This window comes from Takifugu flavidus, chromosome 12, assembly GCF_003711565.1.
Source record: "Takifugu flavidus isolate HTHZ2018 chromosome 12, ASM371156v2, whole genome shotgun sequence".
Taxonomy (NCBI): Eukaryota; Metazoa; Chordata; class Actinopteri; order Tetraodontiformes; family Tetraodontidae; genus Takifugu; species Takifugu flavidus.
In genome coordinates, this window is record NC_079531.1 from 9873638 (window position 1) to 9940800 (window position 67163).

Sequence of the window (67163 nt, forward strand, 5' to 3'; positions counted from 1 at the left end):
ACTTGGATCTAAAACACTGTGACTCTTGGTTAATTTGGCCACAGTGCTGAAAAGAAACCTGGGGTTGTTCTTATTTTCCTCAATCAAAGAAGAAAAATAAGCTGTTCTAGCCTTGCGAAGGGCCTTTTTGTAAACTAATAGACAGTCTTTCCAGGCTACATGGTAGCTGTCTATTTTACAAGAATGCCACTTCCTTTCCAGTCTTCGCACTTTCTGCTTGAGGGTCCTGATATGTGAATTATACCAGGGGGCACACCTCCTCTGATTTACGATTTTCTTTTTCAGGGGGGCAACAGAATCAAGCGTGATTCTCAGTGAGGTTGCTGCACCTTCAGCAATAGAGTCAACCTCAGCAGGGCTAAGATTATAATGACTGATCCCTGGGGAAACACACGGTGGTCCTGGGATCAGCACAGGGATCACTTCCTTAAACTTAGCTACAGCATTATCTGAAAGACATCTGCTATAGTAAGACTTTGTTCTGAGCATAGAAGAATCCTTAATCATAAATGTAAAAGTGATCAAAGAATGGTCTGACAGGACTGGGTTCTGAGGGAACACTGACACATGTTCTACCTCAACACCATAAGTCAGAACTAGATCTAGGGTGTGGTTGAAGTTATGAGTTGGTTGGTTTATCTGCTGGAGGAAACCAACTGACTCAAGTAATGAAATGATGCCATTTCTAAAGCTGTCATTTATAACGTCCACATGGATATTAAAGTCTCCAATGATAATGACTTTTTCCGTTCTAAGGACCAAGTCAGATAAGAAATCAGAGAACTCAGACAGGAACTCTGAATGTGGCCCAGCAGGGGGCCGATATACAACTACAAACAGAAGTGGCTTTTCTGTCCTCCAGTTCAGATGGGTGATGCCAAGAGTCAGGCTTTCAAATGAACTGAAGCCATGTTTTGGTCTGGGATTAATTAATAACTTGGAGTGATAGATTGCTGCCACTCCCCCTCCTCGACCAGTAACAAGTGGAATATGATAATTAAGATGGGTAGGAGGAGTAGATTCATTTAAGCTAACATACTCCTCCTCCTGAAGCCAGGTCTCAGTAAGACAAAATAAATCAATGTGATGATCCGCTATCAGGTCGTGCACTAACAGGGATTTACACAAGAGATCTAATATTTAACAGTCCACACTTAATTGTGATATTAGTTTCTCAAACTTGTGCTTCAGTATTAATTTTAATAATATTTTGGTGATTGACCACTCCCCTGCTCTGTGCTTGGTGAACTTTTAACCGTGGAACAGAGACTACCTCTATAGTGTTAAATATGTTATTGTTGGTGGATGAGGGTTCTAAGGAAGCAGCAGAGAGGTGTGTAAGACTACAACTCTGCATCCTGGTCTGGACCCTGGATTGTCAGGTCACTTTGGGTCTAATAAAATTAGCCAGATTACTAGAAATGAGAGAAGCACCATCTCTTGTGGGATGGACACCGTCTCTCCTAATCAGACCAGGTTTTCCCCAAAAGGTGCTCCAATTGTCTATAAAGGCCACCTGGTTTTCGGGGCACCACAGCCAGCGACGAAGCGATGACATGCGGCTAAACATCTCATCGCTGGCCAGATTGGGAAGGGGACCAGAGAATGCTACGGAGTCCGACATCATTTTTGCGTAGTTACACACCGACTCCAAGTTAATTTTAGTGACCTCCGACTGACGAAGCCGGGTGTCGTTGGCTCCGACGTGAATAATAACTTTACCAAATTCACGATTACGTCTCGCCAGCAGCCATAAATTTGCTTCTACAAGTTCTGGCCCCCGGAATGCACTTGACTATGGTCGCTGGAGTCGGCTTCACGTTGCGCAAAACAGAGTCGCCAATTACCAGGGTCGGTTTCTCAGCGGGTGTGTCGCCGAGTGGGGAAAAGCGGTTAGCCACGGGAAGCGGTTGGTGGTGCACCGTGGGCCTTTGTTTTGGGCTACGCTTCCTACGAACCGTCACCCAGCCGCCCTGGCTAGCCGGCTGCTCGGCTGCTGCCGGGGGACCGCTAGCTGTAGCTACGCTAGGCGGCTCCGCAGCAGCTAGCTTACCCTGGCTACTTGACGCAACTCCAGCTAACTCCAAACTGCGGAACCGCGTCTCAAGCTCGCTAAGTCTCGCCTCCATAGCCATAAATAAACTACAGTTTCTGCACCTATTCCCTTCACTAAGGGAGGCAGAGGAGTAACTAAACATTTCACACGCTGAACAGACAAAGACACCGGGTGAAACAGACGGTGAGGCCATGCTAACGCTAGTGATCGGCGAAGCCCTGTATTTGTTTAATATGGGTTGTTTCTCACTGTTGATATCAGGTGACTAGAATGTCCCAAGTGTTCAAAATTTTAAGTAAAGTGAATACAACACACCAAGTGTTCAATATTAAGTGAATACAACACACCAAGTGTTCAATATTAAGTGAATACGGCACCCCGTGCACAATGCAACCAACGAACGATAGAGGAGACAGGAAGTGACGCAATACTCACGCAACCACAGAAGTCAAAATGATCTGATCTAAGTTGTGAATGGTCCCAGCTTCAGTAGTGTCCACCTCTGTCAGGATGACGGTCCTGGGACAGCGGTAGGCAAGTGACAAAGTCCAGAGAGATGCGAGACCAGGGATGATGGGGCACTGCCAGGGGATGCAGGAAACCTGAAGGAGCATTGTGGGAGGCCTTGTGGCAGCTGCAGACAGGGCAAGCCTTGACGAAGCTCCGGGTGTCTTCGTCCAAGGAACCCCACCAAAATCTCTGACGCAGTATGTCAATGGTCCTCTGCACACCAGGATGGCAGGTGAGGCAGGAATTGTGGGCCCACTGGAGAATGTCCAACCGCAGGGAGGGGGAATGAAGAGCCGCTTCTCCGGACATGCGCTGGGCCCCGGCTAACCCTCCTGTGTGGCCTTGACTCAATCTCCCACGTGAGAGGAGCGACGAGATGAGATGTGGGGAGGATGGTGTCCGGACGGGAGGCCATATCCTCATCCCTCTGGAACTGGCGGGATAATGTGTAAGGCTTGACACTACGGGACCCTAGCCAGTAGGCAAGGGTGAAATTGAAACTGGTGAGGAAAAGGGACCACCGGGCCTGTCGAGAGTTGAACCTCTTGGCCATAAAGATGTATTCCAAGTTCTTGTGGTCTGTCCACACCAGGAATGGCTGCTTGGTCCCCTCCAACTAGTGTCGCCACTCCTCCAACGCCAACTTGATAGCCAGAAGCTCACGGTTGCCAATGTCATAGTTCCTCTCTGCAGCCAAGAGTCTCCGGGAGAAGAAGACGCAGGGATGTAGCTTCTGGTGCTCAGTCGATCACTGGGAGAGCACGGCCCCCACTCCCATGTTGGAGGCATCTACTTCCACGACCAATTGTCTCTCCGGGTCTGGCATAGTCACCAGGGGTGCTGACTGTGGGAACGTACAGGGTCTCCAACAAACCCTTAAACTCCTTCAGCCCTATAAATTTTTCTGAGGCGTCTTCAGAATAATTATATCCCATCCCAACACACCTGTTGAAGGATGTTTTACCAATGATAGGCAGTTATATCCTGGACCAGATCAATTGTTCTTTAGTGACAGGTTATGTACCCCAGTCCTAAAAGGTGGCAGTGATTAAGCCGTTGCTTAAAAACCATCACTGGATCTTGACATATTAGCAAATTATAGGCTTATATCCAACCTTCCTTATCTCTAAAATTCTTGAGAAGGTGGTGGTCACTCAGTTACTGGAGCACCTGCAGAGAAACAGCCTGTTTGAGATGTTTCAGTCAGGCTTTAGAGCTCTCCATAGCACAAAAACAGCACTTATTAAAGTTACTAATGATTTTCTTATAGCTTCAGATCATGAACTGGTTTCTATGCTGGTTCTGCTGGATACAGTTGATCACAGCATCCTGTTACATGGATTGGTACATATAATTTGGATTAAAAGGAGAGCACTAGACTGGTTTAGATCATATTTATCAGATAGATACCAGTTTGCTCATGTCCACGGCGTTCAGTAGGGTTAGCCATGGAGTTCCACAAGGTTCTGTACTTGGACCAATCCTTTTCACCTTGTACATGCTTCCCTTAGGAAACATTATTCAGCAGCATGGAATAAATTTTCATTGTTATGCTGATGACACTCACTATATTTATCCAGGAGGAGACAGAGCAGTTAGTGAAGCTTCAGACCTGTCTTAAATATATAAAGTCTTTGATATCTACAAATTTCCTCCTCCTTAATTCAGGAAAAACTGAGGTCATGGTGTTTGGTCCTGAGCCTCTCAGGGATAGATTAGATCACATGATCACTCTAGATGGTATCTCCCTGGCATCTAGTCTCTCTGTGAAGAATTTTGGAGTAACTTTTGATCAAAATCTCTCCTTCAACTCACTCATTAAATTAGTCTCTAGAAGTGCCTTTTTTCACCTGAGAAACATCGCAAAGATCAGGAAACTACTGACACGGCATGATGCTGAAAAGTTAGTCCATACATTTGTTACTTCCAGGCTGGACTATTGTAATTCTTTATTATCAGAGGCCCCCCTGCTATGGAATTGACAAAAGAGATCACATAAATCCTGTAATGGCGTGGCTTCATTGGCTGCCCGTTAAATTTAGAATCATTTTTAAAACCCTTCTTTTGACCTACAAGGTCCTCAGAGGCCTAGCTCCATCCTAACTGGAGGAGCTAGTGACACCTTACCAGCCCAATAGACCACTCCGCTCTCAGAACGCTGGTCTACTTGTCTACTATCCCAGAGTCTCTAGGAGTAGAATGGGGGACCGAGCATTTAGCTACAAGGCCCCCCTGCTATGGAACCAGCTCCCTGTCCAGGTACGGAAGGCTGACTCCATCTCTACTTTCAAGATTAGACTTAAAACCCAGCTCTTTGAAAAAGCTTATTGTTACTAATTCTGTAGTTCCAGTTACTATCATAGACAGACAAATTATCATACTTAGGGGGTCGTCTAATCATTAGGTCACATCTTAGCTGTGCTGCTGGGGTCCGGAAACATGATCACCTGACAGGCCTCTGTCACCCCACTGGGTCATGGTTCCCTCTCCTCTCCTTTCCTCTCCTTCCTCCTCCTCATCAAGCAGACTTGTAGCCTGTTGGATCTCCGCGGCAGTCCTTGTGAAACGAGCCTTGTGTTCCTGCATCATCTTCTCTAGGTGTTCCAGACGAGCCTCTGGCGATGAAGCGTGCACTGGATCCATTATAAATGGCCAGATTGTACTGAAACGGGCAGAGCAGTCGGACCCAAATGCAGCATGCTCGGGAAGAAGATTCTGGTGCGCTGGCGGAGCGAAGAGAGCAGCGGAGGACTGGTCGGCCACGAGCAAACAGAACCCAGAGGAGATCTCCACGAACCCGGGGTTACAGACAGAAGGCGGAGGTCTTTTACCAGGACAGAGGTGAGGTGGGATGGTCAAAAACAGGCAGGGTCGGTACCGGGTGATCAGTCCGTAGAAGAACGCTGGAATGACTCTCATGAATCCAAAGGACAATCTGGCAGAGAGGGAACAGGAGGCAGGAGCTTAAATGCCAGGTTGATTACTGATTCAGGACAGGTGAGTGGAATGATTCCCTGAAGACTGTGACACAGAGTGAGTCTATCCCAATGGTCACCAGGTAAGACCCAGTAAGGTACCCTGGATAGGTCATGTCCATTACTAGAAACACTAACTAATCACTCACACGTTTAGACCACACAGAAAATGAGACGCTTCATTAAACCTAACGTGCAGGTTTCTGATTGTGGGAGGAAACAGAATTCCCCCCCAAAAACCCCACAGGAATGAGAGGAACATCAAAACTCCACAAGGGAAATGAGAAGAGAGCACTATCCTAAACCTGTCCTAAACCTGGTCTGATTAGGAGAGACGGTGTCCATCCCACAAGAGATGGTGCTTCTCTCATTTCTAGTAATCTGGCTAATTTTATTAGACCCAAAGTGACCTGACAATCCAGGGTCCAGAACAGGATGCAGAGTTGTAGTCTTACACACCTCTCTGCTGCTTCCTTAGAACCCTCATCCACCAACAATAACATATTTAACACTATAGAGGTAGTCTCTGTTCCACGGTTAAAAGTTCACCAAGCACAGAGCAGGGGAGCGGTCAATCACCAAAATATTATTAAAATTAATACTGAAGCACAAGTTGGAGAAACTAATATCACAATTAAGTGTGGACTGTTAAATATTAGATCTCTTTTGTGTAAATCCCTGTTAGTACACGACCTGATAGCGGATCATCACATTGATTTATTTTGTCTTACTGAGACCTGGCTTCAGGAGGAGTATGTGAGCTTAAATGAATCTACTCCTCCTACCCATCTTAATTATCATATTCCTCGTGTTACTGGTCGAGGAGGGGGAGTGGCAGCAATCTATCACTCCAAGTTATTAATTAATCCCAGACAAAAACATGGCTTCAGTTCATTTGAAAGCCTGACTCTTGGCATCACCCATCTGAACTGTAAGACAGAAAAGCCACTTATATCGGCCCCCTGCTGGTCCACATTCAGAGTTCCTGTCTGAGTTCTCTGATTTCTTATCTGACTTGGTCCTTAGAACGGACAAAGTCATTATCATTGGAGACTTTAATATCCATATGGACGTTATAAATGACAGCTTTAGAAATGGCTTCATTTCATTACTTGAGTCAGTTGGTTTCCTCCAGCAGATAAACCAACCAACTCATAGCTTAACCACACCCTAGATCTAGTCCTGACTTATGGTGTTGAGGTAGAACATGTGTCAGTGTTCCCTCAGAACCCAGTCCTGTCAGACCATTCTTTGATCACTTTTACTTTATGATGAAGGATTCTTCTATGCTCAGAACAAAGTCTTACTATAGCAGATGTCTTTCAGATAATGCTGTAGCCAAGTTTAAGAAAGTGATCCCTATGCTAATCCCAGGACCACTGTGCGTTTCCCCAGGGATCAATCACTATAATCTTAGCCCTGCTGAGGTTGACTCTGTTGCTGAAGGTGCAGCAACCTCACTGAGAATCACTCTTGATTCTGTTGCCCCCCTGAAAAAGAAAATCGTAAATCAGAGGAGGTGTGCCCCCTGGTATAATTCACATATCAGGACCCTCAAGCAGAAAGTGCGAAGACTGGAAAGGAAGTGGCATTCTTGTAAAATAGACAGCTATCATGTAGCCTGGAAAGACTGTCTATTAGGTTACAAAAAGGCCCTTCGCAAGGCTAGAACAGCTTATTTTTCTTCTTTATTGAGGAAAATAAGAGCAACCCCAGGTTTCTTTTCAGCACTGTGGCCAAATTAACTAAGAGTCACAGTGTTTTAGATCCACGTATCCCTTCTTCCCTTAGTGGTGAAGACTTCATGAGCTTCTTCACTGATAAAGTTCTAGCTATCAGAGAGAAAGCTAACCACCATCCCAACCAACAACTGGACCATCACCAGATGTGCCGACTGTGGGAACATACAGGTTCCCACGAGCCCTTAAGCTCCTTCAGCCCTATATATTTTTCTGAGGCGTCATCGCTAATTCAGAAATCTTTTAGATCCCATCCCAACACACCTGTTGAAGGATGTTTTACCATTGATAGGCAGTTCTATCCTGGACCAGATCAATGGTTCTTTAGTGTCAGGTTATGTACCCCGGTCCTACAAGGGCAGTGATGATAAGCCGTTGCTTAAAAAAACCATCACTGGATCCTGATGTCTTAGCAAATTATAGGCCAATATCCAACCTTCCTTTTATCTCTAAAGTTCTAGAGAAGGTGGTGGTGACTCAGTTACTGGAGCACCTGGAGAGGAACAGCCTGTTTGAGATGTTTCAGTCAGGCTTTAGAGCTCACCACAGCACAGAAACAGCACTTCTTAAAGTAACTAATGATCTTCTCATAGCTCCCGATCATGGACTGGTCTCTATGCTGGTTCTGCTGGACCTCAGTGCTGCTTTTGATACAGTTGATCACAGCATCCTGTTACATAGACTGGAACATGTGATTGGGATTAAAGGGACAGCACTAGACTGGTTTAGATCATATTTATCTGATAGATACCAGTTTGCTCATGTCCATGGTGTTCCCTCCTCATGCAGTAGGGTTAGCCATGGGGTTCCTCAAGGTTCTGTACTCGGACCAATCCTCTTCACATTGTACATGCTTCCCTTAGGGAACATTATTCGGCAGCATGGGATACATTTTCATTGTTATGCTGATGACACTCAGCTCTATTTATCCATGAAACCCGAGGAGACAGAGAAGTTAGTGAAGCTCCAGACCTGTCTTAAAGACATAAAGTCCTGGATGTCTTCAAATTTCCTCCTCTTTAACCCAGGAAATACGGAGGTCATGGTGTTTGGTCCTGAACCTCTCAGGGATAGATTAGATCACATGATCACTCTAGATGGTATCTCATTAACATCTAGTCTCTCTGTGAGGCATCTAGGAGTAACTTTTGATCAAAATCTTTCCTTCAACTCACACATTAAATTAGTCTCTAGAAGTGCCTTTTTTCACTTGAGGAACATCACAAAGATCAGGAAGCTGCTGACGCGGCATGATGCTGAAGTTAGTCCATGCATTTGTTACTTCCAGGCTGGACTACTGTAACTCTTTATTATCAGGGTGTCCAAACAACTCTTTAAGAAGCCTCCAGTTGATCCAAAATGCTGCAGCCAGAGTTCTGAGAGGTATTGACAAAAGAGATCACATAACTCCTGTACTGGCGTCGCTTCATTGGCTGCCCGTTAAATTTAGAATAATTTTTAAAACCCTTCTTTTGACCTACAAGGTCCTCAGAGGCCTAGCTCCATCCTACCTGGAGGAGCTAGTGATACCTTATCAGCCCAATAGACCGCTCTGCTCTCAGAATGCTGGTCTACTTGTGGTTCCCAGAGTTCTAGAGAGTAGAATGGGGGGCCGAGCATTTAGCTACCAGGGCCCCCTGCTATGGAACCAGCTCCCTGTCCAGGTACGGGAGGCTGACTCCATCGCTACTTTTAAGATCAGACTCAAAACCTACCTCTTTGAAAAAGCTTATTGTTACTAATTCAGTAGTTCCAGTGACTATCATAGACAGACAAATGATCATACTTAGGGGGTCGTCTAATCGTTAGGTCACATCTTAGTTATGCTGTTATAGGCCAAGGCTGCCGGGGTCCGGAAACATGATCACCTGACAGGCCTCTGTCACTCCACGGGTCATGGTTTCCTCTCCTCTCCTTTCCTCTCCTCATCAAGCGGACTAGTTCTTGTGTAGTTTTTCTGCCCCCCCCCCCCCCCCCTATTTATTTACAGGTATCGCCGCCCTCGGAGCTGCATAATGACCTCCGGCCCCGCTGAAGTGATTGTATATCACATTTTTTGTGTGTGTTTCTGTGCTCTGTGCCTCTCCTCTCCTCTCCTCCTTCTCCTCTCCCTTCCTCCCTTCTCTCTTCTTTCCCCTCCTCCTCCCTTCCTCCTCTCACCTCCCCTTCACTCTACTTCTCCTCTCCTCCTAGACCTCTCCTCTCCTCTCCTCCTTCCTTCTCTCCCCCCTCCTCCTCCTTCTCCTCTCCTCTACCTCCCCTTCACTCTACACTCTAATCTCCTCTACCCCTCTCCTCTCCTCTCCTCTCCTATCTATTCTATCCTCTACCTGTCCTCCCCCTTCTCCTCTCTCTTTACCCAGCCGGCCATCAGCAGGAGGGTCCCCCTACATGAGGTTTCTTCCTGTTAAAGGGGACTTTTTCCTTGCCACTGTTGCTTGTCTGGGGTCAGGCCCTGGGATCCTGGAAATTTTGATTGTATAAGACACTATATAAATAAAGATTGATTTGATTTGATATGTCCAGTATCACGATGACATCCTCCACAATTGTGCTTGTTGTCAATGACAGTCTTATTAGTTTGCCAGAAAATGACCAAATCAAATTTGTTAGTGCCCCCACGATGATTTTGACATTGTGGTTTGATTAAAAGAATAAAAATGATCCGCATTGGTTATTCCTGTCATGAAATGGGGTCACTTTGAGCTTTTCAAGGGTGGTTTTAAGCAGGTTGAGAGTTTTCTAAAAGGAAAGTATTAGATTTTCCTCAGAGAAAATTAGTTTAAGCCACCTCCCTCTGCTAATGCATTTAATATGTCATAATGTATCTCGTAGCAGTAAAAATAGTCAGAGTGCAAGAGTGCTACAAGGCAGAGATAGGAAATCTAATGTGGCAGATGGAGGATGACCAAGGTGACAGGAAAAATGCAGCTGAGGTTTGAATGAAATATTCCTCCTTTCCTGCAAAGCTAAATATAGACTCATTAAAAATCTAAAGTCTATCTAGGGGAAGGCTGTGGGGAGTTTTTCAGGAATACAAAGAGTGATTAGGGAGGAAGATGGACAGGTAAAATAGATTTAAGGGGGCAGATGAGAAGACAGTGTACTATGATGAAAAATGAAGGCAGAGACAGGAAAATTGAGCTATTCTGTTTCAAAAGAGCATGTTATTACATGCATTTGCAGCAACCAGCTTTCCAGCTTCTTTAATCGCTCCATGAACTCATTCAATGTTTAATAAGCTGTTCACTCAGGAGAGAAAGGAAAATGTCTCATTGTTCTCTCTTTTCTCCCAGACAAGCCAGGTAGATGCCTTGAGGAGTTGGGTGTGCAGCAGAATCTCTACAGAAGAAAGAAGAAAGATTACAGGAAGTGACCACAGATGCTAACAGCCAAGCGTAAAATGTAGACTTAGCCTACAAAGACATGGAAGACCTTCTTTAGATAGACGTTAGATTTTTTTCAGAAAGCATGAAAATCCAAGATCTAGAGTATTGCTAATACTGTTTTTGCAATTTGTTAGCAAAAAATGATTTTAGGGCCATATCAGCATAAAGCTTAAACCATATTGGTAGCTTTAAAAATGTGCCTTTTATCGTATCCTTCATATGAAGGAAGAATTTGCACAAATCTGGAGCCACCAACAATCATGGTCATAAGCAACAGCTTGTCCAAATATATAGGATGAAGCATTTTAGTCCAGGGAAGTCATATGCTAAATGTGAGCATATATAAGAAAATCAAAATAATGGGTGTGTAGTAGACTGAAGGGCTTCCGAATCATGGGTGGAGACCTTGGAATCCTTTTCCAGCCAAAGGCCGTACTGCAAAGTACATGTGTACAATGGATGAATAGGACGGACGGAGAGACAGACAAGAAAAACACTTCAAAATATCTTTCTTGAGTTATGGCAGCGGTTGATGAGATGGAGCCTTTGAGAAGAGAGCAGCTGTTCAGTAGAACAGCCGCAAGGCAAATTTCAGAGAGCATCACAGAGGGAACCTCAAAGGCCCGAGTTCATGGGAGATGATATGTGCTTTGACATATGCTCTCTACTGGGCCAGCACTCATGTCAGCTCTGTTTTGGGTCAGCACTCTTCACAACACATTTTTCCTCATATGCATGAACGTGAATTTTAAAGCTAAGAAGTTCTTCAGCTTTGTCTGTAGAGGCTCTCTTGGAGAACGTTCATGTTCCGCGTTTCTTCTGATTTTTCTTTGCACAATTTGTGCATTTTTATTTATTTTTGCTTAAACCCTACAAATAAACTCGACACACATGCTCCTTGAGACAATGCTTCTTCAAATTAACATCATGAAAGCTGCAGTTTTATTAGAACTTTGATTCATTTTTTAAAAATTGTCTTTGTTTTTGTTGTTTGACAAATTTAGAAAAAAAAACCCAGCAAATCCTGACTGAGTGACTGACATATAGTCAATGAAAGCATTAGCAGCTAAGCTAAACCAGTTGTTTTCCTGCTCATGGTGCCAACAAAGGCACAGAGTTTAAGAAATACTGGTCTATCAAAGCTGGATGAATCACAAATTTGTTAAAATACATTGACAGAGATTTTGAATCAATCGTACGTACAATCCATCAAAGTTGTAGTATTTGAAGAAAGAGAGGCTTTTCTCCACACAAACAGTTTAAGATGGAGAGTCATTCAGCGGTGGACCTGCCTTCGCCCAGTGTGTACAGTTTAAAATGGATCTGAAACAAGGAACAAAGCACGTATCAAAAGAACATTTCTCAGAAACAACTGTCACACTTGGCTGGACTCCAGTGTGGGATACAAAACAAATAACAGGATAGGTTTATTGTTTTATTTAACTAAATCATCCAGTCCAATCAGACAAACAAATGCCATATATCAAATACAAAGAACAAAACTCAAGGGGTGAAGCTAGAATCTTTCACAAAAGACCAGCTGGCAGGAAGAAAGAAGCAGATTTAAATACATGAGGAGAAGAATGGCAACAATGAGGCTGGGACAGGGAGGCTGACAAAACACCTACAAAACTGACAAAATGAAAAGGGTTTGGAAGATCCACACCTCTGAGCGAACTTTTCACTTGGGGCTCCATTCTGTTTGATCAAGGCGTCTGCAAACCGGATCCTAAACGTGGTGCCACGCCAGTATTGTGGCCTCAGCAGGTCATGGCCACCTTAGCTCCCATTGACTGTTTGGCAAACATGACATGCCCTTGGAGGTACCCCATGGTCTGCCCTGTGTCCTGGAGGTTTCTAACCTTGCCACTGTTACTTGTCTGGGGGTTAGGCCCTGGGATTCTGGAAAGCGCCTTGAAACAATTTTTGATTGTAAAAGACGCTATATAAATAAAGATTGATTTGGTTTGTTTTGATGAGGGGGGGGTGTCACCCTACCCAATCAAAATCCCCATCTGCCCGCAGGTTACATTCACCTGACTTTCCATTGACTGATCGGCAAATCCGACATAAACGAGAACTTGAAGATCTCAAATACAAGCAGAAATGACACCAAGTGATGATCAGGCAGAGCTGTTCCCTTGACCCACCTACACCTTCAATCAATCAAACTTTATTTCTATAGCTGTGACGGGTGCAGTTTGGACCCAAATGCAGCACTCTGGAAAGCTGGACCGTAGTAATGCCTTTTATTAACACACGGGCAAACAGGAACTCAGGCAGACAAGGAAACACAGGAAATAGTCCGTTCTTCAGGCTCCGGGCCCACACAAAGTCTATGGGTTGCAGGCTCGGGGAGTGGGACGAGCAGCAGCGAAGTCCGGGCCGGGCGGAGAAGTCAAAACCAGGTGAGCAGACAGGAACCAGAGACGCTGAGGTAGAAGTCATAGTCAGGGGCAGAAAGCAGGTAGGTTGTCCGGGGAACAGGCAAGGCAGGCAGGCAGAACGAAGACAGGCAGGATCGGTAACGGGTAAGCCGGCAGGGAAACAACGTTGGAAAGTCTCGCATGAAAGCAGAAGAACAATCTGGCACTGAGTGAGTGTGAGGCTGGAGAATATATACTGGTAGGTGAGCTGATTGATGAGTGAGGGCAGGTGTGTGATCAGTGACTGAGAGCAGGTGTGTGATCAGTGACTGAGATCAGGTGTGTGATCAGAGGGTGTGGTGTGAGCAGGGCAGTGGAAAAGTACTGGGACAGGAGGGAACTGGGGAAAAGGGGCTGTGACAATAGCGTCTGTAACAATCAAAGTTATTTCGAGGTGCTTCACAGAATCCCAGGACCTGACCCCCAACAAACAACAGTGGCAAGGAACACTGTAGTGGCAAGGCGCAGTCTCAGTTATGGGTGCTATTTCTGTATTTAAAACATACATAAGGTGCACCGTACTATTAGGCGCATGCTGAAACATACATTAAAAAATGACAACGGAAGTAAAACAGTGAGTATCGACACATTTATTGAACAAAATACTCATTCTTCCGCCACAAAACCATCAAAGTTTTCATCTTCTGTATCTGAATTAAACAGCTGCACTATTTCAATGTCCAACATCCTGAATTCCTCTTCTTAATCATCACAGCTTCTTCCCCTCTGCCATCAGGCTGCTGAACACCAAGTGACTTATCACTTAAGCACCATGTACAGCAGCCAGTCGGACCCATGAACATCACATTACTCCTGCATTGACCTGCACTATTTCTTACCATTTATGTATATACTGTATATATGTCTTATTTTATTTTATTTATCTTATTCTAGTGTTGTGTTCTTTATGTTGAATGTCACAGCGTCACACCAAGACAAATTCCTAGCTTGTGTAAAACTGTGTATTACATGAACAATGGCAATAAACCTGATTCAATTCAATTCAATCTGAATCGGACTCACCGACCGGTTCCAGTTCAGCATTGATTTTGTGAAAGCTCCTACAATACATGAAGGCGGTATCATAGCCCATGCATCTACAATCCACCCACATATGGTGGCATAACCTGCCCGCCGCTGCCTCATAGTCTTTGTGAAGGAGTGTTCGCCTTCCGTCATCCAGCGCTCTGTCTGTTTCCGTGGCAGCCGAGAGCCACGGTGAACAACAACTTCTCGTGCCCCGTTGTGCGTATCGCCACCATGCTGGTCCCTTTTTCTCCACTTTGTAGGTCAAAGGGATGTTAAAAGTCAGAGGGATCTCATCCATGTTGGTGATGTGGCTGGGCGTGGTTATCTTGTTGCGGCAGTAGGTGCGGAAGATGGCCACCCTCTCCTGGTAGTCCACGGGCAGCCGCTGCACAACAGTTGTCCTCGCGCGTATGGAGAGATGCCGCCTCCTCATAAAGCGAAAACACCAAGATTGCTCGATTGCCATTTTCAGCCGCATATTCGATGGCCTGCAGTTTAAAGTAAGCCTCACTTGACCGGTGCCATTTTAGGGGATCCTTACGCGGAGGTGTGCCGCTAATCAATTGGCGGAGCGTTTACCATAGTGCACCCACCAAAGGCGCACAGCAGATTTTGGAACTCAGTCCACACACAAGGCGCACTGCCGATTTTTAAGAAAATCTCAGTGTTTTAGGTGCGCCTTATAGTCGTGAACATACGGTAACTAGAACTGGAACTACAGAATTACTGTTTAATTACAATCTTAAAAGTAGGGATGGAGTCAGCCTCCCGTACCTGTACAGGTTCCACAGCAGCCTCGAGCTGCAGCATTTTGGATCACCTGGAGTTTTCTCAACAAAAAATGTTAGGACATCCTAATAATAAAGAATTACAATAGTCCAGCCTGGAAGTAACAAATGCATTTACTAACATTTACACATCATGCTGCATCAATAATTTCCTGATCCTTGCGAGGCACTTATAGAGACTATTTTAATGTGTGTCCCTGGAGGGACTGTTTAAGAAGATCAAGCTAGATGGCATGAGGGTCAGTACACAGTCATCTACTCACCGACCCTGACTGGCAGGATGCTGCCAGCAGCTGTGTGTGGATGGATGGATTGATGAATGATGGAAGAGAAGATGGTGCATGGGTGCAGGACAGGACCAGGATAATGGCTGGTGACTGTTGTCATGTACAGTGCATAATGCTCCCAGCAGTGATGAGGAGAAGAAAAAGAAGATTTTTTTCTTCTTTTTTTTCATTCATTTTTCAAATTTAATGTCCCAGAGCTACATGTGAATAACTTCAAACAGGTTAGTGCACACAAGGTGGGGACTGCCTGTAGGTGGATAGAGAGAGCACATGTACTAAGCTGCAGCCATGTGGATCAGTGGAAGGACCTTGTAGGTGTCAAATCTTCAAATCAAATCAATCTTTATATCTTTTTATTGTTTTACTCCCTCAGTTCTTAGTTTCTCAGTTTTTAGTCTTTACACCTTTTAACCCATTTACTGTTTTAGTCTTAGTACTGTTTTACTCCCTCAGTTCTTATTCTCAGTTTTTAGTCTTTACACCTTTTATCGCATTTACTGTTTCAGTCTGTTTTAGTCTTAGTACTGTTTTACTCCTTCAATTCTTAGTTCCTCAGTTTTTATCCCATTTACTGTTTCAGTCCTTCAGTTTTTAGCTCGTGTATGAAAAGTGCCATATAAATAAAGATTGAGTTGAATTGAATATATAGCGTCTTTTACAATCAAATTGTTTCAAGGCACTTTCCAGAATCTCAGGGCCTAACCCCAGACAAGCAACAGTGGCAAGGAAAAACTCCCCTTTGACAGGAAGAAACCTTGAGCAGGACCAGGCTTATGTAGGGGGACCCTCCTGCTGATGGCCGGCTGGGTAGAGAGAGGAGAGTGGGGAGGACAGGTAGAGGAGAGAATAGGTAGGAGAGGAGAGGAGATGAGGAAAGGAGAGGTCTTTCCCTGTTTAAGACCCCTGCTTAATAAAATCCATTAAAAATAAAATAAACCGAAGGGAAATAATATTTGGAAAGGAGGAACTTCATTTATTCATTTAATATTTGGAATATTTAGGACCATGAAATTAAAAGCTGTGAAAATATAAGTAACAACAGAGTGTTAGGAGCAGTTGTACCAGGACCCAAAAGCAGGCAGCACACAGTGGAGGGTGGTGTCCAAAAAACTCTGAGGCAACAGGCAAACAAACGGTCCACAAGTGGCATCGAGACCTCGGAAGAATCCAGCGGGGGTCCACGGGGGGAAACTCACCAGGATAGTCCAATCACAGTAGGCAAAATCACAAAAAGCAAAATCACAAAAGGCAAAATCACAAAGAGTCAGGGTTTCGTGTAAGGGACCAAACATTCCAACACTGGCAACCAGGAGTACAGGCTTTAAATAGGGGACTAGATTACTGATAGGCCACAGGTGTGTCTGCCTGCGGCTCCAGCTGCGGCAGGGGAGAAGCTCCATCATACCCCCTGCAGGAAGAAAACCGTAACCAACCTCCCAGAACCCAACACAGAGGACATGTCTCTGGCTCCCTGGACACCAGGGTACAATCTGAACTGGTTAAATCTGGGGGAAAATGCACCCTACAGAAAAAAAAAGTTCTGTTAATCCAAGCATGGGACTTTCTTTTTTAGATAATTCTGAGCCTGTTTTCCCTTAATGACTAAAGACCCAGTCTATAGTGGGTAAATCTCAGGAAAAACCTACCATGATATGGTCTTTTTCCATTGAGCCCTCTTTAGAAAGGTAAAGGGTGTGTCAGGACCAATAAAAGTATAGAGCGCTGTGCAAAAACAGGTTGAAAACCAACCACAACCCAGTTTGAGAGGCATTCTGAGGTGAGGCTGAACGAGTCAGTGCTGCTTCTCTCTCCACTCTATTTAATGAACAAGTCAGGTGTTTTAACTGTAAAATTTATCAAAATTATTTCAATCATTAAAAAAAATGTTTCTCACCAGAAACAATAAGCCAGATTATAAATGTCTTTCTTTATTTTCATGATGAGCCTCAGTTGTCTCCCCCTGACATTCTGCAAAAAACCCTCACAAGGATTCTCTGGCCTTCCTCTCAGCTCATTTTCTGGCCAAAACAGAACAGCAGCAAAGCAGAGTCCCGGTGGGAACTTGGTTGTTCCTTTCCATCAGTTACAAGATCCTCCAGCCTTGGTTATTAATGTTCAACATTCATAAAAGCTGTTGTCTCCCTCATCTTCCGCTAGGAGGCACTAAAGAGCAGCAAAGGTTGCTCATCTAGTTTGTTCTTACAACTGGTTTGGTGGGACAAGTTCATCCTCCTGCTGTGACGCTGTCATTCATCTACCATCTCTCTGCAAACCCCATGAATCAACTGTCCTCTAATCACCTCCGTGTCAACCTTTTCTCCTGGTAGCGAGCAGCAGCACTGTTCTCTGGCCTTTGAATGAGGAGACAGTAGATTAGGAACATCTGAACAATGGGCCAGATTCACGAAGCGTTCTTACGAACAAATTTGTTCTTAAGTCCCACTTACGAACAGTTTACGAAGATTGTGGCATTCACCAATTTCTTCTTATCCTGGATTTATTCGTAGGTAAGAACAAATCCCACGAACACTCAGGAGTACTCTTGCGCACATTTCAGTGCCGACATGTTGGCATGGTTGTGTTTTCTTCTCTTGTGCAGTTCAATAAAATTCAATATTACAATGATAATTCTGTCATATTTATTTATTTATTTGTTTATTTCCTATTTTTGGTGATTTACGGAGAATTTTAAAATTACGTAAATGTGCCAATGACTTAACATTAATCAACCAAATTGGAAACCATGCCAAAACTGTCTTTTTATTTGATTTTATCTTGATTTATTTTATTAGGGGATCGAGGATATGCCCTGGCTCCCTGGTTGTTGACACCACTGACCAACCCTCTGACTCCACAGGGAGTTTTATTCAATCAGATGCATGCGCGCAGTCGCTCCACCATTGAACGCACCATCGGCATGTTAAAGGGGCGCTGGATGTGTTTGGACACAGAGCCACAACCCCGTGAGGATGTGCGTCCTGACGCAATGATGGGGCCAGACTGCAGGCACGCGGTTCACGTTCGAGCGCGATTAATTGCCCGTTTGTGAATAAAATGCATTATTGTCACAATCCGAGCACAGCTTTTACACGTTTATTTTTTTTACATTCTTCTTTTTTTTTTACATTCTCGTTGATTTCTTTAAGCGTGTTGGCTATAGTCATCAGGGTTGAGGCAATTTTATCAAGCGTGTTAGCCATCCTTTCTTGATTGTTCAACACGGCGTCAGAAATGAGGCGTGGAGAGGCAAGCTTTGGGCATTTCGCTTTGGGCATTTGGCTGCTTTTTGCTCTGTCTACAGGGTCCTGCTGCAGTTCCTTTTATGGGCATTAGTGGGCGGTGACTTATGCTAATCGTATGTTAATTAGACTCACCTGGCACGCGCTTTCAATTTACGAACAGATGGCATTCATCAATCTAAGAACACAGCTGCGAACAATTCTGGGGCTTACGAACGCGTTGATGAATCCGACGTAGGGTTTTCTTAAAAAACTTCTTAATAACAAGTTAAGAAAGAATCTAAGAAGATTCTTAAGAACATATTGGTGAATCTGGCCCAATGTCTTTCTGTTGGAAAGGCTGCCAGATAAGTTGTGTATATTGTCATTGTTGACTTGCTGCAGGAACGCTTCGAATGTCCACGTCCTGCTCATAATGTAGAGGAAAGTACAGCACATTAAATATTCAGGTTTGTTTTGTTTTTTTCAATAATAAATTCCCAAATGAATTTTATTTATTTATGGAAAAGAGAGAGTAATTCAGTTGTAGGTCAAGAACAAAAACAAAAAAAAATCCTTGTTTTATTTACGAAAATGTTCAATTTAACTGGGGCTGATGTTAGGACAGCCTAACCCCCCAGGCCTGCTGAAACAGCATCAGAGAAACACTTCTTGTAGCCATTTATCAAGCCCTTTCCTGGAATGCTGTATTTAAATATTTTGGATTCAATGTATTCATTCTTAAAGGTAAGTTTGTGATATTACAAAATTACAAAGATCTTAATGACTTTTAAATGCTTCAAATTACAAAAAGCCCTCTGAGTAAAAAGAAGAAACGTTGTCAAACACCCACAGCAGTCTCATCTATTCCAGCTCCTCCACATTTGCTGTGGATCTCCAGCATGACCAGCTTGGCAGTGGTGCAGTGATGGTGTGGAGAAACACATCCTTAAGAATTGAACAGATTTCCACCAGCAGGTAACCCAACCATATAATGTAGCAGTTAGTCCTGGTTTCCGTCCTGTCTATGACAATGCCTGCACTGTCTCCTGGGTGACAAAAGCGTTGCTGATGTTTACTGGTCTGCATATTCCTGTTGCCAGACCTGATTTCAATCTTGGACATCAGGCTCACAACATTAAAAGCCATTGAAACCCCACCCTCTCTAACTGTAGCTCAGGTAACAGGGCTGTTGGTTCAGTTCCAGTCAACCCCAACTCCCACCAACTCCTGAATATACATCCTCAGTGTTTATAAGTGCATGATTTATTATATCTCTCATGGCACCAGTGGTGTGAGTTTGAATATAAAAAGGGTGAATGTGGTCTTCAAAAATGACTAGAAAAGTGTTGTGAAATGATCATGTACCTCAAGCGACCAATGGGGGACTCCTCAAGGTCAGACCGAAACATTTGGTTTAGGCTGTCCTTTTTTTTTTTTTTATAAAAACGCTCCTATCAGCTTCAGAATGTGAATATTAGCTAAGATCTCTGTCTGACACTGTAAAAAAATGTCTGATTTCATATTCCAAGATAATGAAAATCTTCCTGAGGAATTGTTGACATTTTGAAACTGGCATTCACAGACAACATGGAAAGAGACAGGCTTGTTGTATTTGAAGTGTGTGTGTGTGTGTGTGTGCATGCCTATGCATGCGTGCATGGGTGGTGTGCATTTGTGTGTGCGCGCGCACGTGTGTAGTACATTTGTTTGGCAACAAAGATAAGCTATAAGCCAACATACTGCCAAGCAATATTAAATAAAATGTGTATAGATTTCTATATGTAGCAGATGTACAATCACACATAGAGACTTCAAGCTAGTGAGGAGATGTAAAGAAAAGAATTACTCCAATGTGAACTGAACCATTGCTGCTGGGATAATGATCTGGCTCTCCATGAGTATGCACAAAGCTATAACAAACAAGGCTTGTCTACTGCTGCTCTTATATGAATTTCAGATGCTATGCTTCATGAACAAACACATGCACACACAGTATCAGCATCCTTCCAGGAGCCACTAGACGCTAACAGCTAGGAGGCTAACATATGCTGTGTATGTTTCTATTTAAATGAACACTTGACTAACTTGCACTGTGGGACGGCTTAATTAGTTGTGAAGTAAGTAAAAGGATTTGGGAAAGGGGGGTGAATTTAATTTTTCCTTGGAGATGGATGGGGTGTGAAATCCAGACAACACTACTAAAGAGGGTTATGAGTCATCTGAACTTGTAAATAAAGCATTTGCACCATCAGGTAGCTCTGATTTAACAGAAATGTGTTTTGAGCTGGTCTTTACTCAAATGATGCTGAATTTCAACATGCATAATTTAGCCTCCGCGCCCTGGCCTATGTCCCCTGCACACACCCCTCAGCTGCTGCCTCACGTCCTTCACCTGTGCAGAATAAAAGCATGTCTGCAATTTTCAGGACCAATTTTGCGAGTTTGGCTGCTCGCAAAGAGCAGCTGTTAATGCTGCTAACCTCAGTAGCTGCCTGCTGGCTAAGAAACCAAGTCATGTTTATTCATTCCACCTCTTGTAATACCCCCCCCCCCCACACACACCACACACACACACACACACACACTGACTGTGTGTTTATTTTTAAACACACCAGCAGAGCTTCACTATATTAACGGTCCGTGCTCGTCGGGTGCCAAAGAAAAAGCAGCCTGTTTTCAATGTAACCTTCTCACTAATTCTCGGCAGAAATGCTGAATTGTAAAGATAATTCCCTTTGCTGGAACATGCCATTGTTGGCTTTTTATTATGGTACTAAAAAAATCATCTGATGATACAATATGTTAAGATGAAATGTTATTTAAAATAGCAGGTTCTGAATGTAGAAATCTATTAATCCTTTTATATTCCTTTAACATGCTGGATCTCCTGCGGGTCCAGTGCCATGTCCTTGTTCTCTTTTGTTCTCTGGGTTAGGGTTATCTTACCTGGGCAGGTGACTGCTGAGAGCAGCCTGACCAGATCCCTATAAAGGACTGGATTTCCTCCAGATGATTCCATTTTAAGGTCTGAGCAAGCAGCAGAGCTACGCATCCTCCTGCTGAGGGTCGTTGAACTCATCACTTTCTTTCTTTTCTCCCTGAGATCCAGTTTGCTGCCTCTGCAGCTGTTTTTATTTTTTTCTCTTCACCATGAACATTCAAGCACTTTTTCCTGGTCATTTTGTATTTTTGTCAGCCTACTCAGAGTGCCCCTTTGTTACACTGGCCTTTACTCTCCTTCTGTTTCCCTACATAGGGATTAAATTCAACTTTATTTTGACAGCATCTGTTTTATATGACCAACACTAGACTATCCAACCTGAACATGGTTCCCTTTCCGTTGTCTTTACACAAAGGAAAAGTTTCCATTTCTTTTGATTTTGTTCTTTTAATACTTTTAAGGCAATAAGTGTATTGATATTATGTAAATGTTAGATGGTGTCTTTGATATAGGTGGCCTAAAAATGCAAAAAATGTTAAAACTTTTTTTGTGATTCAGCTTTTCCTTGGAGACTATTATTTATTAAACATGATTTTATTTTGCTAATCTCTGCTAGATGCCCTGAAATATGGAAAACAAAAAAGACACAATGGACAAAATCAAGAAAAAGCCAGAGAGTCAAGTGTGAGGTGCCCTGAGAGCTGCTGATAAACGCAAGAATGTATGGGTTCATACTCTCTGATTCATGAGGGAGGGAGGGCAAAAGATGGTGGTGTGTGTGTTCATTTGTGTGTGTCCCTGCGGACTGAGTAAAGGGACAAATTTCTACTGGTGTGACACACACACACACACACATACACACACACACAAACACACACACACACAGACACAAAAGCTGTGATTTTATAGAACATACATATATACCTTCTAAACATTTGAGAACATGAAACATTAAGCACTGAGAACAGACAAAGTCATTATCATTGGAGACTTTAATATCCATGTAGACATTGTAAATGACAGCTTTAGAAATGGCTTCATTTCATTACTTGAGTCAGTTGGTTTCCTCCAGCAGATAAACCAACCAACTCATAGCTTCAACCACACCTTACTGTAGATCTAGTTCTGATTTATGGTGTTGAGGTAGAACATGTGTCAGTGTTCCCTCAGAACCCACGCCTGTCAGATAATTCTTTGATCACTTTTACATTTATGATTAAGGATTCTTCTATCCTCAGAGCACAGTCTTACTATAGCAGATGTCCCCAATATAGTGAGGCTCTCCTCCACTTGATTCTGTTGCGCCCCTGAAAAAGAAAATAGTAAATCAGAGAAGGTGTGCCCCCTGGTATAATTCACATATCAGGACCCTCAAGCAGAAAGCGCAGCTATCATGTAGCCTGAAACTGTCTATTAGTTTACAAAAAGGCCCTCCGTAAGGCTAGAACAGCTTATTTCTCTTCTTTTCAGCACTGTGGCCAAGTTAACCAAGAGTCACAGTGTTTTAGATCTACGTATCCCTTCTTCCCTTAGTGGTGACTAAGACTAAGACTTCATGAGCTTCTTCACTGATAAAGTTCTAGCTATCAGAGAAAAAGCTAACCAGGCCATCCCAACAACTGGACCATCACCAGATGTGCTGACTGTGGGAACATACAGGTTCTCCAACGAGCCCTTAAAGTCCTTCACTCCTATATATTTTTCTGAGGCGTCATCGCTAATTCAGAAATCCAAGTCCACCATGTGTCTCTTAGATCCCATCCCAACACACCTGTTGAAGGATGTTTTACCATTGATAGGCAGCTCTATCCTGGACCAGATCAATTGTTCTTTAGCGACAGGTTATGTACTCCGGTCCTACAAGGTGGCAGTGATTAAGCCGTTGCTTAAAAAACCATCACTGGATCCTGATGTCTTAGCAAACTACAGGCCGATATCCAACCTTCCTTTTATCTCTAAAATTCTTGAGAAGGTGGTGGTGACGGAAGGTGGTGGAGCACCTGCAGAGAAACAGCCTGTTTGAGATGTTTCAGTCAGGCTTTAGAGCTCATCACAGTACAGAAACAGCGCTTCTTAAAGTTACTAATGATTTTCTTATAGCTTCAGATCATGGACTGGTCTCAATGCTGGTTCTGCTGGACACTGAATGGAATCCATGCGACCCTCAATTTTAACAAGATTCCCAGTACCAGCACTGGCCACACAGCCCCACAGCATGATGGATCCTCCACCAAATTTTACTGTGGGAAGCGGGTGTTTTTCTTTGAATTCTGTGTTCTTTTGCCGCCATGCATATCGCCTCTTGTTGTGACCAAACAATCCAATTTTTGTTTCATCAGTCCACAGTATCTTATTCCAAAATGATATTGGCTTGTCCAAATGTTCTTTCGCATACCTCAGGTGACTCAGTTTGTGGCGACTGTGAAGAAAAGGCTTCTTCCCCATCACTCTTTCGTACAGCCTTTCCTTGTGCAAATTGTGCTGTATTGTTGACCGATGCACAGCGACACCTTCTGCAGCAAGATATCTTTGCAAGTCTTTGGAGGTGGTCTGTGGGTTGTTTTTAAGCATTCTGACCATCCTTCGTCTTTGCCTCTCTGCAATTTTTCTTGGCCTACCACTTCTGGGCTTAACAAGAACTGTGCCCGTGGCCTTCCATTTCCTCACAATGTTCCTGACGGTGAAAACTGACAGCTGAAATCTTTTGGACAGCTTTTTGTAACCTTCCCCTAAACCATAATGCTGGATAATCTTGGTTTTGAGGTCACCAGAAAGTTGTTTTGAGGCTCCCGTGTTGCAGCTCTTCAGAGAAGCGTCAAACAGAATGAGAACTGGCATTTGGCCACCTTAAAAACCTTTTGTCATTATTTTATGCACCTGTCAATTAGGTTTAAGGTTTAACGAGCTCACCAAACCAACTTTGTGTGTCCAGTTATCTTGTGATGATTAGTTACAGGCCATCAAAGCAACAAAATGACAAGGGTGCCCACATTTTGGCACAGCCTATTTTTTACATTTGATTTAATTTCATACAATTGCATACTATGAATACTTAAAATCTGTGTTTGGAAATCAAGCTAACAATTGGCTCTTATGGGCAAATGAAGGACATGCCACCAAGATAATTTTGTGTGAAGTCAGAGTCCGTTATTACACAACCTCAGAGGGGGTGCCCAAACTTTCTCATACCACTGTAACTCCTGTACTGGGGTCTCTTCATTGGCTGCCTGTTAAATTTAGAATAATTTTTAAAACCCTTCTTTTGACCTACAAGGTCCTCAGAGGCCTAGCTCCATCCTACCTTACAAGCCCAATAGACTGCTCCGCTCTCAGAATGCCAGTTTACTTGTGGTTCCCAGAGTTTCTAGGAGTAGAATGGGGGGCCGAGCATTTAGCTACCAGGCCCACCGCTATGGAACAAGCTCCCTGTCCAGGTACGGGAGGCTGACTCCATCTCTACTTTTAAGATTAGGCTTAAAACCTACCTCTTTGAAAAAGCTTATTGTTACTAATTCTGCAGTTACTATCATAGACAGACAAACTATCATACTTAGGGGGTCGTCTAATCATTAGGTTAACATCTTAGCTATGCTGTTATAGGCCAAGGCTGCCGGGGTCCAGAAACATGATCACCTGACAGGCCTCTGTCACCCCACTGGGTCATGGTTTCCTCTCCTCTCCTCTCTCTCCTCTCCTCTCCTCTCCTCTCCTCTCCTCTCCTCTCCTCTCCCTCATCAAGTAGACTAGTTATGCTGATTCTTGTGTAGTTTTTCTACTTCTCCCCCCATTCTGTATTCATTTACAGGTATCACCGCCTTCGGAGCTGCGTGATGACCTCCGGCCCCGCTGACCCACTCGGCCAGCGGCTTGCATAAATAGTGTATTTTTGTATGTGTTTCTGTGCTCTGTGCCTCTCCTCTCCTCTCCCCTCCCCTCCATTCCATCATCTACCTGTCCTCCCCCCTCTCCTCTCTCTCTACCCAGCCGGCCATCAGCAGGAGGGTCCCCCTACATGAGCCTGGTCCTACTCAAGGTTTATTCCTGTTAAAAGGGAGTTTTTCCTTGCCACTGTTGCTTGTTGGGGGTTAGGCCCTGGGATTCAATTTTGATTGTAAAAGACGCTATATAAATAAAGAGTGATTTGATTTGATTTGACTGGGGGGTGGGGGGGTGGGGGAATCAACAGACTAAAACAGCACTTTGATCAATTGAAGTTGGTACACAAGAGTTTACTCACTGATTCATGTGAACTGTCCATATTAATTATTAATAATAGGACAGATGGAAACTTGAATAAAAGTCCCCTTTCTGGAAACAAAAGTTCACTTTGTGTTAGGTTCAAACTGTTCATATAGCAATGCTGTAACCGCTTATTATCACTCCTGTGCAGAACCCTGTGACCTGCTTTAACTGGGGATACCTCGGGATAGCAGGGGACAACCTGACCATCCTGTGACACTCCATCCCCCATTTTCTTATATGTTCCTTTTGTATATATCATGTTTTGTTTTATCATGTGACGCGTACGCTTTATCATGTAACGCTTACGCTTATTGTAATCTTACATGTTCGTGTGCTAATATAAAAATAAACCTTGTCAAGGCTTACACTATGTAGCTCACACTGCAGATGTGTGGGTTGCCCTTGCAGCAAGTAAAACTTCCATCTCATTCCTCTGAAGGTAACAGCACGGGGAGAAAACTGATCCCTTTCTTCCTCGCCAACACTTTGTTTCATTTCTATAACACATGAATTACTTCATTTAAGTAAATGGTTTTGGCTTGTTTAAAGTATAGGGCAAACATGGACAGTCAACATATTTATCTGTACATGTTCAAATATCCGTTTCCACTGCTGGGTGGATGGAAATGATGCTAAATACTGACATGAATCTAATGAGGGTGGTGAGGCGGCCTTTAAAATATGAACATAATCAACATGCAGTAATATGCCTTGTAGGTTTGGGCCCATTCTGTCAGTAATCTCTTATCGATCTTATACAGGTGCCCTGTCTGCTGTGTGTTTATCTTCCTGAGACTTCAGAGGCATTAGTGACCTCTACACAGAATAAGGGCACATGTGCTCCGTAACGGATAATGAAGCATTTCCTGCTTTGATTATTCACCCTCGTTTTTAGAAATTTTTAAAGAGAAACAGCAGCAAAACACTTCTAGACTATTGTGTATGGTATAAAGAGATCTAGTCACCTGTGCAACGCCGCTGGATTATGTGAGCAGGTTGAATCCAATGATTTCAGCTTGAGGAGTTCATTGATCAATGAAGGCAGGATCTTGGTCAATGCCAGCAGTCAATCAAGAGTGATGCTCAGTTGTTAACATGGAGTCAGAGAGTCCACTGATTCACCACTGACTGTTGACACCGGACAGGATAGTTGGATTCAGCATTCAGCATTTTACTCTGTGGTGGTCTAAAGTGTGGCAGTAAAAGTCCAGGAGCAACCAGGTGATGTGTTCTGATGACAGGAGCTGCACCCGCTGGGACCTTCAGCTGTCCCATCCACACCTTAAAATGTTCCACACTGATGCTTTTCTATCCAATCACAACAATCAGAAATGGTTTCACTTGAGCTGGTTCTCATTTCAACTCTTACTGAAGGCTCATGACCAGCCTGGTAGACAGTCGAGCAGATGGGAGGTGACATGGATGATCTGAGGTGTGAGGATGAGAAGCAGATCAGAGAGAGGGAGAGAGATTTTAACAGGAAACCCAAAAAGAACTCCTGGGTCCATCTCATCCCACCAAGTTAGAGTCCTGCATCTGGCAATAAATCCAGAGACTGAAAAATGAAAAGGGAGTCAAAGAAGAAACAGAGTAAACAGAAGCAAAAATAGATTAAAGAGTAAAAATCAGAGGGAAAAAATCAGCCACATTTTCCCTCTTGGTTTTAATACTCTATGTCTCAGAGAGGAGAAGTTGGACCCTGTTTTAGTACCGCACCAAGGTTTTATCACATTTTCTTCACACTTTGCTTGGATCACAGGGCATATTATAAGTCCCATTCTCTTTTTAATATTAAAAAAAAATTCCTCTGCATTTAATCTCATTTTCTTTTCATCATTTTATCAAGTCCAGGTTGAAACTTGAATGTGAAGGGATGAGTGTCAAATGGTGCTTTTCCCTGCAGGGACAAAATGGATTCCGGAATCTGAGGTCTTTAGTTAATGAGACTAAGGTGGGCTGAGAGTTCATCAGTCAGCAACATGCTCTATGTCTCCCAGTTCACATCCTCCAGTTAAATAATGTTGGTGCTTGAATGGAGGCATTAGCTTAATTCCTGAAAGTCATTTACACTGGTTTATTCATTCATCATCCTTTATCCGACCCATATACATTATATACATAGACAATTGGTAACATTTGTCCCTTTATTACTGCTAACATGCTATTTGCTACATAGATGTTGTATGTGTGTAAAATCACCTTTTAATAGTGATCATTTCATGTACAATGTTATCTATAAAGTAGGAATAACTTGGGTTTTAGAAACATTCCCCATTTTAGTTGCTAGTAATCACCACTGACCAGATGATCAATAAGGATTAGAGAGGATAAACTACCTATCAAGAATAAATGTTATTGTCATAAACTTTTCCAAGGAAGAGGATATTTTTCCAACTTTAAACAGTTTGAACTGAGGTGGAGTTTGTGACATTTCTAACCTTTACAATCATTTAAAAGTCTTTTTTTTCTTCCCATATCTTTTGCTGTCTCACAATGCTGAAAAGACTATTAAATATTCAATCATTGCTTATGGTGCATCTGCATGGAGTTTCATTTGTTATCAGAGGATTGGTTTAATTTAGATTTAAAGAAATGACTCAGACGCACGCACATCTTGGACGCGTACTGTTCAGACACCAACAGATAGAAAGTGCGGTATGCCAAATATTTCTCTGTGAGCGGGCAGAAGAGCAGAAGCTGGGCGCCTGTGAGCTCATGTCTGACCGTGAACACAACTATATCAGCGTCACCTTTGCCTCTGGAGCGACACCAAAGTCTCTTGGCTTGGAAAGGCGGAGGCAAAAGACTCCCCTGAGTCAGTTCGGACTGGCGACATCGTTTTAACTGTGAGTCAAGTGGGGCGGACGTTTGTCATCACTATGAGCGGCCCCCTGGTCTTCCACATGTGTGTGGTACTGGTGTTGGAGACTTTTTGGACGGGAGTCGGGGGCGCACAAGTCTCGAACGCCAAAGTAATAAGAGGAACTATCAGAAGAGACGGTAAGATCCTGACGGTGATCCCCGCTGACGCTTGTTGCACTCTGAATGTTCCTTAATGTGACAATTAGGATGCATTTAGACGTTTTAGATGACGGGAATAATGACCTGATCTGACTAAAACGTTCAGTTTATAATTGTCCTTTCTGAGTCTGAATAATCAGCTCAGGAGGAAGTTTAAAAAGTCACTTTGATGTCTTAACTTTGAGAGGTGTTTTGCTGTTATTTCCCTTGTTATGTCCCTTAGCAATGAAACATAAACGATCACTGAATTAGACTCCTACCTGGATGCGGGAGGCCTGTTTGTTGCCTGCTTGGGTGGTAATATATAAAAATACCAGGACTCCATTAAGTAGCATATTTCTCAGTGGCATAAGGTTCCGGTAACATGGCAGCATAAAAAGCTTTGATAATGTTTACAGCTAGATGTAAGCTGGATCAGAGCAACATTTCTCTCGTGAAAAACGTTTCACATTTATTATCTTGTTCCCTCAGACTATGATTAGGGAACTCTGATGCCATTTATTGACTAATTGAAGAAGCGATTCTCACTCACTCACTCACTCACTCACTCTCACTCACTCACTCTCACCTCACTCACTCACTCACTCACTCACTCACTCACTCACTCACTCACCACTCACTCACTCACTCACTCACTCACTCACTCACTCACTCACTCACTCACTCACTCACTCACTCACTCACAGATGAAAGTAACCAAAGGTTGATCCCTTCCTGCCCAGCTAGGGTCAGGGTTAAGGAGGTTAGGGTTAGTCCCTTCCTGCCCTGCTATGGTCAGGGTTGGGAGGGTTATGGTTTATCCCTTCCTGCCCTGCTAGGGTCAGGATTAGGGGGGGTTAGGGTTATTGCCTTCCCTCCGAGCTAAAAGGGGTGGTGGCTCTCCAGACAGTTTGTAAGAAGATAATCACAGAGAGGAAACAAGTGAGGTGGTGGACTTCAGAGAATTGGTCAGGTTGAAGGAAGTGGACATTTATGAAGCAGCTGGCAGGACATAAGGGAAAAGGGTGTGCAGATAGTGATATGCCAAGCAAGAAATGTATCAGAAGAACAGATAGTGAGGTAAAATCAAGCCAAAAAGACAGTTTTAATGAAGAGAGCAGAGTAGAAGTTGAAGAGAGTATTTTACCTCACTATCTAAGCAATGCTCAGAACATTAAAAGAAGGAGAAAAGGCATGAACTCTTCTCTATTATCATGCAGACCACAGACAAATATGGTTTTCTAGTGTGGGAGGCTCACACATGTCCATAGAAGTGGAAATGAAGCATCTTGATCTTCTGCTCCAGTTATGATTGCTTCAAAACAAAACAAAAAACCAACAGATTCCCCAAGATCACTTAGATAAGACAAATATAATAATATAATAAAAGGGTGATCTTGCATACAGCATTTGCAAGAACACCCTTTTATTATTATTATATAGCTCTACATTCCGACAGCTATCACGGATAGCCTATATTAGGCTATATCAATTATGCACACTACTGTATAACATTGCTGGTTTCACATTTCTACTTCAATCTGGTGAGAAAATTGCCCAAATTGTTTGGGACTGTACAACCTAGACCAAATTAATCAGTAAGGTATCTGTGATTTATCAGAATGTCGACTATTGTGACAACATTTATTACCGTACCATATGGGGTCGCTGTCTCCGTCAGGGATGATTACTGACAAAACGGTCTCCTCAATAATTCCTGCTATTTCTGTATTTGACAATTTGGACAGTGAGCCTCCTCCTTCTGTGTCAGATATATTTTTTCTGTGTGCACAAATATGTTTTTTTGTTTTTTATATCAAACAATTTTCTTTTGACCCCAGGCATGGTTCTGGGGATGGCAGAGACGACATTAACTGCATCTCTTACCTCCTTCTTGTTTTTTGATTTGCCTGTCCTTGTCACACCACTGCTAATTGCTGACAGTAAAATGTGTGGGGTTTTTTTAAATTCAACTTCACTCAAATTAATCTCTATCTCTTCTTCAGAAAGTTTGAAAACTTTTGTTCTCTTTCTCATTTTGCTTGTGCCATGATTGACTGGTAACCTGTATGCATCAATAAACACCTCCTTTTATGGTGGTCATTGCCAATTCATGGGTGGGGATTTATGCAAATAGCTCATTACCAGGAGCGCGCTGTCAATTTACGGTCATTTGGCATTCATGATCTACACTAGTGTTTACGATCAGATCTGACTTTACCCCTCACAGTTTCACCTGTTCCTGAATCCAGAGTAGTTTTTTAGTGGAGTACACTTTTATGTGTAAATCTGTTTGCAAATTTACTAACGTTTCATGAATTAGACCCATTGAGATCAGGGAACATCTGTTATGAATTGACTAGTCCAGCCACAGGCCACAGTACTTCAGTGATTGTGCTAGGATTTTAACTTCTTTAGCAACCAGATAAGAGTGCTGAATCGTCTGTAAAGAATGATGCAGTAACAAAGAAGTGTTTTAAATAGTCTCAGTGGTTTAAATGTGTGTATGCGTGTGTGTTTGTTTGTGTGTGTTTGGGGGGTTATGTCTTTATAGAATTTATGTTTTCACCCTGTCACTATGTGATCGACAATGAAGTTTTTTGAAACTTGAATGTTAGTTAGCAACATCGTCACGAGCAAACCAACATGTCAGTGCAGTAAAACTTTGTTGGAGTAAATTGGACAGATAAACACAAACTGTCTGTTTTGGATGCAATAGCATCTGCAGAAAGTTTCAGTGCGACAATCATGTCATTGATTGGATGGGTGAATTATGACATTATGTCTGATCATACAAATTGCATAAAATGGCACATATCAGCAGAAAGCCCAAAACAAATAACAACAATAAAAGACGTCAGGGAATGTGATAAATGTGAGATGAGAAAAGTGAGTTTTTTCCTGAGGTTTCCAGGCAGGAAGTTCCACAGTTTAGGGGCCAAAAAGCAAAGGCCCTGGCTGTTTCCGAAACCACACACTCGTTCCCTATTCACTACTCACTACATGGGGGACATGGATTGAGTGACCTACGTAGCGCACTCAATTTAAAGTTAGTATTCAGACAACGGCGTCATTTACGGCTAAAGTGAAAGAATTTGAGGCTTTAGTATCAAATGTGAAACAAACAGCGGACAATACATACATTTGTAAGTCATCTCTCCTTGTTTACCCGCCATTGATAGATTGTCACGTGATACCATAAAGGCTGATGGGATATATTTTCTGAGTTAGGGTGCATCTGTTGTACACTACTTTTCGCAGTGCATTGTGGGATACATTGAGTGCACTACATAGGGTACAGCAATGCTCACTAACATTTCGGACACTATTTCAAAATGGCGTCCACACTATTGAGTGCACTATGTAGGGCAGGGGTGGGGAACCCTTTTCATATCGAGGGCCATTTCAATTTTTATAAAGTCCTCCGAGGGCCATACTATTATGAACACATACCTAGGGATGCAAAAAAAAAAAAAAAGTCTATAACCACTGTGTTACTAAGTCTCATGATTGCTGCATTTGAGTTTGAATTATTTATTTAGCACACATGCATATAAAATCACCAAAAAAATAGAATAAAATGACAAGTAAAATATGTTTTCATGATCATACAAAACAATAAAAAGAGGTGCAGAGTTGAGGCAAGAGACCCGTAAGGGCCTGTTCGAGGCCTCTACTCACAAAAACTGCAATACAACAAGATAATCAAGAAAATAAATGAAGAAAGATAGACAATAATAATAACAACAACAACAACTAGAAAGCACTCGGAGAGCGCAGACCTCCGCCAAGCGCAACAATTCCTGGCATATTGTGATTTCCACCATAAATATTAGTCCCACATATACTTTGACTACATATTTAGATTCCTTGACCATAAAAACATACCGTTAGCCACTAGAATCATAACAATATATGTCTTAGTTAAGTAGTTATTCACGAAAAAAATTCACGCTTTGAAACAATTTTACTTTGTCCGGCGCGAGCGCCTCAGCGGCGGCTACGAGGCACGTTCACGAACTCTCCTTCGGCGTGAGGTTTCAGCTTCGTGGCTATTAATTCACTCACCACAAAACTTGCACGCGTAATAATCTCTCTGTCGGTACATGGTCGTGTGAAAGCTGCTTGTTGAGCCTCCAAACTCCGGCGAAGAGCGTTAATTTTATCCAAACTCATCTGTCCTTTCAACTCGGCGAGTTTAGCGTGTTTCGCTAAGCATTTTTCGTCCGTGTCAATCAGTCCAGCCCACTACGTACATCACATGCTGTGTTCACTGACCCTGACCTTGACTCGGACATAACATAACCGTCTGTTTTATCTCAGAAAACGGGAAAATATTTCATCTTGTTACGAAAGAAATTTCACGATACGAAAGGCAAAAATACGCTACCGCTGCTACTCGCAGCTCGCGGAGTTTAGCGAACGGTCCCACTGTATAAGTGCACATATAAAATCTAAAAATCTTATTGCGTTGCGGGCCGGTAGAAATGGTCTCGTAGGCCGTATACGGCCCGGAGGCCGGAGGTTCCCCACCCCTGATGTAGGGTATAGGGGGTGGTTTCGGAAACAGCCCCTGTCTCCTATCATCACCAGGCAACTATTGGGACACCTAAGGAGGGTCCTGCTGGAGGACCTCGGGGAGTGATCAGGCTCACAGGGGAAAGCATATCAAAGATAAAAGTCTGGCACAACTATTCAAATCTTGGAATGCAAGTGGTAAAGAGGACTTGACCGCGATTGATCCAGAGAAGGACCCATTTGGCCGATCCACACATCACTAACATAACCATGGACATTCATGTGGAATGAGCCAGCAGGCAATCATCAGACATGATAATTTCACACCATTCAGTTCTACTCAACTTTATCTAGCTTGTGTTACAATCAAACATATCTCTAGTTGCTTTAAAGCAAAACTTTCTGTTATTTAAAGATATTGAAATAGATGAAATTTGTTAAACACAACGTTTAAAGTTGTAATGCTGAGAAAAGAACATTTTATCTGAGAATATGAGATGAGGGAAACATTGATTTGTTATTTAGGTTCTGGTTTGCGGCCTGGTTCCAAACTGTAGATAGTATCGCTTTCCTCCAGAAATGACACGTATTGAACGTTCAGTACAAGATAGCCAAAAAGACACTGGCATAAAAGGACTGCTGTCCCGTCAGGCAGTTTCTGCCACTGGGGCTGCTTAGAGGTAAGAAACTGACAAATGTCACCAGCAGTAGATGGAGCTGTAGTTGCATTCAGCCCAGGAGAATGTTGGATCGCAATACCTCTCGTGTGTAGCTGCTAATCCGCGTGTTCTTTGAATGAAGACTTAAAGAAGAAAAATACCAATTTCAAAATGTATTTAACAATAGAACCAATTCGAGGTACAAATATTACAGAGCTCCGGGCCAGTTCATAACCCTACAATAACAGAGTCCATTGCCAGGGCATGAAGTCTGACAACCTAACTATCCCTTGGCCCAGTCTTTTATAGAAACACACATGCAAATTCTCAATGTTCATACAATCCAATCCAGTTCCTCTGCTGGGATGACCTCGTCCTCTTCTTCCAGTCCCATTTGGTGTTGGTACAGTCCCATCCCATTATCTTCCCAGGTGGCCAGATCAAAGTTCCCATTCATCATGCAAATAAGATCATCAACCCCACCCTGATGTCCCGTTTATAATGGGTGTTTAACACCCCCTGCCTGACTGGCTCCTGAGATTACAATGGAACAACAAACAATCCTGTGAAAGACATGTCTCTGATCTTGATTACATTTGCTAATGAATCTACCATGCCTAACTTCTAAGAGAAGACAGGAACATATGCCAAAACACATAACAACAAGATAAAGACAATTCTCATCAAGAATTATCCCTGATAGGGGGATGAAAGTAACATCTTTGGGAGAAATCCTTCAGTGCACCATGAGAGCTGAATCTTTGTCTGACAGGAAAGAATCCCTCCCCCCCGCCAGACGCTTATCTTTTCCTCACCAACTGTCAGCAGTTTTGCCCATAATTCCCTCCCTCTCATAGATTCATCCATTTGTGTACCTCAGCAGTTCCCTCTGTCTCTCCTTGTCATCATTGATTGCCCCCCTCCTTTATGCCATCATTTGCTGACTTAACTTGGTATCTGAGCAGTTGGGAATATAGGGACACATTGTAAACACAGATAAAGTGGGATAAAAATAGGAAACAAAGAGGAAATCCCTATTAGTGGGGTAGGAGAGGAAGACAAGCAGAAGGAAAAGTTAAAAGACCAAACATGAGGAGAGACAGAGGGACGGTTTCTGTGCTATTGTGGAGCTTGCATCTGAAGGCAGCTGAAGAAATGATCCCAGTAGCCAGAAGGTCAGAGGCGTAGTGACATGAGCTTAAACAGGAGCTCCGACCACACACAGACACGTTTCCTGGCACATGCATGCGTACACACACACACACACACACACGCACACACACACACACACACAGGAAACTGCTAATGTCTGGCAAAGTCAGCGCAGGAATCGCTGTCAAAACATCAGCATCTGCTGAGCAACACTCAGAGGAACCAACACAGCCCTTTGGGATCAGGCCGGCGGCACTGATCCAACAGCTGCTGTGTGCAGAGGGGGGCAAAGAAAATATCCTTTCACTTAAACTACTTTACTTTACAGCACATATTTATTTGAATTTGTCTGCAATATGAACCTTTTAAAAAATGAATTAAGTTTGACCTTCACTGACCTATCTTACAAATATTACATTATTTTAAGTTAGTCACGGATGATCAACAATGGAGCATCTGTATGTGAGCGACTGTTGGGCTAATTTATATCCTCCTCTGCTCTGTTGTTTAGGCTGCAGTAGCCGTCAGCAGGAGCCCTCTTCCTCTCTCAACAGTCCTTAGAATCACCCCCCTCCACCCTAACACATACACACACACACACACACACACACACACACACATTATCACAGATTATGATATGTAGAAGCATGTCATGGGAATAATGTCAACTACATCCGAGGAGACATTTGGAAGACAGGGAGCCAGTGTCAAACGTGGCTGTCTCACAAGACTCTACATCATGGATGACACAAATACCGTAAATATAGTAAAGACTGAGTTAGCTGCAGATAATACTCGGGCAGATATCGCTGTAGCAGCTTTCACAGCAGCGCCTTTATCCTCTCAAACCCATATGTGTCAACACGACTTATCCTTGCCTTTAAACTAGCCAATGTCAACCCAGCTTCTTTATCATCTTACTGTTATTATTTTTATAAGCTATACCAAGATCTGCTATTTCCCCACCTTATTGAATATAACATCAATATTTAGACCTCAGGGTCACTAGAAACCGAAAGTTTGAATACACATTTCCTCAATATATTCTACCATAACAGGAGAAGCATTTCAAGGATCAGGTCAATCTTATTATCCTTTAAGGTCTCCGAGGGCAGAGCCTTTGCCACTTTAACAAAAGAGACAAGATGCTGCTAGAGCGACATGGTGAGTTTTTTCAAACTTTACGGGAGTGATGCCTTAGTAGTGGAACAGACCACAGATTCCTGCTACTCCAAATAACTGCTCAGCACATTGGTGTGACAGCTGTGGGACATTAGCAGAAGTAATTCTTGAGCTGATTTTTTTACTCTGATTTGTGTGGAGTCCAAAGTGTATGTCCAGATGGTTGGGTCTGATTTGAGCAGATTTGGAAACCAGTGTAGTGCCTGTTGAATAAATTCATTTTTTTTTAATGGAAGTCAGTCCCAAGCACTCAAGGTAAACAACACTGTCTTTCTTCTGAATTCATTTTTATAATTTGTGCTCAGGTTTTCACGTTTCAGTCATAGAATATGAATATGTATATTTTAGTACAGTCTCCCAAGTGCATATGTGCTGTCTCTGCATTCGTGTATTGTGGCTGCAGGAGCAACCGTGACTCAATTGACCTGTCGTCAAAGCTGACACAGCAATTCACAGTTCTTCTGCATTCTTCTGCATCTTTATCATATCTGCAAGCTCAGATATGAATATGTCATTGCCGAGGAGGACGGCGCAGTAATGGGATGGATGTGATACAAGCAGTATTCCGCATCATACTGCGATCAGATATCAGCTGTAAATCCCATGTTTTTTAATCTTGGGTGTAAGACTTTAGGGTGCTTACACTTGAGGGTGCTTACACTTGAGCATGATAGTATTTTCTATGTAGAACAAACCAAGTCTGTGACAGACCTGCTGAAAGGACAGGAGTAATTAGGATGCTTATTCATCATGTATATGCTGTCTGTGCATTTATGTTTGCTTTTGACTTAACTTTAGGCGTAAAAGCAATTACTCCTGTCATTTAGAACACATGAATATTACGGTGGAAGGACAAATGTCTTTGCATTTTAAGCATGAAAAATGTATGCATTCTATAGTCAGGCCCACATTATATCAATATGTGTGGGACTGAGTTAAAAAGTAAGTTTGTCTTTAGCCAAGGGTTAGTATTTCAGAGACAAATGGCTGGGTGTGCTGTAGTTCAAAAGAGAATAAAAAACCGGTAGAGAAGATGCTGCAGGATGGAGGGATGAGAAGAGAGGGAGAGATAAAGAGAGAGGGGGAGAGAGAAATGCAGGTCAGAAGCAGATGCTGACCAACGCTGACATCCCCCACCAGATGCAGTGTTCACCTTCAAGATATGTGCATATGCTTGTGCATGTGTGCGTCTGTGTGTGCGCGCACTGTAATAAGCCTGTACTAGCTCAATTTTTGCCACGCTCATGACAAATCTGTTTTAAAAAGTATCCTTTTTTTAGTCATGCCCACAGCGCCAGTAAGCGCACATACACACACACACATCCTTGTACCTTGTAAATTGTTCATCTTTGTGAGTACTGTCATAGACCTAAGGCATTCCCTAGCTCCTAACAACCCTATAGAAACTAACCCTAAGTCTCAAGCTAAAAACCATGTCTTACCCCTTAAACAGTCCTTTGAAGTTGTCAAAATGTCTTCACCTCCCAAAAATTCCCTCACTTAGGGATTAAGATTTTGCTTCTCATGTAGCAAGAACACACTTGCACACACTTATTTACTTGTGTCTTTCCAATGTTGCCACTTGTGTCATCTGGTTTTCTGCAACATTTAGGAAAGAGTTGTCCCATATACACTCACCAATGTAAAGGGCTGCAGAGCTGCAGTTTATGGGCCTTGGATATAGACAAATCCAGGAATGTTTGAAGGACACTGTCATTTATGAGGACCTGTTAGAAAACTGTTGACTCTTTGGTGACTTCTGATATGCTCTTCTAACCATTTTGAATATGTTCAGGGTGGTTAGACCAGATGAATGAATTTGATTCTAAACCTTAACACACATAATTTTGCCTCACTTCCATCCTGAAGTGCTAGAGAGACATGAAATGCACATTAGTCAGGATTCCACTGTACATTGGACAAGTCTGACTTGATCCAAGTCTCAATAGGGTTACCTGAGACAGATTGACAGACACAACTGTCAAATGGAATGTAAAAATACAAATCTGCAGATGAAATTAATAGTTAATATTTAAAAAAGGTACACAAGTTTCATAAATGATATGAATATGCTGACTGGATTCTTAAACCTTCTGTGACGGGTATGGTATGGACCCAAGTGCAGTACAAAACAGGCAATGAACTGATGATGAGTTAATAGGTTTATTAACTGCAATCTGGCACACAAAAACAGTTCACGGGTGGGGCAGTGGACTTGGTCGAGGCAGGCAAAAGTTCAGTAACCGGGAGGCAGGCAGAATCAGGCAAACAGTCCAGAGGGAGACTGGCTGAGCTCGTGGTCAAAACAGACGACAGAGGGATTTTACTGGGGGGTCAGGCAGAACAGGCAGGTCATACACAGGCAGGGTCGATACCTGGAAGACAGGCAGGTAAATGCTGGAAAGTCTTGCATTGCAGTGAACAATCTGGCACTGAGTGAGTGTGAGGCTGGAGAATATATACTGGTAGGTGAGCTGATTGATGAGTGAGAGCAGGTGTGTGATCAGTGACTGAGAGTGGGTGTGGTGATCAGAGGGTGTGGCGTGAGCAGGGAAGTGGAAAAGTACTGAGTCCATGGGCTGGAGCAGAGTGTGACACCTTCTGTCCAAGAAAATCTCTTTATCTAATTGGCAAACTCACCAGACAGAAAAACAAGACACAGTCTGGTGATGTAAAGAGAGCTTCCAATTTTCAACATTCCAAAGTGTATTATTACTCTAAATACTGCTTGTACCATAATATTTGTCAATGCTTCAAAATTAATAACTCAGCTGCGCTTTAAACACCCTTGTGCTCATTAAATAAATGCAAAATGCTCAAAAATTTAAACTCATGAAAAAAAAAACAGGATCTAATCCTGTTTTTTTTCAAAAGATTCAACGGTGAAGAAAAACTGAATTAGACAGTCCGTCCAAACTATTGTTAATATAAAGAGCGCTGATCCTCCTCACCTGCACATATAGGTGAGCTTCCATTCTAAGTAACCTTTGTGAACTATTCTTCTTTAACCTAGCTCACCTCTTCACTCCAGCATCTGCTTTATTAAAACAGTTATACATTATAATATTTTAATAAAAGCCAGCTGCTTTGACTAAACCTCTCTCTACACACACATACATACACACACACATACATACATACATACATACATACATACATACATACATACATACATACATACATACATACATACATACATACATACATACACCGCCACTAAAGATTTGGGTAAGCTTCAGTTCCAGGTTCGGTGTCCACAATTTGCTGGCATGTAATCATGAAACCACAGATCACTGTTCTGCTTTAGTTTTTGATAAAGACTCTGTGGTCTGCTGTGGAATTCAAGTCCATCCATTCTGAGCAACTTAGAAATACTGCCATTATCATCTAAAGAATAGCTGGTTTAAGAATAAAGTAGGGTGCAATAACAATTATTTAACATTAACTGGTATGAAGATAATATAAAACACATTGTGTTTCCTATAATAGTGTTTTTAAATATTCTTATTTGAACTGATTTGCTCAACAGAGGCTTTCCTTATCAGACTTTTTCAGTGTGAAAGCAAGGTTGATGAAATGGCTTCCATTCTTACTGAAATATTAATTCTCTGTTACCAGAAAATAATCTGATAATCAAATTAAAGGGACGTATTTGATTTCTGACAAGAAAAGAAACACGGGGGGAAAAAACAACCTCTAAATACATCCTGCTGACTGAGCCTTTGTGAGACTGAAGGGTCAGTTTGAGAGAATGACATGGAAATGGAACATTTTCATATGTATGTATGTCTGTATGTCTATGATTTATCTGATGTGAATGCACTCAGATCATATTGTTGGATTCATAGTTTTTCTGATTGTAAAAGCTGTGTTGCCTATGTTTATGTAAAGTGGACTAACTAATTGATTAGTTGCAACCACTAACAGAGAGAAATCGCCTCATCACAGACATGTACCAGAAAGAGGATAACATCACAGTAACAGCAGCAGGTGGAGTCATCCATAGCCCCCGCTATCCCAATGCATACCCTCGCAATCTGCTGCTGTCTTGGAAACTACTGTCACCACCTGGTACACGCATACACCTGGAGTTTGATGGGCAGTTTGGCTTGGAAGAAGCTGACAATGGAGTGTGCAGGTAAAGTAAAGGTACTCTGAGATGTGGCTGAAGAATAGATATTATGGGTTGATCTACCGCAGGGGTATTTTTACAGAGCATGGTAAACTTGAAAGGGCCTATGAATGACTGGAACATGGACCTCAGTTGCCCCAAATGGAATCTCTCCAGGGTTTCAATACGATAGGATATTTGTGGCATGGGGCTCTAGCCCTTGAACCACTAGGGGGTGATGTATTTTGAACAGAAACGAGGGAGGACATTGTTATTGATCCCTTTAGGGGGTGTCCACCAGGGAAATTAGCAAGTTCATAAGAGAAGCAGACTCAGGCTCCAGCTGAGGACCTGGTGATGCACTCAGAGCTGGGACAATAGATGCATGTCCTCTGTGGGACTTTGTGGGAAATACTGGGGACAGGAACTTTATAGGAACCATTCCTCTCACTTGGCCCTCTTGATGGCCATTTCTCCACTATGGGTGGATGCAAGCTGCATCTGTGTACACATCTATAAATCAGACTCGTCAGCTTGGCTTTTGTTTTTCTGTGAGTCCTGAGTTAAATGGGCTGCAGTTGCCAGATCATAACCCAGTGACTACCAGCCTATAAATAGTTGAAATAATCTGGCAGTGAAGATTTACAATAGAAGACAATTGTTGTATTCAGCAGTCCTAAGTCCTAATTCACAATTTACCTACCTCTGTGTCTGTCTTGCTCTAGGTATGATTTTGTTGAAGTGGAGGACCTATCAGAAACCAGCACTATAATTTGGGGTCGTTGGTGTGGCCAGAAAGCACCACCTAGTCTCAACTCCAAAGCCAACATGCTCAGAGTCACCTTCAATTCAGATGATTACTTTGTTGAAAAGCCAGGATTCAAAATCTACTTCTCAATGCTGGTGAGCCACACACTTTATGATGATATTTACTCTTTTTAGGGGGCGTCAAGTTTTGAAGCACAGCACCGAAAGGCCTGAACAATCTCCAACCCCTTTCAGAGAGCGAGGAGAGGGAAGTGTTCTTTGACTTAGAATGAGGCCAAAGTTTAACCAACGATGCAAGAACTTCTTTTGCAATTGTGACAAAACAAAATTATATTGACAATAGAGGTATATTGTGGAGACCCCTGTGTAATAAAGGATTAAAAAGAAAGAATAGTTAGGAATGAGTTCTCCTTTAAGATTTTAATCTTGTACTCCTCCATTCATTACAACTTTTGAAACAAATGGAAGCAAGGACAGTACTGATGAGGCAGATTATACAGATGTCCTTTTACTTTTCATAGACATTTTTGTCATTATTACAACTCTTCTGAAAACACTAAATTATGGGCTTGAGAAAATGCAACTGGACTCCTCCTGAGTATTTTAAAAAATAGTAGACCACCCTGTTATCAACTTAGTAACTCAGCCCAGACTAGATGGAGACAGTTTGACTCTACACTAGGCCCCTTTTATTTCAGCTTTATAGTCGCAATGCTCCAGATTTTTTTCAAATCAGAACTTGACCATTTTCATACATACGCCCACATTGGATGCGGCTCTGATGTTTTGCTATGCTAGTCTTAACAGCCATGTTGCATTTTATCAAATATTTACTTCAGGCTAATTTGGATCCTACCCCACACTGGAGACACAACCATCAAGGAGGCCACATAAGTGAAACATTTCCCAGTAAGTTCCTGCCCTCAGGAATTCCCACAGCAAAAACACATCACAATTGTGAAATAGGAAAGGGACCACCGTGTAAAATAATGAAAGATTTGATCACTTAGTTAATGTTCGCCAAGATATCCGACTTTAATTAGTCTCCAAGGGCCATGGTTTGTTAACTGTTATCATGAGGGAAGCACAACTGAACAAATGCAAATTTCAAAGCTGTGTAAATACCCAACTCCTTTGATTTTTTCCTAACAGTTGCTGAGTACTGTAATTATAAAATGATAAATGCCGAGAAAGAAATGAAGACTTAAAGAATTTAGCATAATTCCTTTCAGCTACCCACTTCCTCCAGACTGGAGGTGTAGTACACTATTCACCTGTTCAATCAATCAATCTTTATTTATATAGCATCTGCAGACCCAACCCCTCACCCCTTCCCTGACATTAACCTCCTCTGTTGCTTCTCAAATCAAATCAAATCAATCTTTATTTATATAGCGTCTTTTACAATCAAAATTGTTTCAAGGCACTTTCCAGAATCCCAGGGCCTAACCCCAGACAAGCAACAGTGGGAAGGAAAAACTCCCCTTTAACAGGAAGAAACCTTGAGCAAGACCAGGCTAATGTAGGGGGACCCTCCTGCTGATGGCCGGCTGGGTAGAGAGAGAGAGGAGAAGGGGGGAGGACAGGGAGAGGAGAAGGGGGAGGACAGGGAGAGGAGAGGAGAGGAGAGAATAGGCATGGATCATAGAGAATACATACAGAAATACATTATATTAAGTAAAGTAAGCTGCCGGTAGAGTCAAGTTGAGTAGGTCAGCAAGGTCAGAGGTCAGCATGCAGCTCTGAAGGCGGCGATACCTGTAGATGAATACGGTGAGGGAGGGGGGGGAGGGCGGAGAAAAACTACACAAGAAATAGCATCACTGTTCAGCACCAATCTCTCAGGTGTGACATACAGAGAAAGTGAGATCGGTTGGATGTGGGCAAATGCAGGTGTGTGGCCTAGTTTGATTTGTATATTTTAACCTGCTGGACAGATAAGACAGGGGGATTGAAGACAGGGTGGGAAGTAGAGAGAAAGAGAAATTGACATGGTATTTTAGGAAAAGAACACGTGTCTGTGAGGTTTGTCAACTAATGACTAAAATGGCCAAACCTGAAAGGCAGAACAAGTGTGAGGCACTTGTAAAAGTATGGCACTTGTAAAAAATAAAAGAAATCTAAGAGCAGAAACATTGAAATAAAAACACCTGGAAAAGAATTTAAATCAAATTGGTTGATAGTACTACTCATAAACCTAACCACTAACCTGACCCTAACTGCTAACCCTGATCCTAACCCCTAACCTGACCCTACCCCTAACCCCTAACCTGACCCTAACTCCTAACCTTAACCCCTAACCTGACCCTAACTCCTAACCTTAACCCCTAACCTGACCCTAACCCCTAACCCTTATGTCCTATAATCACGTAGTGACACAGTGGCAGTTTTTAACGTTCTATTTGGGTCAAAAGTTGAATGTGCAGTTTTAAACTCACTCAAAAGTCAAGCGAGCTGATTCCTGTATTTTATATTTGTGCATATTTATAATAGCAACATGGGGCCGAGGCTGTGCATTAGCAGCAGCAAATTGGAGGAATCAGTTGAAGAAGGACAAAACAATAAACCCACTGAGACTAACTAAAGATGGCAACAACTGATAGGTTAAGTAGGATAAGTAACACTAGTACCCATTAATGATCTTAAATAACAATTTCAGTTAATCTCTGGTCACATACTGGTTAGGGTTAACCCTAACCCTAACATATCGGGAACCTCCGTGGCAGAAGAGAGGATGCCATTCTTATTTTCTGGAAGTGAAAGACCTCTGGTTATTATAGTGAATTAATGTAAAATTGCATTAATTACAACCAACATGGCAGATTGGCACATATTGTAATGACTCATTTGTTCCACATTATTTAAGGTTTAACTATTTTTTGAAACTATATATAACTTTATCATTGATATAGTGAGCAAAAATCTCACTTTTAAAAACACAAGACAAGTAAAAATGCATGAAGGTTTGGTTGTGGTTGCTCTTCTGTCACACAGACTGACTGCTAACTGCTGCATGTACTTTAATTATATTAATGTGTAAACCATTTTAGGCTGTCACTGGAATTAAATGCCTCTTTGATCTAAATCAGAATGTTACAAGTGTGTAATTGACAAGTGCTGTTGTGAAAATGCTCTACAAATTCAACAAATAAGAAAATGCAAAGAGAAATGTGGAATTAGTAACAAATGTAATGTTTTTAGTAAAAGGCAGGTGGAAAGTCAAATTAATAGTCCATTCATCCATCCATCCATCCATCCTCCACCGCTTATCCGGGGTCGGGTTGCGGGGTCAGCAGCCTAAGCAGAGAGGCCCAGACTTCCCTCTCCCCAGCTACTTCTTCCAGCTCGTCCAGGGAGATCCCCAGGCATTCCCAGACCAGTCAAGAGACATAGTCTCTCCAACCTGTCCTGGGTCTTCCCGGGGGGCTCCTTCCCCGAGGAACATGCCCTGAAAACCTTACCAGGGACTGTCCGGCATCCTTCCCCACCATCGGAGCCAACTCACCACCAGGTGATGATCAGTTGACAGCTCTGACCCTCTCTTCACTCGGGTGTCCAGAACATGCGGCCGCAAATCCAATGACACGACCACAAAGTCGATCATCGATCCGTAGCCTAAGGCATACTGGTGCCACGTGCACATGTGGATGCCTTTATGCCTGAACGAGGTGTTCGTTATGGACAATCTGAGATGAGCACAGAAGTCCAACAACAGAACACCACTCGGGTTCAGATTAGGGAGGCCATTCTTCCCAATCACACCTCTCCAGGTCACACTGTCGCTGCCAACGTGCATTGAAGTCACCCAGGAGGACGAGGGAACCCCCAGAAGGAGCACTCCCTCTAAGGACTTCAAAAAGGGTGGATACACTGAACTGCTGTTTGGGCCATAGGCACAAACAACAGTCACGATCCGTCCCCCCACCCGAAGTGAAGGGAGGCTACCCTCTCATTCACCGGGGTAAACTCCAATATACAGGCACTGAGCCGGGGAGCAACAAGGATTGCCACCCCATCCCGTCGCCTCTCACCATTGGCATGTCCAAAGTGGTAGAGAGTCCAACCCCTGTCGAGAAGACTGGTTCCAGAGCCCTTGCTATCCGTCGAGGGGAGGCCGACTATATCTAGTCGGAACTTGTCAACCTCGCGCACCAGCTCAGGGTCCTTTCCCATCAGAGAGGTGACATTCCACATCCCTAGAGCTAGTTTCTGCAGCCAGGGATCAGACCGCCAAGGTCCCTGCCTCTATCCGCCACCCAACACACATTGCACCCGACACCATTGGCCCCTCCTGCAGGTGGTGAGCCCACGGGAAGGGGGTCCCATGTTGCCTCTTCGGACTGCGCCCAGCCGGACTCCATGGGCAGAGGTCTGGCTACCAGGCGTTCACCAATGTGCCCCGCCCCCAGGCCTGGCTCCAGGAGGGGGCCCCGGTGACCCGCATCCGGGCAAGGGAAACTTGGGACCAATAATTTTTTTCATCATTGGGGGTCCTGGGCTACGCTTTGTCTGATCCCTAACCTAGGACCTGTTTGCCATGGGTGTCCTTACCAGGGATAAAGCCCCAGACAACAGAGCTCCTAGGATCATTGGGACATGCAAACCCCTCCACCACGATACCTTAATAAGTCAAATAAAACATTTTTTTAAAAGCCCAGCATGGTATGCCTTAAAGCTGCCTGGAATCAAATTATTGATTAACACCACTATCACAGAGTATATACAATATGAAGTAATATCTGCTAGGCAGTTTGCACAGGCCATCAATCTAATTTAATTAACAAATTAATTAACTGTCTCGATATCCTGAAGTCTAAGCAAACACATGGAAGTGCAGGCACTGTGATCAGAAGACCTCAGCTTTTAGATACAGGTGGACGGACAGAGGGAGGGAGGGAAAAACATGAAAGTAAGGACAAAACACTGAAAAAGATTTTTTTTTACAATAGACAAAGCTAAACTTGGGCTACACTACATGAATTAGCTAGACATAAAATTCTAAAATAACTAGTGAGAGAAAAGAAAGAAATGTATTAGCTTAAGAGAAAGATCCTCAAATAAAATCAGGCAGTAAGGGTGCTTCCACCAATGTCATTAAACTATCTGAGTATAGAGAAAATTTAGCTTTATCTGAAATGCCAAACCAGACATATTTTGGCTTTATATGGTTGATATCCAACAGATTAAAAGCACAAGCAAAGGCTACTCTCTTACAAGACTCTATTTGATTTACTAGCTGAATTTCCTGTGGCTGTAAGTAAAAATAGGTGGTCGTGCGGAAAGAAAATCTGCGGGGAACTGCTCTTGTTGTCTTCACCATCCTCCATACAGTTGTCAGCTGGACCATTTGGCAGTGGTATAATATGGCCTTTTTTAACCTCCATATTAAAAAAGACCATAGCCCCGGTCTTCCTTCTGCTTGACTGCTAGGCCACAACTGGTCTTAGACTGCTACTGGACCTTGACCACTATGGAACCTCTAATGCTACTGGGCCAAGGCCACAACTGGACTTCGACTGCTACTGGAATCAAATCAAATCAAATCAAATCAATCTTTATGTATATAGCGTCTTATACAATCAAAATTGTTTCAAGGCGCTTCCAGAATCCCAGGGCCTAACCCCAGACAAGCAACAGTGGCAAGGAAAAACTCCCCTTTAACAGGAAGAAACCTTGAGCAGGACCAGGCTCATGTAGGGGCTCCTGCTGATGGCCGGCTGGGTAAAGAGAGAGGAGAGGGGAGGAGAAGGAGGGGGAGAGGAGAGGAGAGGAGAGGAGAGGAGAGGAGAGGAGAGGCACAGAGCACAGAAACACACACAAAAATACACTATACAATAGGTCAGCGGGGCCGGAGGTCATCATGCAGCTCCGAAGGCGGCGATACCTGTAAATAAATAGAGAGGGGAGGGGGGGAGAAGCAGAAAAACTACACAGGAATCATCATAACTAGTCTGCTTGATGAGGAGGAGGAAAGGAGAGGAGAGGAAACCATGACCCAGTGGGGTGACAGAGGCCTGTCAGGTGATCATGTTTCCGGACCCCGGCAGCCTTGGCCTATAGCAGCACAGCTAAGATGTGACCTAATGATTAGACGACCCCCTAAGTATGATAATTTGTCTATCTATGATAGTAACTGGAACTACAGAATTAACAACAATAAGCTTTTTCAAAGAGGTAGGTTTTAAGTCTGATCTTAAAAGTAGCGATGGAGACTAATTTAATGTGTGAGTTGAAGGAGAGATTTTGATCAAAAGTTACTCCTAGATTCCTCACAGAGAGACTAGATGTTAATGAGATACCATCTAGAGTGATCATGTGATCTAATCTATCCCTGAGAGGTTCAGGACCAAACACCATGACCTCCGTATTTCCTGGGTTAAAGAGGAGGAAATTTGAAGACATCCAGGACTTTATGTCTTTAAGACAGGTCTGGAGCTTCACTAACTTCTCTGTCTCCTCGGGTTTCATGGATAAATAGAGCTGAGTGTCATCAGCATAACAATGAAAATGTATCCCATGCTGCCGAATAATGTTCCCTAAGGGAAGCATGTACAATGTGAAGAGGATTGGTCCGAGTACAGAACCTTGAGGAACTCCATGGCTAACCCTACTGTATGAGGAGGGAACACCATGGACATAAGCAAACTGGTATCTATCAGATAAATATGATCTAAGCCAGTCTAGTGCTGTCCCTTTAATCCCAATCACATGTTCCAGTCTATGTAACAGGATGCTGTGATCAACTGTATCAAAAGCAGCACTGAGGTCCAGCAGAACCAACATAGAGACCAGTCCATGATCGGAAGCTATGAGAAGATCATTAGTGACTTTTACGAACTGCTGTTTCTGTGCTGTGGTGAGCTCTAAAGCCTGACTGAAACATCTCAAACAGGCTGTTTCTCTGCAGGTGCTCCAGTAACTGAGTCACCACCACCTTCTCTAGAACTTTAGAGATAAAAGGAAGGTTGGATATTGGCCTATAATTTGCTAAGACATCAGGATCCAGTGATGGTTTTTTAAGCAACGGCTTAATCACTGCCACCTTGTAGGACCGGGGTACATAACCTGACACTAAAGAACCATTGATCTGGTCCAGGATAGAACTGCCTATCAATGGTAAAACATCCTTCAACAGGTGTGTTGGGATGGGATCTAAAAGACACGTGGTGGTCTTGGATTTCTGAATTAGCGAAGATGTCTCAGAAAAATATATAGGGGTGAAGGAGTTTAAGGGCTTGTTGGAGAACCTGTATGTTCCCACAGTCAGCACATCTGGTGATGGTCCAGTTGTAGGGATGGCCCGGTTAGCTTTCTCTCTGACAGCTAGAACTTTATCAGTGAAGAAGCTCATTAAGTCTTCACCACTAAGGGAAGAAGGGATACGTGGATCTAAAACACTATGACTCTTGGTTAATTTGGCCACAGTGCTGAAAAGAAACCTGGGGTTGCTCTTATTTTCCTCAATTAAAGAAGAAAAATAAGCTGTTCTAGCCTTACAGAGGGCCTTTTTGTAAACTAATAGACAGTCTTTCCAGGCTAGATGATAGCTGTCTATTTTACAAGAATGCCACTTCCTTTCCAGTCTTCGCACTTTCTGCTTGAGGGTCCTGATATGTGAATTATACCAGGGGGCACACCTCCTCTGATTTACTATTTTCTTTTTCAGGGGGGCAACAGAATCAAGCGTGATTCTCAGTGAGGTTGCTGCACCTTCAGCAATAGAGTCAACCTCTGCAGGGCTAAGATTATAATTATTAATCCCTGGGGTAACACACAGTGGTCCTGGGATTAGCACAGGGATCACTTCCTTAAATTTAGCTACAGCATTATCTGAAAGACATCTGCTATAGTAAGACTGTGCTCTGAGCATAGAAGAATCCTTAATCATAAATGTGAAAGTGATCAAAGAATGGTCTGACAGGAGTGGGTTCTGAGGGAACACTGACACATGTTCTGCCTCAACACCATAAATCAGAACTAGATCTAGGGTGTGGTTAAAGTTATGAGTTCGTTGGTTTATCTGCTGGAGGAAACCAACTGACTCAAGTAATGAGATGAAGCCATTTCTAAAGCTGCCATTTACAACGTCTACATGGATATTAAAGTCTCCAATGATAATGACTTTGTCCGTTTTAAGGACCAAGTCAGATAAGAAATCAGAGAACTCAGACAGGAACTCTGAATGTGGCCCAGCAGGGGGCCGATATACAACTACAAACAGAAGTGGCTTTTCTGTCATCCAGTTCAGATGGGTGATGCCAAGAGTCAGGCTTTCAAATGAACTGGAGCCATATTTTGGTCTAGGATTAATTAATAACTTGGAGTGATAGATTGCTGCCACTCCCCCTCCTCGACCAGTAACAGGAGGAATATGATAGTTAAGATGGGTAGGAGGAGTAGGAACTAGACCGCTATGGGACCTAGACTGCTACTGGACCTAGACCGCCATGGGACCTAGACCGCTAAGAGATCTAGACCACTACTGGACCTAGGCCACAACTGGACCTAGACTGTAATGGACCTAGACCGACTACTGGATTGATACTGTAAATAAGAATTGGTGTCAAAACCTAACTGCAAATACCACCGGAAAACAGTCAATATTTGGTGTCAGTAGTTTACACCAGTAGTTAGTGCTTTTAACTCCATCTTTTCCCCAGTTGTCTTTGGCTTTTCTTTTTCTAGGCAAAAATGACTATTTAAAAAAATCTGGGTTTTTTTTCTCCGTTTTTTGAATCTGATAGCTTACTGGAACTGTTTGTTCACAGAACTGATTAATTATGATCCTTAAAGAGTCTGAAGAAAGTAGCACCAAGCTATTTGGGTTTTTTTCTTTAAACATTAGTGTCACAACTAGAGGCCAGTGCCATGCAGTGGAAGCTGGTACCTAAATACTGGATGTTGAAGACTGGATGTTGGATGTTGAAGAAACAAAGAAACAAATTCCACCACCAAGAAAATCTCAATGAAAAGAACCCACAAAGAGGCAAATTTGAGTAGGAACCCCCCTACACTTTGACTGTTTCATTTTCCTGTGTATCTTTTTTTTTTTTTAACTCAGTTGGTTATGTTGAATTTGTCTGGTTCACTACCTGCGTGGTATGTCAGGAACACTATACACCCTTTACTCTTCAGCTATAATTAATTTTACTAGTAAACTATAGCTTTGCTTGAGCAGTAAACCAAAACTAAGTGTCCCTCTGATCTATTTTCACTTTTGTTGAAATTATAAACTAATTTAAAAAAACAAAACTACAAGCTTGTCTCTGGGGGCCTGCATACAGTCTTGGAGTGATAACAGACCCCACAGACCTGCTGACCACACTCATGTCAGGCCAACACTGATGTCTCTGGTAATTTGGTAATGTACCATATAATCTGTAAATACTCTGGTTTACAGGAAGGTTTGGTTGTTAATCTGTATTACAGCAGACAGCTGAAAACCACATGCCAGGTTAGTTAATGAAAATCCTTTAAATAATGATGTGTCATGTGTACCACAAGTCAGGAAAATGTGTGTAGGAAGAGGAAACCCCTTCGAAAAGGGGTAGAATGTGCATTTTTGTTGTCTGTGGGTACTTCAATAACTTAACAATAAGTTACAAAAATAAGATGATTAACTACTGATGATTGATAATTATTGCCCCATTCTTGTAGTATGATGACCCTTTGCAGTCCCCCTTGGCCATGGAGGTAAGTCCTGTGCACACACACTCACAAACACGCACTCGTGTGTTAAAAACAACAGCACGAATTGTGATAATAATACGTAGTATCAGAGAGTGCTATGAATGAGTTTTATGAATGCGCGTAGCTAAGGTACCATAACGATCTTGTTATGGACCAGAGAGAAATTATTCAAATCTCACACTAAATCCTGTTCAAATATTGATCATTGAGAGACTCGTGAGGACGACTTGTTATTGCTGTTAATGTGAAATGTTTGCTGTTGGTTAAAGATCAAAATTATGAATTATTTTCTTTTTGATACATTAATAAAACAACATAACCCCTCAGAGTTATAGACCGTCTGCACTTTGACTTGTGTACCTCTGACATACATGTGAATACCATTTTTTATGTTTACGTATATCAACATAATCAACTATTAAGGGATTAAAGCCACTTTTGGCAGAGTGCCTTGACTATCGGTGATTCCTGTCTGGTCTCACTTCATAAACAATAATATTGTCCCTCCAGGATGATGGTGGACAGATGTACTTTCCAGACACAGAGGTTCCGTTGTCGCTGGAGGAGTTGGATCGTACCATTGCTGCTTTTGAAAGTGTGGAGCAGCTCTTCAGATACCTAAACCCAAATACCTGGAAGCATGACCTGGACAGCATCTACACTCAAAAGCACTTACATTATAGATCCATGGCCTATCATCTGGCAGGAAGATATACCAAAGGTAGAGCTTTTACAAAGCATATGTGCTCCTCAACTATGCAGTAGAGTCATCAAGATAAAATAATATTAGTGATGAGGATGCGTTGGTCCAGCAGGTTTTTACCTGTAAGTGATCAATACATGACAATTGCTACATGGACGCAGATACTTAAAATGTTTTAGACCAAAACTTCTACAAAATGATGACATCAGCTGTGTAAAAAGCTGCAAGGTGGGATTTTAGTAGGACTAATATCACAAAACCACATTTTAATGGTGTCATTTTCCAAAACAAATGATTACAAATTACGGTAAAGTGACCTATAGCAGCAGAGAGCAACCTCTCCCACTTGGTCAATGTTCTTCAGTCACACATTCTACCCTTCACTATATGTACAAACTTTTGTCAGGCGAACCTAAGATAAACCTAAGGTAAAACTTTATTGATCCCACATCAGAGAAATTTGCATGTTACAAAAGTAGCCAGTGGTGTACAACACTAAAAGAAAAACTATTATGTTATGTACGGTACCTTACTATGTACATTATAAATTATATACAGAGGGGAAATTATATACAGAAGGGAATATTATACTATTAAGAATATTATACATTAAGAGTTATGAATGTTGTGCAATCTGGCAGCAGTTGGGAAGAATGACCCGCAGTACCGTTCCTTTTTACACCGTGGGTGTAACAGTCTGCTGATGAAGGAGCTGCTTAAGGCCCCCACAATCTCGTGCAGGGGTGAGAGGGGGTGTCCATAATTGATGTCAACGTGGCTAACATCCTCCTCTCACCCACCTCCTCAATGGAGTCCAGAGAGCAGTCCAGGAGTGAGCCAGCCCTTCTGACCAGTTTGTTGAGTCTCTTCCTGTCCCTTTCTGAGCTTCCACAGCTCCAGCAGACCACAGCGTAAAAGATCACTGATTCCACCACAGTCATAAAAAGTCCTAAGCAGTGTCCTGCACACTCCAAAGGACCTCAGACACACGTCCTACGATGGCTGTATCATCGGAGAACTTCTGGAGGTGGCAGCTGTCTGAGTTGTAGCTGAAGTCAGATGTGTAGAGAGTGAAGAGGAAGGGAGAGAGAACTGTACCCTTTGGTACCCCCGATCCATGAGCTTAATAATGCTCATATCCTCTCACAACACTGCTGCATTCACATCGTTTCACTGCAGATGGTACAGTTGTTATGAGGTGATAGTAATGATAGTAGGAGGGGGGAGTGCACAAGCTTGTGCTGACCAGGGCAGAATCACCCAGCAAGGGGTTCATTTTGTCTGTCTGACATATAAAACATCTTGTTTGATGTAGTGGATAAAGACTGACATGACAGCAATGCTAAAGCTGACCTCCCTACGATCAAATGCAGATGTGAAACATCTCACTCAAAACAGTGAGAGCTGGTAGTAGTAACAATAAGAGCTGATGACCTTGTGTGACCAGCTAAGGATTATTTTGTTAGCTGAAGTTAGATCCCAATAACCCTCAAACATGGAATGCTTATTTTTAAGAGTAGATAACAAAGTTAGCAATGAAAATGCTTAATATAAACACACCTTAGTGTGCATGCATGCGTGCATGTGTGTGTAAGAGACCTATCGATCCTTTCTTGGGCACCTGTATCTATGGCTCTGATGCACTTTGTCTCTCACCTGAGGGCCCTCCTGTTCCTTCATAAATATTCCTGCCTGACAGCAAATCAATCTCTATTTATCAGCATATGTGTGTGAATGGCTTGGCAAGGAAAGCTATTTATACTGGGAGTTACCTGCTGCAGCTATTATATGCTCTATATAGCTCTAATCACAAATTCAACTTGTGCAGTGGAGCAGAAATGTGCCCTCGTCAGCAGTTTAGGTTGCTTTTCATTAAGGCACATAAACACACACATCCTTGTACACTATCTTTGTGAAGACTTTCACAGATGTGCATTACCTGGCTCCTCACCCTAACAATGACAACTAGCCCCCCAACACTAACCCTAACCATGACAACGAGTCCCCCAACCCTAACCCTAACCATGACAACTACCCCCAACCCTAACCATGCCTAAACCCAATTCTAAATTGAACTGCATTTGTCAATGATGTCTGTGTCTCAATCATCCAGGTCATACTAACCCAAGTAAGATTTCTGCGTCGACTGGACTTGTTAGGATTTTTCTTTAAGTCATTTTGCCTTCTCTCCAGAAGGCAAGATGTCTTTGAGGATTTAAGGACAGTCAAGTTCAGCTACTGGCCAGAGAAGATTGCAGGTTTGAGAGATTTGTCAAGGAAGCGATCCATATTAAGTTGGAAAAACCATCCTTAGACAGTGGTGGTGGGCTAAAGCACTTCCTATCACCCACATACAATGCAGTCCTCCACTCTTTCCTTCAACAATCCAAAAGTTCACACCATTTCATGAGAACTGGTGATTCAGCACTATGTGACCCAGCCAGACAATAGAGAAGCACCCAAACTGAAACTAGGTGAGTAGCCCTACCAAAGACCCTGCCAACGACACTCCGCCCAGATCATTAGCATGTTAAAGTTACACAAGGGCTATATTTTCAAGCTCTGCCTTCAGCAAGGTTAGAACTGAAGGAGCCTTCTGTAGAGGAGGTGAAACATCTTGAAGAAAAACCCTAACATGTCCAGTCACTGCAGATATCTTTATTTGAGTGTTTTGATTATCACTAATGTCAGGATTGCATTAATTCCACTGTTTTCTCTGTTCTCAAACACAGTGGGCAGCTTTGTCTTGGATAGACTAATAGATATGAATGAAATGAACTTTGTGCATAATCTCTGTATTATCAACAAAGCTTTACAATCACATATCAATCTCAACAAGACAATTCTCTTTTTCTTCTATTTGATCTTCTTAGACTTGCCTTTTTTCTTTTAGAGGCGATCTTCCTTCTTTTGAAGAGCAGATGTTCACATAGTGAAAGTTTTTTCCTTGAAATGTAATGAAATGCTCCTCATGACAAAACAAATCGGATGAAAGTGCTATACAGTATACTGTGATCAATCAGGCCAATCCAGGTCTATCGAGTCAGATTTAGCCTCATCCAAAGTTTTCCTTCTGCAGCCAACTTAAAGAGCCATATGCCCTTCAAAAAGAACATAATCTTAGTACATGATAAATTGAAATAACGCACTCCTAGTTTCCCTATAACAAAAAGGACAGTTTTAATGGAGATAAGATGCATCTGACTATATATGAAATCCAAGGAAAAGGTAAATGTCCTTTATAAGGAACAATTCAAAAATTACATTTCACCTTGGGGAAGAACATTATGGTTTATATCTCATACCTGTTTCTCTCCCTCTTGTTCCAGTTGATCTTAACCGTCACTATGGTGATGTCAAGCAGTACAGCTGCACTCCTCGTAACTACTCCGTAAACCTGCGTGAAGAGCTAAGGACCACTAACGCCATATTCTTTCCCCGCTGTTTGCTTGTTCAACGATGTGGTGGCAACTGTGGCTGTGGGACTGACAACTGGAACAATGGTTGCAACTGTCGGGCTGCCAAGACAACACTCAAACTACATGAAGTAGGTCTGAATGTGAGGTCTGTAAGTGCCAGGAAGAGCATGTTATCCACAATGGCATGACGCAATCCTTGACAAAAATATTGATTCATTAATACAAGTATTGAAAGTATTCATTATGTTATAGGATATGGCAAACCACCAAGAACTTGTTCTGACTAAAAGCAACAGGCTCAAATTTTTCAGGGATGATTATTAAAGGTTTTGATCATTTATTTACTTGTATTTGTCTTTAGTTCATTTTTAAAAGGTGAAATATATACAATAAAGGAATTATGGGATGTAAAATGTAGTTGACGCTCTTCCAGCTGCTTATGGTCAGGTCAGGGTTGGGGACAGCAGCCTCAGCCATTCCCACCAGTTTCACTGGGGGAATCCCAGGGCTTTCCTAGGCTAGCTGACAGACGACCTCTCTAGTGTGTCTCCTCCCAATGGACATGTCCAAAACACCTTCCCAGGATTTCTGGAGGCATCTGAATCACATGCCTGAAGTACCTCACCTGGCTCCTATCAAGGTGAAGGCGCTCCCAAAGCCTGAGCCTAGCCACCCTATAGAGGAAACCCATTTCACAACCTGTGTTTGCATTGTCTGAACTGTTATTCAGTCTGACTCTTCTTTCACCTACCTGGGCCTGGACCGTTCTAAGGAGGGTGAGAAGTGTGTAGTTGGAACACACCCCTTGTGTGGAACCAGGCCACCATATCCAGACTCCAGCAGCACTCTTTAATCTCTAAGCACCTGTAATGATTAATCTTCATGGTGTTTTCTTCCTGTCCTCCCTGTTGTAACTGTCGTACTTGTCCTCCCTGTTACATCTGTCCTCCCTGTCGTACCTATTGTCCCTGTCCTCCCTGTCCTCCACTTTAGGTGCTGAAATATACCCCAGAGACCAACCTGTATCAGCGTCATCAGAGGACGCCCGTGCGCTGGGTCATAGCTGAGATCTTCCTCACACATCACGACAGGTGTGAATGTGAGTGTGCCTCCCAGCCCCCCCGCTGAAGCTGCCATGCTGTTGCATGTGTGGAACTGTTTGAATAGACTCTGTCTCCTAAACCTTCTGCAGAAACCATTCCTGCGCTGACACACAGCAGCTCAGGTTCTACATAACATCATGTATTTTGTTTCATTTGGCAGAGTATGTCCCCAGAGTATATCCAAATATTTTCCTGCAATGATGTGACAGATTCACTTCTGGAATATAACACTGGTTGAACGACACCCAAAGAGAAACACAACCCAGGCACACTTACATTAAAAGAGTTTGATGAATGACAGATTCATGTTGCTTCATAAAGTCATATTTATTGTGAATGTGTTTCAATTTATGATCACCTGTGAAAACTGACAGATTGGCAGTTGTTGAGCTTTTTATTTATGAGGCTAAAATTGCTATTATCTTATTATTATCAGTAAAATGCTGCAGATATAAATGATAAAAACACATTCATCCACACACACATGCACACCCACATGTTGTTTTCATTCCTTTATCACTCTTCTGTTCATCATCCCAATGCACACATCTTCTGTTCTGCATCATTAGCTCTAAAAACACAACTGTCTGCATCTGTGCAGCTTTACAGTCTTTACATTCCATCAGAGTGGAATTCTGTACTTTGGAATGTTATGGGAATGCTGCTAACATGGAAAAACCATTGTGATCTTGAATGACAAGAGAAGCAGTCAGGAAGACGGATGTAGGGGGTTCTCAGCTGATAAACTTGCATTAAAAAGTCATATACACGATATTCCACATTTGTGATTTGATCTTTTACAAAAATGAGAGACGGTTATATTGATGTTGTGTTTGCACTACGCTCAGAAGCAAAGCTGTTACATCCTGTTACATCTCACTCTTGCATTGTATTGATTTTCTGTACTTGGAAATGTCATTTCTGGAAATTCATTTGTTTCTGAAATGAAGAATCAGACAATTAGTCATTTTTATAGACTTTGAACATTGGCCCCTGATGCTGACCCCAGCAGTGTTGTAGCTTCAGTACCAAAGCATTTCCATATGTTCTGACAGGGAAGACTACTGTCTCTGCTAACGCCTCATCTTTGCTTATTTAAGAAAGACAATTAAAACTGTATCTTTATCTCTTCATATATACTGCATATATGTGCATCTCCTTTATTATCCAGATCATTGTGTGTTTTTTCCATTTTTCTCCTTTTCACTTTACATTCTCTATAGAAAATAGATCATACAGCACTAAAAGGAGAGCCCAGACTGAGGTAACTGAGGCACACATAGTGTCAGACATAGTGTCAGTCCTCTGTGGTTGAGAACATCAGCACAGCTCAGTTGTTTCAATTCAGTCGAAGCTAATAAACCAGAAGGTGATTTAAAACTTGAATGAACTAAAACAGATGTGTTAGAACCAAATGTCCTCCCAACAGGAGATATGATGTCATTAACACATAGGTTAATATTAAACAGACTCTGTGTGGTGAGGCTGTGAATGCATAAAGGTGCCAGCAGCAACCACATCAGGAGATATAAATCATGAGGAACGTCAGCAGGTAGCAGCTATCAGAGTCTAGGACATGGTACCACACAAGCTTCCCAGAACAGACTCAGTCCTCACAGTGGAAAAACCACCACTAGTGGTGTGTGTTGTGTGTGTGTGTGTGTGTGTGTGTGTGTGTGTGTGTGTGTGTGTGTGTGTGCATGTGTGTGCGTGTGTGTGTGTATTTTCTGGGTTTCTGAACACCCCACTGTTGGTGGTATTTCTTATTCTGAAGGTATGGTCCAGCTTAACATCCTGTCATAAATAGTTCAGTTCAGTAAATGGAGATTTACTAAAAAAGTAAGTACTTTCCTTTTGACAGCTGAAACTGTAATAGTGGTGAAATAGATGTTATTCAACAATAAGTAGACTGCTGTCACCATGGTAACAGAAGACTAATGTAACAGGAAAGTTCAGAAAATATTGCTGAAATGGCTCAATCTTAGTTGGAGTGATGCATCTGTTTGCTTACCAGCTCTGTCACTGCAGCAGACCTTTATCACTATCAGTGAGTTTACGCTGAAGCGCTTGTTTTACGGTGTAGTTGAGAACACAATGCAGAGTTCTGGTAGGGCCAAATAACTGGCAAAAGTGGGTAGACTCTAAAATTAAGAAAGCATATGTTAATCGTATTAATATCAGTAGTACTAGTAACTCTAGTGCCTCTACTAATACTAGTAACACCACTACTAGTATTAGTAGTAGCTGCAGAAGCAGCAGTATTAAAAAACTACTGAGAAGTGTAACATAATATATTTGTCAGTTCTTTCTAAGCCAATCATTGTGATTATTATCACTGTTAGCTGACAAAACCTTTTCCACAGTTTGTGATGAGAGGAAAATTTCTTGATCTCAGATTCAAATATCTCCGTATCGCCTCTTGTAGCTGCATCTCGTATCTATTGAAAACTTTGCAGCCACATCATGTAGACACATGGGGGGCTAGAGAGAGAGAGAGAACGCTTAGATCCCCACTGAGCAGACAGGAATGAGCTCCCTTCTTTTTTACATTTCTGGCAGATTTTATTTATTGAATCCACCTGTTTGTTGGTTGGCAGCAGGCAGCTTTAACTCCTAATTTGATGGATCAACTGACACAGAGACTCATCCTACGGCACATACACAGGAACACACATACATCTTTCATGACCTCTGCTCCCATCTGTCCTCCCCAGCTCTCATCCAAACTACATTATACAGTTGCTTTCCAGTAGGTATGAATATTAAATGTTACCTCTGAATAATGGAGAGTCCATATGTGAGAAATCTGCAGGCATGTGGAGAAAAAGGGCCAACTACATCTAAAATAGTCCAATAAAAACAACATTCACAGATCTAAAGTGTCTTTAAATAAATGATCGTCTTTAAGTGCCAGTTGAGAATGTGGGCTGCTATAGAGTTGGTCTTTTTAATGGAGGTTGGATTATTTTCTTGACCAAATCTCTTGCTCATTAGGATGTTTCTTAGGCTGCCTCATTTTCCACCTGAGGACCGCCTGTTACAAAGCCATAAAACTACATCGCCACAAAAATATAAATGCACAAAACCACAAGGCCACAAAACTACAAATCCATAAAACTTCAAACAGACTTCAAACTTGCTTCACAATACGACTGTTGACTGGGGAGAAAACCGCAGGAAGCGAAATGGCCTGAAACCAGTGAGAAACACTTTCACAATAAAACAGGAAGCATTAAAGATAAAACAAAAACAAAAAGGCAAATGAACAGATATTTTCAGTGACCCATGCCCCCATGTAGGTTGTAGATGTATACCGTGGTTTCTAGAGGTATAGTGTAGTGTGCAGAGTTAAACAGTCTGCTAGAGAGATTTATTAGATTTCATTATAGTTGTTTCTGGCAGGGACAATAGGACACTAGACATTTCCCAGATGGACGGTGTCCAAGCTCTATCAACCTTTACTCATTAATTGGCCTCCAGCTTCTACAAACTACACAAGAGTCTCCAGCTTGCTCCAGGCAAGTTCATCAGCCTTCAGCCAAATCTAGTGTCATTCAGACAGCAGAGGGTAGTTAGCAACCCCTGCTAACATCTTCCCAGGGTTAGGGTTAGCTTTTGGCCTGCTCATCTCCCATTTTTCTTGTAACGAAGGACATTTTATGGCATCTGAATAATTATTAATGTACATGAACCAAAAGAGTTCAGTCAGACTTCAGAGCTGCTGTTCAGACTAAATGGGAACCTTTTGATGCTCATGAACTTGTGTGGGACATTCATCTCAGATAATGGTGCCTGAACATCCATGACCTGGAGTTTCTGCAGGACCACCACTATTCTCCTCTGGTCTATTGTTGTGTTTTAATCTGCTAAAAGAAAATCAGCTGCTTTTTAAATTGAAACAATTGTTCCATTAAAACAAAAACGTATTGTGAGGGTCTGCTGGGAACGCCTGGCAGAGTCTCCTGTCAGAAGTAGCTTCAACTCACACCTCCAGGAGAGCTTTGACCATGTCGAGGGGGAGGTGGGGGACATTGAGTCCGAGTGGACCATGTTCTGTGCCTCCATTGTTGAGGCGGCTGACTGGTGCTGTGGCCGCAAGGTGGTTGGTGCCTGTCGTGGCGGCAATGCCTGAACCTGCTGGTGGACACCAGTGGTGAGGGATGCTGTCAGGCTGAAGAAGGAGTCGTATCAGGCCTTACTGGCCTGTGGGACTCCTGAGGCAGCAGATAGGTACCGGCAGGCCAAGCGGAGTGCAGCTACGGCTGTTGCCGAGGCAAAGACCTGGGCATGGGAAGAGTTCGGTGAGGCCATGGAGAACGACTTTCGGACGGACTCGAAAAGGTTCTGGACCACCATCAGGCTGTGTATAGTGGTGATGGTGTGCTGCTGACCTCAACTCGGGATGTTGTGGATCGGTGGAAGGAATACTTCGAGGACCTCCTCAATCCCACCAACACGCCTTCCAGTGAGGAAGTAGGGCCTGGGGACCTGGGGATAGGCTCTCATATCTCCGGGGCTGAAGTTGCTGAGGTAGTCAAAAAACTCCTTGGTGGCAAAGCCCCGGGGGTGGATGAGATCCACCCAGAGTTCCTTAAGGCTCTGGATGTTGTAGGGCTGTCGTGGTTGACTCGACTCTGCAACATCGCGTGGACATCGGGGGCGGTGCCGCTGGTTTCGCAGACCGGGGTGGTAGTCCCTCTTTTTAAGAAGGGGTACTGGAGGGTGTGTTCCAACTATAGGGGGATCACACTCCTCAGCCTCCCTGGTAAGGTCTATTCAGGGGTACTGGAGAGGATGGTCCGTCGGATAGTCGAACCTCGGATTCAGGAGGAGCAATGTGGTTTTCGTCCTGGGCATGGAACAGTGGACCAGCTCTGCACCCTCAGCAGGGTCTTCGAGGGTGCATGGGAGTTTGCCCAACCAGTCCACATGTGTTTTGTGGACTTGGAGAAGGCATCCGACCGTGTCCCTCGGGGGATCCTGTGGGGGTTCTCCGAGAGTATGGGGTGTTGATACGGGCCATCCGCTCCCTGTATGATCGGTGCCAGAGTTTGGTCCGCATTGCTGGCAGTAAGTTGAACTCGTTTCCGGTGAGGGTTGGTCTCCGCCAGGGCTGCCCTTTGTCACCGATTCTGTTCATAATTTTTATGGACATAATTTCTAGGTGCAGTCATGGTGTTGAGGGGGTCCGGTTTGGTGACCTCAGGATTGGGTCTCTGCTTTTTGCAGATGATGTGGTCCTGTTGGCATCATCGGCCCGTGACCTCCAACTATCACTGGATTGGTTCGCTGCCGCATTTGAAGTGGCTGGGATGAAAATCAGCACCTCCAAATCCGAGGCCATGGTTCTCAACCGGAAAGAGGTGGGGTGCCTTCTCCAGGTCAAGGAGGAGATCCTGCCCCAAGTGGAGGAGTTCAAGTACCTCAGGGTCTTGTTCACAAGTGAGGGAAGAATGGAGCAGGAGATCGACAGGAGGATCGGCGCGGCGTCCACAGTAATGCAGACTCTGCACCGGTCCGTAGTGGTGAAGAGAGAGCTGAGCCGAAAGGCAAAACTCTCGATTTACCGGCCGATCTTCGTTCCTACCCTCACCTATGGTCATGAGCTTTGGGTAATGACCGAAAGAACAAGTTCACGGGTACAAGCGGCCAAAATAAGCTTCCTCCGTAGGGTGGCTGGGCTCTCCCTTAGAAATAGGGTGAGAAGCTCTGCCATCCAGGAGGAGCTTGTAGTAGAGCCGCTGCTCCTCCGCGTTGAGAGGAACCAGATGAGGTGGCTTGGGCATCTAATTAGGATGCCCCCTGGATGCCTCCCTGGTGAGGTGTTCAGGGCATGTCCCTCCGGTAGGAGACCCCCGGGAAGACCCAGACACGTTGGAGAGACTATGTCTCTCGACTGGTCTGGGAATGCCTGGGGATCACTCCGGATGAGCTGGAAGAAGTAGCTGGGGAGAGGGAAGTCTGGGCTTCTCTTCTTAGGCTGCTGCCCCCACGACCCGACCCCGGATAAGCGGTAGAGGATGGATGGATGGATAGGTTCCATTAAAAATGAGAACAAATGTGGAGGGACAACAATGACAAATGGAGCTCAAAGGGTTGTGGCCCCCCATCACATGTTTACTGTATGATGCACCTGTCCCTGTCCTCCTCTGTCTGTCTGTCCTCTGTATGCCTCCTCTTGTCTGTCCGTCTGTCCACCCACCTGTCCATCCTGCCCTCCCAGTGGAGAGTCCCCCTGTCCTCTGGTCCTTGTTCAGGGCTCAGGCTTCCTGTGAAGTGTGAAACAATAGTGATTGTAACAAATACTTGAATCTTGAATCACTTGAATTTGTCCCCAAATGCACCTCCCCTGGTGGTTTAAGTGTGAACGGGTCCGTCTTCGCATCTCCAGTCAACATGTGTCTGTTGAGAAACTGGGAAATTTGAAGTGTTTCTCTGGAGAAATGAGATGAAACAAAGCTCAAACCAAACAGTAGCTTTCATATAACATACATGTATTGTGGTAATTCTATGTTTCCTGGCCAGTTGGACTTCCAGTCGCCTGTTGATGGCTGTAGCGGCGAAAGCAGCTATGGAGAGGCTACTGTCAGACGTGTGTGAGTAGGAGTGTGAAAAGCATTTTAGAACCATTAACACCCTTTCCTCTCCTTTTAGGGCTTTTAAAAGCAATATAATGTGTCTGTGTTGGCTGGAATCTTGCTAGATAGAGATGAATCAACCTCACACTCCTCTGTTGAAAAGTGTCATTTTTCTCAGTCTGTATTTCTCACCTCCTCCTCTTCCTGTCCTGCTAAAGTAGATCATTTCCATCTGTCAACAGAGCACCTGAACCTAAACTCAGGTCTGCAGGTACAGTCTGATTGTCCTACATCTTGGCATCACTCTAGTTTGAATCAATCTCAAATCAAATCAATCTTTATTTATATAGCGTCTTATACAATCAAAATTGTTTCAAGGCGCTTTCCAGAATCCCAGGGCCTGACCCCAGACAAGCAACAGTGGCAAGGAAAAACTCCCCTTTAACAGGAAGAAACCTTGAGCAGGACCAGGCTCATGTAGGGGGACCCTCCTGCTGATGGCCGGCTGGGTAAAGAGAGAGGAGAAGGGAGAGGACAGGTAGAGGATAGAATGGAGAGGAGAGGAGGAGAAGGGTAGAGGAGAGGAGAGGGGTAGAGGAGAAGAGAAGTAGAGTGAAGGGGAGGTAGAGGAGAGGAGAGGAGAGGAGAGGAGAGGAGAGGAGAGAGAGGAGAGGAGAGGAGAGGAGAGGCACAGAGCACAGAAACACACACAAAAATACGATATACAATCACTTCAGCGGGGCCGGAGGTCATTATGCAGCTCCAAAGGCGGCGATACCTGTAAATAAATAGGGGGGGGGGGGCAGAAAAACTACACAAGAATCAGCATAACTAGTCTGCTTGATGAGGAGGAGGAAAGGAGAGGAGAGGAGAGGAAACCATGACCCAGTGGGGTGACAGAGGCCTGTCAGGTGATCATGTTTCCGGACCCCGGCAGCCTTGGCCTATAGCAGCATAACTAAGATGTGACCTAATGATTAGACGACCCCCTAAGTATGATAATCTGTCTGTCTATGATAGTAACTGGAACTACAGAATTAGTAACAATAAGCTTTTTCAAAGAGGTAGGTTTTAAGTCTGATCTTAAAAGTGGCGATGGAGTCAGCCTCCCGTACCTGGACAGGGAGCTGGTTCCATAGCAGGGGGGCCTGGTAGCTAAATGCTCGGCCCCCCATTCTACTCCTAGAAACTCTGGGAACCACAAGTAGAGCAGCATTCTGAGAGCGGAGTGGTCTATTGGGCTGATAAGGTATCACTAGCTCCTCAGGGTAGGATGGAGCTAGGCCTCTGAGGACCTTGTAGGTCAAAAGAAGGGTTTTAAAAATTATTCTAAATTTAACGGGCAGCCAATGAAGAGACGCCATTACAGGAGTTATGTGATCTCTTTTGTCAATGCCTGTCAGAACTCTGGCTGCAGCATTTTGGATCAACTGGAGGCTTCGTAAAGAGTTGTTTGGACACCCTGATAATAAAGAATTACAGTAGTCCAGCCTGGAAGTAACAAATGCATGGACTAACTTTTCAGCATCATGCCGCATCAGCAGCTTCCTGATCTTTGTGATGTTCCTCAAGTGAAAAAAGGCACTTCTAGAGACTAATTTAATGTGTGAGTTGAAGGAGAGATTTTGATCAAAAGTTACTCCTAGATTCCTCACAGAGAGACTAGATGTTAATGAGATACCATCTAGAGTGATCATGTGATCTAATCTATCCCTGAGAGGTTCAGGACCAAACACCATGACCTTTTTTCCTGAGTTAAGGAGGAGGAAATTTGAAGACATCCAGGACTTTATGTCTTTAAGACGGGTCTGGAGCTTCACTAACTTCTCTGTCTCCTCGGGTTTCATGGATAAATAAAGCTGAGTGTCATCAGCATAACAATGAAAATTTATCCCATGCTGCCGAATAATGTTCCCTAAGGGAAGCATGTACAAGGTGAAGAGGATTGGTCCAAGTACAGAACCTTGAGGAACCCCATGGCTAACCCTACTGTATGAGGAGGGAACACCATGGACATGAGCAAACTGGTATCTATCAGATAAATATGATCTAAACCAGTCTAGTGCTGTCCCTTTAATCCCAATCACATGTTCCAGTCTCTGTAACAGGATGCTGTGATCAACTGTATCAAAAGCAGCACTGAGGTCCAGCAGAACCAGCATAGAGACCAGTCCATGATCGGAAGCTATGAGAAGATCATTAGTGACTTTAAGAAGTGCTGTTTCTGTGCTGTGGTGAGCTCTAAAGCCTGACTGAAACATCTCAAACAGGCTGTTCCTCTGCAGGTGCTCCAGTAACTAAGTCACCACCACCTTCTCAAGAACTTTAGAGATAAAAGGAAGGTTGGATATTGGCCTATAATTTGCTAACACATCAGGATCCAGTGATGGTTTTTAAGCAACGGCTTAATCACTGCCACCTTGTAGGACCGGGGTACATAACCTGACACTAAAGAACCATTGATCTGGTCCAGGATAGAACTGCCTATCAATGGTAAAACATCCTTCAACAGGTGTGTTGGGATGGGATCTAAAAGACACGTGGTGGTCTTGGATTTCTGAATTAGCGATGACGCCTCAGAAAAATATATAGGGCTGAAGGAGCTTAAGGGCTCGTTGGAGACCCTGTATGTTCCCACAGTCAGCACATCTGGTTAATTTGGTTGGTTAATTTGGCCACAGTGCTGAAAAGAAACCTGGGGTTGCTCTTATTTTCCACAATTAAAGAAGAAAAATAAACTGTTCTAGCCTTGCGAAGGGCCTTTTTGTAAACTAACAGACAGTTTTTCCAGGCTACATGATAGCTGTCTATTTTACAAGAATGCCACTTCCTTTCCAGTCTTCGCACTTTCTGCTTAAGGGTCCTGATATGTGAATTATACCAGGGGGCACACCTCCTCTGATTTACTATTTTCTTTTTCAGGGGGGCAACAGAATCAAGCGTGATTCTCAGTGAGGTTGCTGCACCTTCAGCAATAGAGTCAACCTCTGCAGGACTAAGATTATAATGATTGATCCCTGGGGAAACACACGGTGGTCCTGGGATCAGCACAGGGATCGCTTCCTTAAACTTAGCTACAGCATTATCTGAAAGACATCTGCTATAGTAAGACTTTGTTCTGAGGATTGAAGAATCCTTAATCATAAATGTAAAAGTGATCAAATAATGGTCTGACAGGACTGGGTTCTGAGGGAACACTGACACATGTTCTACCGCAACACCATAAGTCAGAACTAGAGCTAGGGTGTGGTTAAAGCTCTGAGTTGGTTGGTTTATCTGCTGGAGGAACCAACTGACTCAAGTAATGAAATGAAGCCATTTCTAAAGCTGTCATTTATAACGTCTATATGGATATTAAAGTCTCCAATGATAATGACTTTGTCCGTTCTAAGGACCAAGTCAGATAAGAAATCAGAGAACTCAGACAGGAACTCTGAATGTGGACCAGCAGGGGGCCGATATAAGTGGCTTTTCTGTCTTACAGTTCAGATGGGTGATGCCAAGAGTCAGGCTTTCAAATGAACTGAAGCCATGTTTTTGTCTGGGATTAATTAATAACTTGGAGTGATAGATTGCTGCCACTCCCCCTCCTCGACCAGTAACACGAGGAATATGATAATTAAGATGGGTAGGAGGAGTAGATTCATTTAAGCTAACATACTCCTCCTCCTGAAGCCAGGTCTCAGTAAGACAAAATAAATCAATGTGATGATCCGCTATCAGGTCGTGTACTAACAGGGATTTACACAAAAGAGATCTAATATTTAACAGTCCACACTTAATTGTGATATTAGCTTCTCCAACTTGTGCTTTAGTATTAATTTTAATAAGATTTTGGTGATTGACCGCTCCCCTGCTCTGTGCTTGGTGAACTTTTAACCGTGGAACAGAGACTACCTCTATAGTGTTAAATATGTTATTGTTGGTGGATGAGGGTTCTAAGGAAGCAGCAGAGAGGTGTGTAAGACTACAACTCTGCATCCTGGTCTGGACCCTGGATTGTCAGGTCACTTTGGGTCTAATAAAATTAGCCAAATTACTAGAAATGAGAGAAGCACCATCTCATGTGGGATGGACACGTCTCTCCTAATCAGACCAGGTTTTCCCCAAAAAGTGCTCCAATTGTCAATAAAGGCCACCTAGTTTTCGGGGCACCACCGTGACAGCCAGCGACGAAGCGACAACATGCGGCTAAACATCTCATCGCTGGCCAGATTGGGGAGGGGACCAGAGAATGTTACGGAGTCCGACATCGTTTTTGCGTAGTTACACACCGACTCCAAGTTAATTTTGGTGACCTCCGACTGACGAAGCCGGGTGTCGTTGGCTCCGACGTGAATAATAACTTTACCAAATTTACGATTACGTCTCGCCAGCAGCCATAAATTTGCTTCTACAAGTTCTGGCCCCCGGAATGCACTTGACTATGGTCGCTGGAGTCGGCTTCACGTTGCGCAAAACAGAGTTGCCAATTACCAGGGTCGGTTTCTCAGCGGGTGTGTCGCCGAGTGGGGAAAAGCGGTTAGCAACGGCAAGCAGGTGGTAGTGCACCGTGGGCCTTTGTTTTGGGCTACGCTTCCTACGAACCGTCACCCAGCCGCCCTGGCTAGCCGGCTGCTCGGCTGCTGCCGGGGGACTGCTAGCTGTAGCTATGCTAGGCGGCTCCGCAGCAGCTAG

At 43.2% G+C, this 67163-nt stretch overlaps 2 protein-coding genes and 1 long non-coding RNA gene across 4 annotated transcripts in view; 1 reads left to right on the forward strand and 2 right to left on the reverse strand.

Annotated features, from left to right (window-relative positions):
• The window catches only part of LOC130535342 (uncharacterized), a 47659-nt gene extending 43657 nt beyond the window's left edge, over positions 1-4002 (reverse strand). The window contains exon 1 of the mRNA XM_057050331.1: positions 2025-4002. The gene's annotated coding sequence lies outside the window, so the exon portion shown is untranslated. The remainder of the gene's footprint in view (positions 1-2024) is intronic.
• A 22432-nt stretch (positions 4003-26434) lies between these two features.
• On the forward strand, positions 26435-57307 carry pdgfd (platelet derived growth factor d). 2 transcript variants are annotated; one of them, XM_057050698.1, is made up of 7 exons: positions 26435-28603; positions 40042-40252; positions 40951-41128; positions 50651-50686; positions 51194-51404; positions 54716-54933; positions 55799-57307. In XM_057050698.1, the coding sequence occupies exons 1-7, from the start codon at positions 28483-28485 to the stop codon at positions 55931-55933; spliced, it is 1110 nt and encodes a 369-aa protein (XP_056906678.1). In that variant the 5' UTR covers positions 26435-28482; the 3' UTR covers positions 55934-57307. The 2 variants fall into 2 exon arrangements, with proteins under 2 accessions (XP_056906678.1, XP_056906679.1); XM_057050699.1 differs by having other exon boundaries at positions 26439-28603; positions 40063-40252; positions 55799-57305.
• Positions 38264-54830, reverse strand: LOC130535574 (uncharacterized). The gene is made up of 2 exons (XR_008953167.1): positions 54692-54830; positions 38264-38489 (listed from the first exon to the last, which is right to left on the reverse strand). It is a non-coding gene; the product is annotated as an uncharacterized LOC130535574 (long non-coding RNA).
• Positions 57308-67163: the final 9856 nt, after the last annotated feature.

Coding starts and splice junctions, on each gene's coding strand:
- pdgfd (XM_057050698.1), top strand. CDS start 28,483: ATGAGCGGCCCCCTGGTCTTCCACATGTGTGTGGTACTGGTGTTGGAG. Junction 40,253..40,950: donor GCTGACAATGGAGTGTGCAG/GTAAAGTAAAGG, acceptor GTCTTGCTCTAG/GTATGATTTTGTTGAAGTGG. Junction 41,129..50,650: donor AAATCTACTTCTCAATGCTG/GTGAGCCACACA, acceptor CCATTCTTGTAG/TATGATGACCCTTTGCAGTC.